Source organism: Equus przewalskii, chromosome 5 (assembly GCF_037783145.1).
Source record: "Equus przewalskii isolate Varuska chromosome 5, EquPr2, whole genome shotgun sequence".
Taxonomy (NCBI): Eukaryota; Metazoa; Chordata; class Mammalia; order Perissodactyla; family Equidae; genus Equus; species Equus przewalskii.
Window position 1 is genome coordinate 15,786,743 of NC_091835.1, and position 60,236 is coordinate 15,846,978.

Consider the following 60,236-nt stretch of genomic DNA (forward strand, 5'->3'; position numbering starts at 1 on the left):
CACACGGCTTCAGGAGAGAGGCAGGAGTGGGGCCTCGAGAAAGATGAGGCTGGAGGGGTATGCAGGGGCCAGGCCACCCAGGCAATGGGTCTTGTTAAGAATTTTTTCTCAGTGATGGGAAGCCATGACTGTGCGTTAAATGTTATTCTTCCAGCCAACTTGGCCAGGTGCATAAAAATCACTTGTTGGATTGATCTAGGGGGAGAAAATCCTTTTTACAAGTGACTTTGGACTGATTCTTGACAAAAGATGAATTATTCTTCACCGTTTGTATTGTGAATTGCCAGAAAACGGACTGCAGTTCCCAGAATAATGCTGCAAACCCACAGTGGTGAGTGGGTGGCTGAGTGGAGGGTGGGGGAGGGACCCCTAAAAGCTCACTGTGCTGTTTGGGTGAAAGTAACCTGTTTCCGCTAACTGATAACACTGGGGCTACTGTTGGGAACAATTTTCTTAAGAACCATTCCTTTTTTATGTATGTGAGAGAATCTGAAGGACAAAGAGAAAACTACCTTATAGGAATTCATAGATGCTTCATGCATTGACAGTTTGCATGGACTGTGGTACATTACTTTCTTTTCTTGGGGCAAATGTTTAAGACAAGAGTTTGCAACTTTTGGGTACCAGTTTTAGATAGAAAAATCACAAGTTAAAGTCTAGATGGCTGATGCAATAGGAGATGGAGATTCTTTAAAGATAAAGACATTCTTCTTGGGTGCCAAAGATATCTATGAAATGAAAGACAAAACAAGACAGTGTGGGAAAAGCACAGCTAGCTCACATTTGCTAGAAATAAGCTTTGTGGTTTTAGAATGCTACTTGACTCAGTTTCTCCAGTGGTTTTGAAAAATGACAATATTTGCTTATACTGGGGGTGGCGTGGGAGCCATTGTTTAAATGTTTTGTAATAATAGATCAAGGGTAAGTAAGTGGAACAAAATGCAGATTGTTGGGCCAGTGTTGATGCATTATTCTTATATGTCAAGAAATATGAGGGGCCGGCCCTGTGGCATAGTGGTTAAGTTTGCATGCTCCATTTTGGGGCCCCAGGGTTTGCTGGTTTGGATCCTAGGTATGGACCTACACATCACTCATCAAGCCATGCTGTGGCAGCGTCTCACATAGAAGAGCTAGAAGGAGTTAGAACCAGGACGTACAACTATGTACTGGGGCTTTGGGGAGTAAAAAATAAGAGAGGAAGATTGCAACAGATGTTAGCTCAGGGCCAATCTTCCTCACCAAAAAGCGTACCTTTAAAAAGAATAATAATAAAAAAACATGGTAAGGAGTGTTTACTTTAATCCACCCGACCTGAGAAAAAAAAGGAGAAATATGAAAAGTTTTCTTCCCCCTCCCATTTCTCCCTCTAGCTACAATATGCTAAATTTTATTTTCTTCACATATGATAGGGAAAGGCTCGCAAGTGCTTTCATATGAAATGGGGAAATGGAAAGGAGTGCCATGGAGTCTCATTGGTTTATTATCCTCTAATGAATTCCTTTCACCATGGTCAACTCTCTTCACAGTTTTTCTTCTCAGCTATTTCTGTTTAATAAGGAAGAGGATGAAGAGATGAAATGAACTATCCTGCCATTGACCAAGGCTCAGGCAGCCCACACCTCCACATTCTTCATAAAGGGAGTGTTCTTTCTTCTGTGGCTGGTTTGGATGGCCAGGCTTTGACACCTGGGTCCCAAGGCAGAGATGAGAGAGTAGCTTGATGTGACAGCCTGCTTAGACATAAAATCCCCTGCTTTTAACTTTCCCTGGCTCAGTTCCGGGGGTGGTCTATCTGATACCAGACTTTCAAAAGAAAGATCTGGAATCCTAAGATGCAGAATAGTTCAACTTTGTGACGCTCATATTCTGCTAACGTTCATGAGAAGAATCACTCTTGCTGACTACTGTTGACGTTTTTGATTTGTTCATGATTTAAAACAGTATTGAAAGGGAATTGCTTGGAAATTGTTTCTGTGTGTTTTCTTGTTTGTCAATAACAGTATGCTCTAGGCTCATTTATTAATTTGGAAATTCTTTAGACTCTGGAAGCAATCTTAAGGCACCTGGAAAAGCCATGTGAGAAATATGTCCTGAAGGAGTGTGTATACAGGTTCTGAGGTTTCAGGGGCCAAACCAGAGGTATGGGTTTGCATCCCTACCTAATCTGCGAGTTCTATAAGCTTGTCTCTGCTGCTTTGTCTTTAAACGAAAACGTGTCTCGGATCACCACGTGGAAGTTAATCACGTTTAGCACCTGTATGAAGTTTCCTGTTGCCAGTGCATCAAATAACCACGAACTTGGTGGCCCCAAACAACACACATCTGTTCTCTCACAGTCCTGGAGAACAGAAGTCTGACATCAGTCTCATTGGGTCCAAGTCAAGGTGTTGGCAGTGTTATTTTCTTCTGGAGGCTCTGAGCAAGGAATCTGCTTCCTTGCCTTTTCTAGTTTCTGGAGGCCTCGTGCATTCTTTGACTCCTAACTCCCTCCTCACATCGCTCCAACCTCTTGCTTCCATTGTCACATCACTTTCTTTCTCTTCTGTGGTCAAAGCTCCCTCTGCCTCCCTTTTATGAGGATTCTTGTGATTACATTTAAGGCCTGCCCTGATAATCCAGGATATGCTTCCCATCTCAAAATCCTTCATCACAGCTTCAAAGTCTGTTTTGCCTTGTAAGGAACATTTGCAGCTTCCAGCGATTAGGACCTGGATATCTTTGGGGGTCATTATTCAGCCGACCACAGCATCTTTTCCTTTAATATCAGTCAAACCCGATGACTCAGGGGATCATGTTTAGTTTGGGGGAAAACCTCGTAAGATCTGAAAATATTTGCAAAATATCAGGCTGACATAGTTACCCTAAAAGCAAATGTTGTAGCTTTGGGAAGTGTTATTTGGTCAAAGAAAATACTTCCTTTAGAATTCTTTAGGAATTCAACCTGCTAGCCAATAAAACATTTGTTTGCTGAAAATACATTTTATATGAATACCAGCTTTTTACTACAATTCATATTTTTATTTTTTGTATTGCTACAATTGGCACTGTCACGATGACTTCCGCCAATTTTCTCCCAGCCTTGTATGATGGATGTTTTCCTTAGAGTTTCCTCATTTCTGGAACTTCCTGTGTCCTCTGATCATGAGTTTTGACCTTTGGGCTGTGTTGAAGTTCTGTTTTGCCCACATGAGCTTGTGTAGGGAACGTGCTTCAGCTGAGGAAGAAGATTACTGGATTTTGGAGGAGTATTTAATTTCTTCCATGTCAGAAACAGAGAATGTCCTGAAAAACATGGTCAAATGCTTGATGGAGGTAGAGACATGTTTTAAAATGGGTAAATGTAGTTGTCTTCAGCATTGGTCTGAATATCAGGACATCTGGTTGTACTCTAACCTGCTGACTAATCCAGCTGACTAATTCTGGGCTGGCCACTTACCTTCTTTAGCCATTGGTTCGTCACTATAAAGCAAAGGACTTTCCTACGTTATCTGTAGACCTGCGTGAGGACTTCTGGGCCGTTACTGAGGTCCTCCTCTCGGTACTTTTCCTCTTGAGATTCCCAGAGGAACAAGAATAACACTCAATGTGCAAAGCAAACAAAACAAGAAAACAAACAGAAGACGAGAGAGAGAGGGTTTGAAAGCTACAGGAAGTCATATTTATTTGCTCTTTGGCCTGTGTGATGAAAGGGCAAGTTATAGTGTATGGAAAAAATTTGTACTTCTCAGTGGCCTAGTCAAGCCCTGTAAACCACACAGCCCACCCCATTGGCCGAACACCAAGTCCTCTTTTACTAACCACATACCATAATATGTGTATGTATGGTGTGAGCCATAGGCTTTGTTCCTTATGCTCAAACTCAGACAATCTGCTCAGGGGGATTTACCAGGTCTACCATTTTTTCCAAGTTTTCTGACAGCATTGGGGATGTGTCCAGCTACAGTGCATTCTTATGGTCAACCTTCTTTCCTTCCTTTACTCTGTCATCAAACCCAACTTTCTGTTGATTTTTTAAAATTAAGACTTTTTTTTAGAGTGGTTTTTGGTTTACAGCAAAATCGAGGGGGAAGATGCAGAAGTTTCCCATAGACTCCCTGCCCCCACACGTGCACAGCCTCCCCACCATCAACGTCCTGTAGAGGAGTGCTACATTTGTTACAACTGACAAACATACATTGACACATCATTATAACCCAAAGTCCATAGTTTATACTAGGGTTCTTTCTTGGTGTTGTACATTCTATGGGGTTGGACAAGCATATAATGAAATTTATCCATTGTTATGATATCATACAGAGTATTTTCACTACCTTACAAATCCTCTGTGCTCTGCCTTTCATCTCTCCCCAAACCCCAACTCCTGGCAACCGCTAATCTTTTTACTGTCTCCGGTAGTTTTGCCTTTTCCAGAATGTCATATCGTTGGAATCACACAGTATGTAGCCTTTTCAGATTGGCTTCTTTTGCTTAGTAATATGCATCTAAAGTTCCTTCACGTCTTTTCCATGGCTTGATTGCTCATTTCTTTTTAGTGCTGAATAATATTCCATTGTTGAATGTACCACAGTTTATTTATCATTCACCTACCAAAGGACATTTTGGTTGCTTCCAAGTTTTGGCAATTATGAATGATGCTGTTATAAATATCCATGTGTAGGTTTCATGTGGACATAAATTTTCAACTCTTTTGGATAAATACCAAGGAGCACAATTGCTAGATTGTATGGTAAGAGTGCCTTTGGTTTTGTAAAAAACAGCAAACTGTCTTCCAAATTGGCTGTACCATTTTGCAACCCCACCAGCAATGTATGAGAGCATTTGGTGCTGTCAGTATTCTGGATTTTGGCCCTTCTAATAGGTATGGAGTGGTATCTCAATGTTGGTTTAATTTGCATTTCCCTGATGACGTATGATGTGGAGCATCTTTTCATATGCTTATTTGCCATCTATATATCTTCTTTGGTGAGGTGTCTGTTAAGGTCTTGGGCCCGTTTTTCAATTGTGTTTTTTTTTCTTATTGTTGAGTTTTAAGAGTTTATTTTGTATATTTTGGATAACAATCCTTTATCCTATGTATTTTTTGCAAATATTTTCTCCCTGTCCGTGGCCTATCTCCTCATTCTCTTGACATTGTCTTTCACGGAACAGAAGCTTTTAATTCTAATGAATTCCAGTTTATCAATAATTTCTTTCATGGTTTGTGCCTTTGGTGTAACAGCTAAAAAATCATTGCCATACCCAGGGTCATCTAGATTTTCTCCAATGTTGTCTTCTAGAAGTTTTATAGTTTTGCATTTTAGTTTCTGTTGATTTTTTAATGTAAAGCACGTTAGCTTTCTTATTTGTGTTCTTGTCTTTGTGTATGGTGAGCTTACCCACTTATTATAACATTTTGCTTATGAAAACAGTTCTCTCTCTGAGGATATTCCTGGCAGCAGGTGTTAAGAGAGTGGCATACTTATTCTCTGCATACTTACTGCTCTTATAATATTCATGGAGGGGAGGGGAGGGTATTGTCCAGGGTAGGAAAATCTTGCGCTCAAATATGAATGTAACCTTGCTTTGGAAGCCTTGCTTTTCTTCTGAACCAAATAGCACAAAATAAATCGACAGTTTATAACATAATAATTGAATAGTTGCATTTCAATAACAGATAACTATTATCTCCAATTTTTCCTTTGGCTTTCTTCTTATGGTTTTGCATGCCTTTTCTTTAACATAATGGTGAATTACTTCACCTTTCCTTATATCTGAACACTTAAGCTCTTTCGCCTAAAGTGAAACAAGCAGAAAGGAGAACGGGGGGAGATGGAAGATCATCAGACACAGTGTTACAAGACCTCAACTGGAGTCCTAGTTCTTCACTCACTAGAAAACTCACCCTGGAAAAGTTACTCAACAGATCTGGGCCCCCATTTCATTTTCTGAAACATGAGTGCCAGACGTGGTTGTGCTAGAATGACCTCTAAAGTTTCTATGAAAATATCACTGAGCTCTAAGTAGGTCACTTTTCATAGTAGATTTTTCCACATCTAAGTCGACCCTAGAAAGACTTCTTAAAACTGGGTAAGCCAGCTCTAAAAGGGGGGCAAAGAACATAAGGGAGGAAATGATGAGTCTACTGTTTTCCACTTCTTAATTTTTAAAATCAAAGTTATGGTAAACTCTATCAGAATTTCCATTAATCATGAAAAGGGCATTGGGCTTCTCATCTGTCTCTGTCATTGATTAATAATCTTTCATTTCTGTTTCACCTGGAATTATAGGTCTTTCTTGTAACGAAAAGGAAGATGTCGACATTTCCATGTTTCGGTTCAACTTTTTCTTCCTGCCTATATGCTGACAGGTGCAGCCCCAATCCACATGATTAATGTTCTACTTTTGGTTCCTTACTTTGCATCACTTCAAACAAGCCATTTGTTTAAAAAGAAAAAAGTGCAAGAATGTGCCCCTATAAATTCATGGTTTCTGCTCCAAGGTTTTAAGTTGCTGTGGGGTGGTTTGACCTTGAAAGAGAGTCTGGTAAAAAGCAGATGGCATTTTATGAGGTTGGCAGTATTACATAAATCTGGCTGAGATGGTGTGTGTGTGTGTGTGTGTGTGTGTGTGTGTTGAGGTGGATGTGGTAGAGTTAGGATTGAGGAGAAGTCACTTGGCTAACCAGCCTGCAGACCCAGAGTAACTCCGTTTTCTCTGGATTCTTCTTCCAGTGAAGACGGCATGGAAAAGGAAAGGAAATGAAATCTTTTCTCATGAGCTAGAGAGAAAAAGAGCAGAGAGGCATGGGCGGGGCATTAGGAGCCAGTGGGAGGGAGAAATGGTTCTTGCATCTGGTTGTGCAAAAACGTCTTGTGAAAGTTAAATTATTCCCTGAAACACAGGAGAAAAGACAAGATTAAGCACAGAAGATAACAATAACAGTCTGCTTTGACTGGGCTCAAGTTTGTGCATAGACATTTTATTTATTTTAAATTTTGCTTTTTTGTTTTGGAATAATTTCGTACTCACAGAAAAGTTAGGGAGATTGTACAGAGTTCCCATGGACCCAGGTTGCTGAATGTGGCCGGCTTATGTAACTGTGGCCCATTTATCAAGATTCTCATTGGAACATTCCTGTGACATAAACTCCAGACTTAGTTGGATTTCACTAGTTTTCCAATAACGTCCTTCTTCTGTTTGAAGATGCCCTGTAGGTGACCACATGGCATTGAGTGGGCATGTCTTCTTTGATCTGTGACAGATTCTCAGTCTTGGTTTTTCATGACCTTGACAGTTTTGAGGAGTGAAAGCATTTTTAATTGTGTATCTTTTGTAATTGAATTATTTTATAAAAATACTTTTTAGAAAGTTTATTTTTGTGTTTTTTATAACAAAAGATGGCCACTGAATACATGGTGAATAGAAGTCTTCATCACCATGACCTGCTGTGAAGCCACCCATTGGATTGATGTTGTTCAAAGATAAACATGACGGGATGTGCCTAGGAGAACACTGCAGGCTCCTAGGGAGAATGTCCAGCAAATCACTTTATTTTATTGAGGGTAAATGTTCCACGGGTAGAGCTGGAAGGGGACTGTTTTTCCTCAGTTCAGAGTTTTAGCGACTTAACAACAACAACAAAAAGTCAATTTCTTCAAACCCTGGGCAAGAAGAAAGGAAAGACAGGGTTCTCATTGCTCCCAGGGTGAACCAGGCATGTGGGAGGTTACCAGTAACTCTCTCTCTCTCTCTTTTTTTTAAAAAAAAAAAACCCCAGCTTTACTAAGATTTAATTCACACACTGTTTAAAGTGTACAATTTAACGTTTTAAAATATATTCATCGGGTTGTGTGACCATCACTACAATCTTATTTTAGAACACTTTCTCCCCCTTGTCCCCCCCAAAAAACCAGTGTTTTGGCAGTCAGCCCCATCATTCCCCCTCCTCCAGCTCTTGGCAACCATCATCTACCTTCTCTGTCTATGCATTTGCCTATTCTGGACATTTCAAATAAATGGAATCATACACTGTGTGGTCTTTTGTGTGTGGCTTCTTTCACTCGGTGTAAAGTTCTTGAGGTTCATCCATGTTGTAGCGTGTATCAGCACTTCACGTTTTAATTTTTTGCTGATAAGTATCCCATTGTATGGATAGATCACATTTTATTTTTAATGACTGACTCCATGAAAAGGGGAGGAGAAAGCTGGCAGAACTGTCACATAGATGATGGTGTGGCCCACATAAAATAGGACAAAAGGAATAGCTGCCTCTATGAAAGGACTGGATTTCCACAGAGTGTCAACTTCTTGAAAGTAGAAATGATGTTTCTCTGTATCATGTGCCTTGTGTTGGTCTGCCCCTGCCTGGTTCCCAGGTCCACGGCCTCCTCTGTGCGGCTGGGCCACCTGGATCCACACCTGCCAGCATAGCATGGCTCCATTTTAAGGACCCATTTTCAATATTGATGGTGGAGAATGGATTTAAGAGACAATACCTCACTGTTTCCCAAGTAGTGTTTTGATGTTCCAGAAGATAACAATAGATTATCTGTTAAAAAACAAAAAAGGAATTCTGTGATAAAATCCACTTGGGAAATGCCTTCTGTTCTCCTTCTGGAGATTAAAATGAGTCTGAGTTTAGATGAATGTCTCTGCAAAAACATCAGTAAAGTAGTTGGTTAACTTTGCTTAGCCCAGGGCCACCCAAGACTACCTCTCACCATCTCCAGGGAGAATGGTGGTCCACAGAAAAGCATGGAAGATGCTTCTTTTGGGGAACTCTCTGCGCCTCTGCCTTCTTGCCACTGGCCCAGCCTGACCACATGCTGCAGTTGTAATTATAGGCCTTCTGCCTGATTGCTGGTGCCAAGGCCACATCTCAGGTCACGGTTCTGGAGACTGTCCTGTCTTATTCTCCATGTTGCTTTGTTCTTATCGGTTCACCCCAGGGACCCCAACCCTGGGACTAAGGCTCTGCTTGCTCCTGTTGGAATTCCCCATTGTTCTCTGCATCTTTGCCCACATTACTGGGTAGGCCCCTTTGCAGATTGTTTGTCATCCCTCCAGACACTCCAGTTTCTTTCATGCTTAGTGTCCTGACAACATCTTCCTCTGCTTGGATGACCTACAACTTGAGCAACTCCCAATTGCTGTAGTTTCCATCCACTCCATTCCTGGATGGGAAAGCTCGTCTTCTCTCAGGGTTTATTTCTGTACCACCTTGTTGCTGAAGAACCACAAGCTTTAGAGTCAGGCAGACTCAGATTTTAATCCTGGTTCTAACACTAACACCTATGTGACCTTGGGCTGCATACAAATTTCTCTGAGCCTCAGTTTTTTCATGTGTAAAACAAGGATTAATTATCCTACCTCACATGGTTGTTGTAAGGATTGGTTTAGAATTGGTTTAGATACCATCGTTGTTAACAAGAATCCTATGATTCTGGTATAAGTAGTTCTCAAATATCGTTTTGAGAGATGCTGCAGTAAATAATAGATACGAAATTTCTTAGCAAAGAACTTTGTATATTATGAGTTAATGTTTAAAAGTCACTTAGAATAAAGCCTGGTACATAAAGTGCATAAGTACTGTGTAAGTATTAAAAACAGAGAAATTTCTCTTTCTTCTTTCTTCTAGATAGTAAAGACCTATGAGCCACTGGCTTAGAGAAGAAATTGGAAAAATCACTTACGTGGGGTTGCTAGTCACATCAGGACTTGAGGGCAATGCCCTGCCTTGGTTGGGTTCCGCCACAGTAACCCTGGACCACAGAAGATATCTGGAACCCCAAACAGCGTGGTGGAGCTGGGAACTGTACTAGTTGAGAGGAGAAATTTAATTGTACTTTTAAAGAAATCCTCTCACCCAAAGGAAAGAAAAACTAAGTAGATGTTAGGCATACTTATGTTTCTCAAATCATGTAGCAATCCCACATGCACCCACCCTCTTCTCAAGCGCTATCTTGAAGACCTTTGCACTTCTTACTAGAATATGCCCCTTGCCTCCCTTTATCCACTCAGCTTCAACCACAGTATCACAACTTTTCCCCCTTGATCTCCCTCCTGTCCCCCATTTCACCTTCTCAGAACCACATGACACCAGGGAGAGATAATCCCCTAAACCTAAGGACAAATGTGTTCTGATTGTGTCAGCGTTTTCCCGAACATGGACTCCATGGTGGCCTCCAGAGGGTATAATGAGAAACTAGTCAGCAGTTTCTCCTTTTCCTCTCTCCCGGGGGAGCTGCAGTGGGAGGCAGAGAGGTTTGGCAGAGTTGATAGGAGTTTTGGGGCAGATCATTTCCTATTGGGAAGAAGTTGAAGGTAATGAGCTACTGAACAATGAGCCTCTGCCTTGCCTTTGGAGGGGTGCTGAACCACATAAGCAGCAGAAGCTGCTGCCAGCCCTTTGCAGTAGAGCTGTCTTCGCAGATATAATATTTCAGTGAGGGGTTGGGATTCTACTGCTGTGCCCAGAAACAGTCAGTTGCTAGACCTTGAACCATGAAGCCAGGTGGCAAATCTTCAGTTACGTGCAGTTAGATGTGTCCACAACTTTGATCTTTGTTTACTTTCTTTTTGTATAAGTATAAATCTTTTCAGACTGGGTGCTAACACAGTCTGAATATCTAATCTGTATCCGTATTATTCGTCTTAGGCATATAGCCAGGAAAATTGCTCCCAAGTAATCTATCCACACTCCTGGTTTTATGGCTAAGAAGCTTTGGTGCATGGCCTTAGAAAAATATTGATTCAAGTAAGAAAAGAGCAAGTGCGTATTTTGGAGTTGGTGGTGCAGAATGGTTTGGGAAAAAATTCCTTGGCTCTCTAACTAATTGCTTTCAAGACTTTGACAAAACTCTTGGGCATTAGTTGACTTATCTGTTGAGTTGGGTGAGTGAATTCTAAAGTCACTCACAACACTAAAATCTTACTGTGGTTTTGAACATTCCACTCTCTTCCCTCCAAACTAATCTGACATTTTAACTTGAAGCTCTGAACTGATAAAAATAGATGACAGGAATAAAATGTGTTCACATTTACCACATCTCTCAATAGGTCTGAGTTTTCCTTTTGGGGAATTAAAAAAAACCCACCAGAACTGATTGGCTCTGGTCCCAGGACCAGGAAACTACCTGCTCAACCAAGCAGAGTGGAGAAGGGTGGAGATAAAGGGCCTGGGAACAGACTAGCAGTTACATTTTCTAAGGAGGGGGAATTAAGTGGCATGCAAACAGCACAGCGTGATTATATGAATGACTATGAAGGAAAGAAGGAGATCAGTGCCAAGCCTGGGAAATTACCATTTTGAATAAGAGGAATCCTGTAATTCTGCCCATAGCAAACAACTAAGGGCAATTTGGAGCCCATCTTGTTACAGAGAATACTCTGGGAAGTTGAAAATCCTTTGCATAGGGCTCAGGGAAATGAATCGAAAGAAAAAAGCACAGACTTTCTTTTTTTTCAGAGCAAATCCAAGCATACACAGAAATGCTCCAAGGCAGTTATTCTTCAAGCTTTTGGAGTTATAGAATCCTTAAAAGCTCTGATGAAAACTGCAGGCTGCCTCCTCAAAAAATGCACCTATGGGGGCTGGCCCCGTGGCTGAATGGTTAAGTTCATGCGCTCCGCTGCAGGTGGCCCAGTGTTTCGTTGGTTCGAATCCTGGGCGCGGACATGGCACTGCTCATCAAACCACGCTGAGGCAGCGTCCCACATGCCACAACTAGAAGGACCCACAACACAGAATATACAACTATGTACTGGGGGGTTTGGGGAGAAAAAGGAAAAAAAATAAAAATCTTTAAAAAAAAATGCACCTACGCATATAGGTCCAACATTTTTTTTTAATTTTTTTTTTAAAGATTTTATTTTTTTCCTTTTTCTCCCCAAAGCCCCCGGTACATAGTTGTATATTCTTCGTTGTGGGTCCTTCTAGTTGTGGCATATGGGACGTTGCCTCAGTGTGGTTCGATGAGTAGTGCCATGTCTGTGCCCAGGACTCGAACCAATGAAACACCGGGCCACCTGCAGCGGAGCACGTGAACTTAACCACTCGGCCACGGGGCCAGCCCCATCCAACGTGTTTTTTAAAGACAATTTCTCTAGAGCAGTGTTAGGTTCACAGCAAAATTGAGAGGAAGGGTAGAGATTTCCCATATACTCTTTGTCCTCACACAGGCACAACCTCCCTCACCATCAACATACCACACCAGGCCGGTGCAGTTGTTACAACTGATGAACTTACACTGACACATCATTGTCACCCAAAGTCCATAGTTTACATTAGCGTCCATTCTTGGTGTCGTACATTCTATGGGTTTTGACAAATGTCCTCTAATGACATGTATCCGCCGTTAGAGTACCATAAGAGTATTTTCACTGTCCTAAAAATTCTCTGTGCTCTACCCAGTCATCCACCTGTGCCACCTCCAACTCCTGGCAACCACTGATCTTTTTACTGTCTCCATTGTTTCGCCTTTTCCAGAATGTCATATCACTGGAATTATATAGTATGTAGCCTTTTCCGATTGGCTTCTTTGACTTGTAATATGCATTTAAGTTTCCTCCATGTCTTTTCCATGGCTTGACAGCTCATTTCTTCTTAGTGCTGAATAATATTCCATAATATGGACTTACTACAGTTTATTTATCCCTTCACCTACTGAAGGGCATCTTGATTGCTTCCAAGTTTCGACAATTAAGAATAATGATGCTATAAACATCTATGTGCAGGTTTTTGTGTGGACATAAGTTTTCAACTCCTTTGGGAAGATACAAAGTTGTACAATTGCTGGATCTATGATAAAAGTATGTTTAGTTTTGTAAGAAACTGCCAGCCTGTCTTCCAAAGTAGCTGTGCCATTTTGCATTCCCACCAGCAATGAATGAGAGTTCCTTGTACTCCATATCCTCTCCAGCATTACAGTTAATTACTTCTGCTTTGTGAAAGACAATGTCAAGAGAATGATAAGACAAGCCACAGACCAGGAGAAAATATTTGCAAAAGACACATGTGACAAAGGACAGTTATCCAAAATATACAAACAACTCTTAAAACTTAACAATAAGAAAACAAAAACCCAATTAAAAAATTGGCCAAAGACTTTAACAGACACCTCACTAAAAAAGACAGGCAGACGGTAAATAAGCCTTCGAAAAGATGCTCCACATCATATGTCATCAGGGAAATCCCAATCTTTCACAGAGCAAAAGCTTTTAATTTTAATGAAATCTAGTTCATCAATTCTTTCTTTCATGGATTGTACTTTTGGTGGTGTATCTAAAAGTCATCATTATACCCACGGTCATTTAGATTTTCTCCTATTTTATCATCTTGGAGTTTTATAGTTTTGCATTTTACATATAGGTCTATGATCCACTTTGAGTTAATTTTTGTGAAGGGTGTAAGGTCTGTGTCTAGATTTCGTTTTTTTACATGTGGGTGTCTCCTTATGGCACCATTTGTTGAAAAGACTATCTTTGTTTCCTTGTATTGCCTTTGCTCCTTTGTCAAAGATCAGTGGGTTATATTTATGTGGCTCTATTTCTGGGCTCTCTGTTCTGTCCTGTTGATCTACTTGTCTATTCTTTCACCAATACTACACTGTCTCAATTACTGTAATAAGTCTTGGCATTATATAGCATCAGTCCTCCAACTTTGTTCTTCTTCTTCAATATTGTGCTGGCCAGACTCAATATTTTACGTACAATTTCTGGGGTTTTACAAATATTTTGAAGACCATCAATGGGTCCTAGGGATCCACAAAGTTGATGTTAATAATCCTTCAGTTTAGGAGTATTGCAGCAAGCTGCAATAAGTGATAAATAATCATGAAGCAAGGATAGTGAGGAAAGGCTTTGTGGAAGACAGGGTTAATTCTAGCAATACCGTGGAAGATTGGAAAGGTTATAGGAGAACAGAGAGAAGCAAGATCACTGAGATGGAAATCAAAGCAGAACAGCTGAAGAAGCTTGGAGATCAGACTAAGGTAGATCAGGATTGAAATTCAAACTCTACTGCAGTCTAGCCATATGAACTTGGACAAGGGTGGCTTAGCATGATGCTTGACAATAAGGTGTGCTCTGAAAACCTCTATATTTCTCCTTCTACGGCCAACATAGAAGAGGCAGGTGATGGAGAAGCAGCATAGATTGTGGGTCTGGACTGATCTGGGTTCAATTCCTAGCTAACTGGTCTGGATATTACTTGTTGGGTGACATTGGGCAAGTTACTCAATATCCAAATTGCTTATCTCTAAGAGAGGTATATAAATATGTACCCAAAGAGTGATGAATATAAGTAAGATGTTACATAAGAACACTCAATAATTAATAGCCATTATTATGACAAAGGAGGCCAACTTAATTTCAATGGGAGGTACATCTCGAGAGGAAGTGGTACGTCTATGAAGGACCTAATGCCAAATTGTAAAGATGAAAGAGCTATTAATTTTAATTTTTCCCTTTCTCTAAAATTTCAAACTCATGGTTGCTGCCAAAAAAATCTCTTCGCCTCACTCTGTTTATGGAACCCCTCCATCATTATTCTTCATTCTCATTTACTTCTTCTCTTAAGATCCCACTCCTACAAAATGATCTTTCCTGTTTTTTCCAAAACCAGTCCCATAGGGAAGGTGAACTGGTGCACCATCCTCTTTCTCCTTGAGAAATCAACTAATTGGAACGATGGAGAACATGTTTCTCCATGTGATTACCATAACATGCTTCAATTCTATGATGAAGGAGGAGGCTGCCTCAGAAAACCACCATATTAATGCAGACATGGAGTTCTGAGACTCAAGACCAGGTCAGTTGTGGTGGGAGAGAGGGAAATGAGTTGGAAACAAAGTGCGTAAAAGAATGTGACTAATTCTAATTACCAATGAGGGGAGGGAGTAGCCAAAGGTGACTTCAGCTGGTTTATTCACCTGCCACAGGTTCTTGAACCTCTACCCTCTGTCAGGTGCTGTACAGACAAAGACAGGATAATACACGTTCTTAGGTGGTGTGAAAAGCAAAATCTAATGGGAGTTCAAAGTAAAGGACTGCTTTATCCAGTAATGGAAATTGCCCTGAAAAAGTAGCCTTTGAATTAAGTCTTAAATGATAAATAGGATATGAACATCTAACAACAGTGATGGGCCAGTGGGAGTAGAGGAGGTAAAAGGAGTTACTCCAGGAATGAGGGAAGATACTTTGGGGAAAGGCCCTTAAATCAATAGGTTCATATTGCTGGGTGAGAGACAAGATCAGAAGGATTCTCAGGTTTCCTAAAGACTCTTGGGATGATAGACTTGTACATTGAGGGTTGTGGGCAGAGCTCCGGCAAGTGAGGACCCTCCCACCTCCTGAGGGTCTCCCCTAGCCTGTAGATATGTATGGTTGTATGTAGATATGAATATGTAGATATGAATGTTGCCCACTCTCATCACCACCACCTCCATAGTGGGGGGCCCGAAGGCCTGGCTCCAAAAAGGGTTGGGCAACCCCAGAAGCACATCCTTCCCTTTGCCTCCACTTTTGACTCTGTATTACGTCTGAGGCTGACATGTGTTTTGCATTCACTTTTCTAAGCAATGTCTTCCCTCCATCTTCATCTCCGGATCCTTATTTTGAGTTACATCAATTTTTCCTCTTTCTTCTTAACGACAGCCCTGGTGTTGCTTCTGAGAAGCTCATCTTGACTCCCTGTTTGATTTTGTGAGCATGATTCTCACGGCCCTGGAGAAGGGATCAGACAGCTCGTGTGTGATCATGCTAAACTGGTCTTAGTCACTCCTGGGAACTGGATTTGGTTCAAGTTCTAAAGCATTTACTGTGACTCGATGCTGACAGACTACTTTCTACTCCAAAATCAGGTCTCTTCCTGGCATACAGGAAATGATAAATAGGTCACAAGAAAGGCAAGACTAAAAAGATCAGCAACCTTTAAACTGCAGGAGTTGAACCCAAGGAGGAAGCTGGTGGAGACCTTGCCAGACCTCCTGGTGGAAGGGCACATGTGCTGGGGAAAATTCTGACAGAGGGTGTCACACACACGGTGGGTGAATTGTAAACTCTTTTGGAATGACAGGATAGGAATGGGATATGGCTTGCCTTTTTAATTTTTTTTTTTTTGAGAGATGGTACAGGACAAATTTTTACAGGTGCCAGGAGGTGATCTTTCCACATCTAGGAACTTTCAAAAGTTTTTTCTCTTCAGCATTCAGTGAGAATGTTTTACTCATTTATTCTTAGCATTTTTCCCCATTTCGAGCATGTATTTTCTCTCTTAGCCAGGGAAACACTAACATTTGTTAATGTCGCAGACTAGTTTTGAGATAATAGTGAGGGAAAAAGTGAAGAACTTGGTTTCTCCTTTTGTGTAAAATGTCACATTTTAGAATTCCATATCCCACAAACTTATTTTTAATATCTTCAGACTTCACTAAATTCTCTAAGGACAGAGTAGTTCTTAAATGTCTTTGCTTTCCTGGAGTGCTCATCAGAGTCATTTTTCAATAGATTGTTTGATACCTAAATAATAAGTCTCCTTTGTTTTATGACATTGTGTAAATTTCAGGTGTACATCGTTATATTTCAACTTCCGTATAGAATGCATCATCTTCAGAAGTCTATAGACAGAAGCTGAAATATAGCAATGTACACCTGAAAGTTACACAATGTTATCAACCAAAGTGGCCTCAATAAAATAATTTAAAAAAATAAAGTGGGAAGTGGAAGGTTATGTCATCTTCTCTAATCTAGGTTTACTCGAAAGTTCTGTACTTTAGGTAATAAAACTAGATCTAAATTTTAAAAAAAGTCTCCTTTAATAGCATAAAATCTGAAACACAGAACTGAGAATTTTCTTTTCTTCTATTTATCTCTCTTCTCCTTTCTTCTTCTTTCTCCTATTTATCTCCTTCTTCTCCTCCTTTCCTCCTCCTTCTTTTCCTCCCCTCCCTCTCCATGTCTCCCCCTCTACTTTTGGGTTCAAATCTCATTTCTGTTACTACCTGTGACCCTGGGCAAGTTACTTCATATTTCTTTGTTGCGTTTCCCTCACTTGTTAAATGAGAATAATACTAGTTAATGCAGTCACGTGCTGCATCACAACGTTTCGGTCAATGAGGGACGGTGTATACAATAGCGGTTTCATAAGACTAGTCCCACATAACCTAGATATATAGTAGGCTATACCATTTAGGTTTGTGTAAGTACACTTTATGATGTTCACACAAAGACAAAATCGTCTAATGATGCGTTTCTCAGAATGTATCCTCATCATTAAGTGAAGCATGACTGTGTTATATATATAATATATATAAATAATAGAGGTATCTATCTTATAATGTTATTGTAATGATTAAGCAAATTAATATACATAAAGTATTTGTAAAAGTGCCTGCCAGTAAGTTTTTCATTGATTTATGTTTTATCTTTCTAACTAAAATATAAGCTTTTCTACCAGTAAGACTGTAGCTTTTATGTCTTTGTCTTGACCACGTTGCTTAGGGTGGTGGCGACAATATCAACAATAGTACGTTGCATTTGATTCATACTTTACACTGTACAAAGTGCTTTTACTTAGATTGCCTCACCACTCCTCTCAATGATACTTGGATACATACTTATCCACACTTTATAACTGAGAACTGAGCCTAAAACTTAGCGGCTTGGTCAGGGCCACATAACTAGTGTGTGACCACTAGAACCTAATCCTTCTGACTTCTAGCTCAGTGCTATTTCCTCCAGCCAACCTGACCAGAAATACTTGTGTGTGTTTGTGTGTATCTCTAACACGTTTCTTTTTTCACATTCTATAGAGTAATTTGAACATTTTTACCATTCAGTGTTGATTTCTTATTTCTGTATTTTGGCATGATTGAAACTCTTGAAAGATGAGGTTTTTCACTCTTACTAATGTATATTATTGATAAAAACTACAGGAAGCATAACATTCAGTCTCTTTCTTCCCCTTGCTCCTCGTTCAATGAAAGCTTTCATTAGATTTAGCTTTCGAGGTGCTCAACATAATTCTCTACTCTCCTGTAATTATTCATTTATTTATTGTGACATTCAACAAGTGTCAGATTTCCTTGGAGTTGGAGGAAAGAGGAATATCAAGCCTAAAGTATTTTCTTAGTTGCCTTCACTCTAAAACAAAAACTTTTTCATTTGTAATGGCTAAAATTATGTGTCCATGCCAGCAACTTATTCTAATCTCCCAAAAGTCTGTGGAAGAATCAGCTAATATATTTTCTACTGGGGACAGAGGTAGGAAGTAAATACATATATTTTTATTGATAAGTGAAAGGGCCAACATATTTCCTAGGGTTGGTTAAGCAAATTCTGCTCTTGAATACTATTATTTGTTACAGAAAGTGAGGAAGGAAAAAAAGCGAAGTAGGAAAAGAGAGCAAAATTCATCTTATATTTTACACATTAAAAGAAATAAGAATAGGAAAGGTGAGGAAAGAAGAAAAGGAGAGAGAAAAGGAAGAGGAAGAAGGAGAGAGAAAATAAGCTTAAATCCTAAAAGAAAGCTGAAGTGATATTAAAATAAGGTAAATTGAGAGTAGGAGAAATGAACGAAAAAGACCCAAATGAAGATACTTCATATGCTACGCAGGGCCAATGGGGTTTTGAGTTACCTATTCCTGTTTTTACAATCGTCTTTTTAAAAGTGATTATGAATCTCTATTAATTAGTAACAAATAGTTTTAGAGCGGAAAAGTCTCCAGCGATTTTCACGATGAGATAGACAATTTCTTAAAATCATATAGATTTTCTTAACTTTTTATTTCCCCAATGGTCCTGCTCACTCTTCAGCTTGGGCAAAAATCATCTGCTGCACTTGACTCATTTCTGGGAGAAAGTTCTTTACTAGGAAACTTAGTCTATGTGACACAGATGTTTGAAAGAGTCTGACGATTTTCACTTCTGAATCTCTACTGAGGGAATGCAGTAGTCTGCTGGAAACATTTCAGATGATGCTTAAATTCAACCATCATGAAGGGTATATCTTTTTGGTTGAGCTTCATAAAAGTTTTCAGGTTTATTTTGGAGATGCTGTACTGATTGTTATTCTAGTACAGACCACATTTTGTTCTGACCCATCTGCCATCACTCATCCAAGCCTCCTTATGTGTGGCAGGCTTGTATTAAGAACTGTAGGACAGATGCAAATCAATGAGCCTATTCAGTAATGAGTCCAAAGCTTTGGCTTTATTGGTGTCATTCCCTGGCCAGCTACTATATCACCCCACCTAGTTCTAGTTACAATTGAAACATCTTTTGAACCAAGCCAATGATTCATTTAATCTTCCGGAACTGACATATAGACTCCAGGCAGATTGATAGCTCTTGGTTTGAGCTGGAGGGCATGGTGGAGCATTCCAGGTGCTTATCTGGTTCCATCATTGGGTTCACTCCCAATGGGCACCTGTGAGCTCTGAAGTAATGTGTCATAAATGGTAATGTATGTAGCTGGAAGTGACGAGGTATCTTAGGTTTTGCTTAACTTTTACAGTGAGAGGAAGGATGATTAGGATGGTGTGATGTAACACAGTCAAGAAAAATATCAGGATTCAAAAGAGATGCTTACTTAGGGTCAGACCACAGTGAAACACAAGGAAGTATTTATAAGCATACTGGTTAAACTGACTTATAATAAGGAGGTTAAAATCATAACGCTATATAGAAGTGGTAGAAAGAAAGAGTAGAATGGTGGTTACCAGGAGCTGTGCGGTAGGGAATTGTAGAGATATTGGTCAGTGGGTACAAACTTAAAGTTAGAGGATGAATAAGTTCTGGAGATCTAACGCACAGCATTGCGATTATAGTCAATAATAATATATTACATACTTCAAAGTTTCTAAGAGACTAAATCTTAAATGTTCTTACCACGAAAAACAATTGTAGGGCTATAATACTACAAGACTTTACAGTCTTTTCTCCTTATTTAGTGGAAATGAAGCTGTTAATTGATAAGATCTATAAAAGAATTCCTTTACACCATTGAATGGTGTATTACTTCCAAAAGAGAATTAGGAGAGCAGGAATTTGCACATTGCTCATTTTCTGATGGAGATGCTAAGACCCAGAGAACACAATGACTTGTCCAATCCTGCAGCAAGTTTTTGGTGTGGTTAACTAGTTATTCTTTAGCTCTCACCAGCAAAGGAACACGTTTTTCTCAAACTGTCACCTTTTCCTAATCTAATAAAGCAACTTCATAATTAAATTTTGAAAAAGCTATTAGCCCATGCAAATTATTTTCAGTTAGCTTTAACCTCTTTCATCCAGCAAATTCCAAACAAGATGTAATATATTGATTTTCTCTTGACATAATTGTGTCTCTTCTGGGGCTATGCATGAAGTTAGGAGGACAGTGAAAATTTTGCAAGGCTTACTGTAATATTTTCTGGAAAGCCTGGTATGAGGTATTCCAAAAAATAAGATGATTGTTTATCTTCTAGTGCCAATTTTTACTACAAAGTATTAGAATTCTGGATAAAAGTAGCCCTTTAAAATCATATTTCTAAGTTCATTACTAAATATATTGGAAAATGGGGTTCTTTTTATAGGTGGTTTTGAAAATAGTTTATTCTCCTCTGATTATAAAAGCCATAGGTGTTTATTGTAAAAATTGATATAGAAAAAATACAAAAATAAGGAGAGAGAGACTCCCACTACTGGAGATAATTTCTGTTTCCATTTTGGTGAATTTCTTTCCAGTCTGTTTTTTTAAAAATGCATGAGTATAAATATACACAATTTCCCGTAATAGGTTAACATGATATTTACAATTTTTTGTCCTACTATTCTCGCTATCATTATATCATAGCATTTTCCCCTTGCAGAAAATTATTCAAAATTATCTAAATGGTAAGATTATTCAATCTTCTGGATATCCTCTAATTATTTTAATCACTAATTATTAACTATTTGAATATATTCATTTCCTTTCCTATTTTACATAGTGCTGTGATGAGCAGTTCTGTGTGTAAGTTTTGCAAACATTTCTGATTATCTTCTTAGTAGATATGGATTGCCTTAAATAAGTAGTGAGGCTTAGTCTTTCCTAGAAGAACTCCAGAAACGTATGACAAATGGATGACCGAACCCTTCTTTACGGGAGCATAGTAAAATTACTTAATATTGGAGTATTTAAACATCACATATTAGAAATTGGAACATGTCAACATGCTGGCCTTTTAGCTGATGCCATTCACAAAGACCAAATGGAAATTGCTGGCTCTAACATGAAACCATCAGTCTAATCTCTGCGTTGACCAAGCAGCATTCCTCAGCAAGTTATTCTCAGCCTAGTCACATTATTAAAGCTGGCTCCTTCATGTCAGCTTTCAGAAAGCATGCAGGGGAATTTTCAAATTTACAATAGGGAGCTACCAAGATTTCATCATCAGAGCAATAACTCAGTTACATATTTAAAACCTTTGATCTGTTAAATAAATACACTCAGTACCAGAAGCACCTTTGGAAAGTACGGGAGTGCTAGAAATGGTCCTCCTCCCTTCCACTGGTTCTCTTTTTCCGGTTCTTCGATTTCCCTGGCAAAATATTTACTTTAAGAGTTCAGGGCGTGGCACGTACTTTTCACAGAGCATGTTCTTTCTATCTCAGAAGAAAAGAAAAAGTCCCCAGCAGTTAACGTGGTAGAGGCTAGGACATATCGCAGGACTTGATTGTGTTCAGTCATTTGCCGTATTTCAGATTTAGGTAGTTTTGCAATCTCAAAACTGTTAAATACGTACACATTTCCTGACCCTTAAAATTCCATTTATTGTACTTATCTTAAGAAAGTAATTAAGAATATGTACAAAGATTAATCCATAGAATGTTCTTCATAGTATTATTTATAATAACTGAAAAATTAGAAGCAATCTAGGGAATTAAATCATGGATGGTATAAGAGTACATTTTTTTTTAAAGGATTATTCTATTTTTTTCTCCCCAAAGCCCTAGCACATAGTTGTATATCCTAATTGTAAGTCATTCTAGTTCTTCTATGTGGGATGCCACCACAGCATGGCTTGATGAACGATGTGTAGGTCTGTGCTCTGGATCCGAGCCAGCAAAGTCTGGGCTGCTGAAGCAGAGCACGCAAATTTAACCACTCAGCCACAGGGTTGGCCCCAAGTGTACATTTTTTTATATGAACAGATGACTGTATCTTTATTCTTAAATGAAAAGGATAGATTTTTAAAAACATGTACACTATGATCCAATTTATGTTAAATACATGAATAGAAATAAGTCTAGAATAATTCTCTAGATGATGAATTTTTGGTTAACCTTTGTGTTTCTCTTTTGACTTATTTATATCTTTTTTCTTTCAACAGAGCATGTATGATGATAATTTTTTTTAAATGTGCATAAATATCTTTAAAATTCTGTGCTTTCTGTATTATGCCTTGTAGATTTCCTACAACCTTTAAGAGAAGAAAAAGCACTAGAAGATTTATATATTCAGCTTGACATATACACTTTGTGATAAAATCTTTTTGCAAAGAAAAGACTAAACATTCAATCATTTCATTAAAACAATTTAGGAGTAGATATGTCTCTACGGTCTACAACTATGCTGCCCCTGTGTCGTCATTCCCCCAGCCTCACAACAGCCATTCCTAATACATCATGATACTATTTTCTCAATGTTCCTCACATAGACTCAGCATCCTCAGCACGTTTCGTAAAATGTTGGTTTCTATTTGCCACATCAGGAAATTATCATACTAAGATCAATCATAAAAAACTGTTGAATAGTATTTATTGCATTTTCCACTGAATATTGTTATAAGGAAACTCTATTAAACCAAGAAGCATAGCGTTTCATCAGTGACAGCTGTCTAAGGAAAATGCTATCAATGCTTCAGAACGTCTAAAGATAGAAGTAAAACCTAATTTTAGCTAAAATAAATGTTGCAAATACAGAAAATGAAGAATATTTTTGGAGTACAGTATGTCAATCGTGTACATGTTTTAGCAGGGTACACCTAGAAAATTTAGATGTTTTCTCATTGTTACACACATACACACACATCCATCATGAACACTAAATATTTTGGTATGTTGTATGGTATGTATCTTATTTCTTAGGGGAATTTTAATCCCATGATGTTTTATGTAGGCTTTTAACCCTTCTTGAACCTGGATTTCAAGGCACAGATCTTGACTGAGCAAGCCAGGCTTGGGCACTCTATTAGTGAACGAGCAAAGAAAGGTCCAGTCAGTTTGCCAATACTACAATTTGAAAAGTTCATATTTCCTAAAAGACTTGAAAATAAAAAAATCAGTTAAGTTGAAGGAACGAAGTTGTCTCCATGAATCAGATTCTTTATCTGAAAGAAAATTTAATCATAGGAAGTTGATAGCTTGGTTATGCGAATTATTTTGAAGTGGCAAGGAAGACACATTGGCTTCAAAACTTATAGTGGGGAATTCCTACTAAGACTTTTTGAGCTCTTGTGTACGTTGATAATTAGAATTGACTCCGCCGTAATGAGAAGTTCCTTGAAAGGCAGTTAAGTCCCCAATTTCTTCGTGCAGTAGAAGCAAAACATAGACAGCTAATCAAAAGAATTTTAAAGTGGTGGGTCAGGAATAACCCATTTTATTGATACTATCTAATGACAACAAACTTGTTCACAAAACATTGAACCTTAAAATTAAAAGAAAGACAGTTGGACTTAAAAGTATTTTTAAATAACGTGGCTCACTTTCACATGTATAGGAGAAATTTTGCATATGTATCTGGAGCATTTTCCTCCCAGGGTAGCATATCTTCTCCTGTACAAATTTTGTGGTTTCTATTTCTTGTAGATACGTCATGTTTTATTTTTGACATGGCTAGGGAATTAAGCAATGACTCATAGTTTGGAAAAACCAGAATTCCAAAAAATAATTTTGAATGACATATAACATTTTCCCCTTGAATGTTCATCACTGCTTTCTAATTTTTTTTTTCTCATCGAGATAACAAACTGTGTAGCGCTAAGAGCGAAGATTCTGTCACAAGTGTTTTGAAAAAATACCGTGAAACAAAACCAATCCCCCCACTCATATGGAAAGTTAGGATTTATTTGTTTGTTTGAATTTTAACTGAATTAAAACTAATGTTAAAAAAATGATTAAATGGTCTGTAAGGTGACTTTATATTGTGTTCCAACCTAACATTCATGCTTCTCAAGATTGTGTCTGGTTTCAGCTGTACCTGAGTTACGATGAATGAAATCAAGGTTAGACTGTCATATGTGGGGCAAAGAAACTTGTCCATTTGGACATCCATGAGGCATTGCAGACGTGACACAACTCTCAGTTCTTTTCTTCCCCCAATAATCTACTCCTCCAACAGTGCTCCCATCTGGTTAAATTCCACTAACATTCCCTTAGTTATTCAAGACAAAATATTTGCAGTCATTCCTACCTTTTCTTTTTCTTTCACATTCAATATCCAATTCATACAAAACTACTATTCTTTCAGTAGATCAAAAAAGGAGTACATGGTTTTCACATATATGACATATACCACTTTCTTTCATCAACTCAGGTGGGTGTCCAGATGCTCACTTGAAAATTTGCTTGGCAACCCTCAAGACTCCATTCCTGAGACAATAGTGTCCGTTATCATGGGACTGGTTATAGGGGCTCTTTACTTCGGTTTAAAGAACAACACTGCAGGAATTCAAAATGGAGCTTGCTTTCTGTTTTACTTGACCTGCAGTCTGCCAGTGGTATCTCTTTTGGTTCTGAAAAGAAGCAATTTATGCATGAGTCTATCAGTGGCTGTTATAGAGTAGCATCATATTTTTTGAAAAGCTGATATCTGACCTACTCCCTATAAGAATTTTATGAGGTATCCCATTGACAAATATATCGTATTTAATGTTGGGACTGAAGCCAAAGGTGAAAGCCTTTCTTACCATGGTGCTTTCTCTCGTGATGCTTCCACTGACCCTTAGCATCTTGGCTCTGGCTGTCACTGCAGCTCAGAGTGACATCCTTTAACTATCTCTCTTGACTGTCTCTTTAGTGGTAATGACAATATTTTCAGGCCTCTTTGTGAACTTCAGAAACATTAGGCTTTGGTTTTCCTTGATCCAATATATAAGTATTCCTCAGTGTGACTACACAGTTTTGTAACAAATGAATTTATGGGGCAAAGCTTTTGTCTTGGAATAAATGAGACATAATGAAACAAGTTTTGTAGATGTGAAGTATGTTTTGGGGAAGATTTTTTACAAAACCAAGCTGTCCTCCTGGGGTCTGAGGAGGGACCATCTGGCCTTAGCATGGATGATAGTTATTTTCTTCACAGTTGTCTGCCTCAAATTGCTGTTTCTAAAAAAGTCTTCATAAGCCATTTGTGTCAGGTATTTCTGGAAGCCCTTTGTCACGTTCTTTCAGCCACCTTTGATTTCAGTCTCAGCCGTAGTGGAGTGAGCTCAGAGCACATCACACTGACAACTTACCTTGAGCGTGCTCTGCTTGTCTTTCTGCTCTGGGACCTCCTCAGGGCTGAGGAAGAATGCTGGACCAATCTCCCCACCCCCAAACACAGCTTGAAACTCTGGGGGGTTAATGCCCCGGGGACGATCCGCAAATAATGAGGGATGTGAGCCAGCTGACAAACTCTCTGTCCGTCATCCTTCAGGGGGGTAATTCTGGAAGACATCTGTTTGTTTCTCAAGAGGCTCTAGCGGAATCAATTCTCCAGTGCCCACAGAATGACCTTGAAAGCTTTTTCCTTCTCCGCCTCCCTGCCTCACTCTTGTTTCCTGAGGTTATTTTACAAATAAATGATCTGCACCTGAGGCTCGGCTTTCAGGGGAACCCAAACTAAGATGCCAAGAAACAAGACGCTTGATTGTTTTTGAGCAGCCATTGTAGGAATTTGTATTGTTGCTATTCTTTGTTGAAGTTGTGGTTCATTATTTTTATTTTTAGAGATTTATGGAATACTGCAGTATTTGGTGTATATGATGAAGGCTATATGGAAACTACAACTTGCATTACTATCTAAAAGAAACTAAAGGGAAGTTAATGATATATAATACCACTCATTTGATAATCGGATAATAAACCCTTGAGGAGGAAATGAGGAACAATCCACTGACTGGGGAAGAAGATATGATTTGTAGATCCAGCTAGTGCTTGTGGTTTGACGCTGACGAAGTCAAAGATCTCTCTGGCTTCTGTATCCCTATCTTTACAATTAAGGTATTGAATGAGAGGGTCTCCACTCTTTTGTAGCTTAGCAATTGTATAGTTGGATACTATTCAAAATCCACAGTAAGGAACGTGTTTGTCCCCGGAGCTCAGAAGCAGTCAGGACCCACTTGTGTGGAAGCCAGGAAGCTCCAGGCTGGCTGGTCCTTTGTCCCCACTCCCCCTTGTAGAAATCAAGTATCGTTCTTCCTTGCTTTCACAGCACATTCCCTACTAAAATATCTGGCACCTGGTGGGTGCTCAATAAATGCTGTTTTAAAAGGAACTCCTACCATCTTTCAAAAATCTTTTCAAGGAACCCCTATCAGAAAGAGAATGGTCTTTGATGGGCATTCCGTTAGCATGATATGTTTCATGTTCATTTGCCATAAAACTGGAAGGAGCGTTAAGTAACTTTTAAATGATCACATTTTGTTAACAATTTCTGTGAAAATGTTTCATATAATGTGAATATGGCACTTACCTCCTATTGCTTTGTTTTATAGTTATTTGTGAGTTTTAACTGTCTTATTATAAATTCCCTTGAATTCAGTCATCACGTTCTAGCCATATGTATATACTACTAAGTACCTTCCACATAAGACACTTGTCAAATTTTTTCTGAAAAACGAAACAGAAAAACTGAGTAAAACACTGAGACTACTACATGCAGGAATTAGGACTCATTAGGAATGTGTCTGGGATATTTGAAAAGAATGTCTACAAAATAAATAGGCTTCTAATAAATTAGCTTTGAAATAATTTTCTTATATGAACCTTTTCATTAGCATGTTCATTGACTGACCCAAAGGATCAGCTGAAGATCACCTTTTAAAGAGTTTTTAGGTGACAAATATGAAATAATACATCTATCAAACTAAGCAAAGGCAAATACAATGTCAATCAATACAAAAAAGTACCAAAAAATCAATTCTCTCATAGTTATTAAAGGGAGAAGAAAATAAGACAGAAAGACAAATACATATTTCACTCATATGTGGAAGATAAACAAATAAACATGTAGATAAGGAGAACAGATTGGTGGTTATCAGAGGGTAGGGGGTGTGGGGTGGGTGAAAGGAGTGAGGGGGCACATGTGTATAGTGATGGATAAAAACTAGATTATTGGTGGTGAAAACAACGCAGTCTATACAGGAACTGAAATATAATAATGTACACATGGAATTTACACAATGTTATAAACCCATGTGACCTCAATAAAATAATTTTAAAAAAAGACATGTGATTAAGAGATGAGAGAGAGGGAGAAGAAGAGAGGCTACAGGAATGGAGGACGAGGGATAAATGAACACAGATTCCCAGCAATCAAGAGGAGTCATAAAGAAAGAGGATCTATGGGCTGGGGTGAGTGTCAGGTGTAGGTAGGTGGAGAAATTTTTTGTTGTTATTACAGGTTTTATGGAGATATAATTCACATACCATAAAATTCACCCTTTTAAAGTGAACAATTCAATGTGTTTTAGTGTATTCATGGTGTTACACAAATGTCATCACTATCTATTTTTAGATTGAAAAAATAAGAAGGAAACTACATACCCATTAGCAGTCACTTTCTATTCCCGTCCCTTTCCCCTGACACCACAAACTAGCACTAGACAATCCATCTACCGTAGGTTTACCACAGGAAGTAGCCCTACTTCCTGTCTCTGTAGGTTTACCAATTCCAAACACTTCTTACAAATGGAATCATATAATATGTAGCTTTTTTTCGCTTAGTATAATGTTTTCAAAGTTCATCCATGGTATAGCATCTATCAGTACATCATTCATTCTTATTGCCAAATAGTATTCCGTTGTACAAATTTACCACATTTTATTTATCTATTCATCAGTTGATGACATTTGGATTGTTTCCACTTTTTGACTATTATGAATAATGCTACCATGAACATTCATATACAAGCTTCTATGTGGATGTATATTTTCATTTCCCCCGGGTGCATACCTAGGAGTGGAATTTCTAGGTCATGTGGTAATTTTATGATTAACAATTGGATAAGTTGTCAAACTGTTTTACAAAGTGACTGCACCATTTTTAATTCCCATCGACAATGTATGAGGGTTCCAATGGGTCCACATCACTGCCAACACTTATCTTTTTGATTACAGCCATTGTAGTGAGTGTAAAGTGATATGTCATTGTGATTTTGATTTATATTTTTGTAATGACTAATGATGTTGAATATCTTTTTATGTACCTGTTGGTCATTTATATATCTTTAGAGAAATGTCTATTCAAATATTTTGCCCATTTTTAAATTGGGCTATTTTTCTTTTTATTATTGAGTTGTAAGAGTTTTTCGTATATTCTCTGTACAACTAGAAGTCCCTTATCAGATATGTGATTTGCAAATATTTCCTACCTTTCTGTGGATTGATTTTTTCACATTTTTTATAGTATCCTTTGAAGCACAAAAGTTTATAATTTTGATATAGTCTAGTTTATTTGTTTTTAATTTTGTCACTTGAACTTTTGGTGTTGTATCTGAAAAACCATTGCCCAACTCAAGGTCATGAACATTTACTCCTATGTTTTCTTCTAAGAGTTTCTTAGTTTTAGCTCTTATAGTTAGGTCTATGATCCACTTTGAGTTAATTTTTGTGTAAGGTGTGAGGTAGGGGCTTAACATCATTCTTTTGCAGATGGATAAGCTGTTGTCCCACCATGATTCATTGAAAAGACTGTTTTTTCCACCCTTGAATGGTTTTGGCACTGTAATAAAAAAACCAGTTGACCACAGATGTGGGGGTTTATATCTGGACTCCCAGTTCTGTTCCATTGATCTATATGTCTACACTTATGACAGTACCACATGTCTTGATTAGTGTGGTTTTGTGGTAAGTTTTGGAATCAGGAAGTGTAAGCCCTTTGGCTTTATTCTTCCTTTTTACAATTGTTTTGGCTATTTGGGATCCTTTGTTAATTACACATGAATTTGAGTATTGACTTTTTCATTTCTGCAAAGAAGCCAGCTGGGATTTTGATAGAAGTTGTGTTGAATCTGTAGATCAGTTTGGGGAGTACTGCCATCTTAAGAATGTTAAGTCTTCCAATCCTTGACGTGGGATGTCTTTCCGTTTATTTAGAAGTCTTCTTTAACTTCTTTAATAGGATTTTGTCACTTTTAGTTATGCTTTTCACTTCTTTTGTTAAATTTATACCCAGGTATTTTATTCTTTTTGATGCTATTGTAAAAATGATTATTTTCTTAATTTCATTTTCAGGTTTTTCATTGATAGCGTAAAGAAATACAGTTGATTTCTTGTATATTGATCTTGAATCTTGCAACCTTGCTGAATTTATTAGTTCTAATAGTTTTTTAGTGGATGCTTTAGGATTTTCTATATATGAGATCATGTCATCTGCAAACTGGATAGTTACTACTTCCTTTCCAATCTGGGTGGGTTTCCCCTTTTCTTGCCTAATTGTCCTGTCTAGAACCTTCAGTACAATGTTGAATAGAAGCGGTGAGAGTGAACATCCCTGTCTTGGTCTTGACCTCAGGGGGAAAGCATTCAGTCTTTCAACATTAAGTACGATATTAGCTGTGCTGATGACCTTTATCAGGTTGAGGAAGTTCTCTACTATTTCTAATTTGTTGAGTGTTTTATTATGATAAGGTGTTCCATTTTGTCAAATGTCTTTCGTACAATTTTGTTTTTTATTCTGTTAATACTGTGTATTACATTTCCTGTGATAAATCCCCCTTGGTTATAGTGCGTAATCCTTTTTCTATGCTGCTTCATACAGTTTACTAGTATTTTTTAAAGGATTTTTGTGTCTGTTTTCATAAGGGATATTGGTCTGTAGTTTTCTTGTGATGTCTTCATCTTTTTTTGATATCAGTGTAGTACTGTCCTTGTAGAATGAGTTAGAAATTGTTCCATCTTCTTCTCCTTTTTGGAAAAGTTTGTGAAGGATTGATTTTAATTTTTCTTTGAATGCTTGGCAGAATTTACCAGTGAAGCCATCCGGATTTGGGCTTTTCTACGTGGGGATATTTTTATTACCAATTTGATATCTTTGCTTATTATAGAGCTATTCAGACTTTCTGTGTCTACTTGAGTCAGTTCCAGTAATTTGCGTCTTTCTAATAATTTGTCCCTTTCGTCTATATCATCTCATTTATTGGCATACAGTTGTTTATAGTATTTCCTTTTAGTTCTTTTTATTTCTTAAAGTTGTTAGTGATTTCATCTCTTTCATTCCAGAGTTTAGCGATTTTTCTTCTCTCTACTCCCCCCTCTTTCTTGGTTAGTCTGGTTAAAGCTTGTTAATTTTGCTGACATTTAAAAAAAAAGAATTTGGCTTCATTGATTTCCTCTATCATTTTGCTATTTCCTACTTCATTTATCATCACTATAAGTTTCCCTCTGAGCATTGCTTTCATTGCATCACATAAGTTTTGGTACGTTGTGTTTTCATTTTAATTCTTGTCCAACTTTTATTATTAAATTGTCTATTCCTCCCTTCAGTTCTGTCAGGTTTTGCTTCATGTATTTTGAGGTGCTGTTGTTAGGTGTATATACAGTCATAAATTTCGTATCTTCCTGATGGATTCATCCTTTATCCATGTGGAACTCTTTCTTTACCACTAGTAACATTTTTGTTTTAAAATTTTTGTCTATTTTGTCAGATATATGCATAGCCACTACAGTTCTCTTTTGTTTACTATGTGCATAGTATATCTTTTTCAATCCATTTACTTTCAACCTATTTATGTTTAGTGGACAGTACTTTTTTATGATTTCAATGTTTTTAAACTTTTTAAATGATAATATAATGCTATTCACACTTTTCTTTTGATGTACAGTTCTGTGAATTTTAACACGTGTAGATGTGTGTAACCATGCCCATAATGGGATAGAAAATAATTCCATCACCCCCTAGAACTCCCTTGTGTTATCCTTTACATTCACACCCTTCCTGCAAACTCAATCCCTAGCATACAACGATAATCTCCCTAATGGGGAGTTCTTATTAACCATCATAAGTTAGGAATTCGTATTACATTATTATTGTTATCACTATTATTTGGCATTTGTTTTGTTGATTAACCACTGCTGATAGTCTTTTTTCTTCAACCCTTCTGAGGCTTTGTATTGAGCTATGTAACTACATCAGCATGAAGAGTTAAGGGCAGGTGGGGATTATTTTCTGGGCTGCAATATTGATTAGAGTTGTGTAAATGTAGAAGATTGTTAGAAGAGTTGACACAAAATCAAGAGGAAGCTGAGGCTTGAGTCTTACTTAAGGGCTAGCATTTTCCACTAAAACTGGGGACACTACTACGGTGTTGTATTACCTGATCTGAATGGTATCCTAGAAATTCAAGGTCTTTGCTGATAGCTGAGCACCAGCTATGCAATGGTAATGCATGTCCTAGTATGCCTGGCATCCTACCTCATTCTCCTCCTCCCCCAATGGCTCTGGAAAGCAAACGGAGTGTAACAATAGGAGTTCTGGAATGTTCCAGTGTGGGGCTGACCTTTGTATCATGGTTAATCCTTGTCTTCTCTTTTCAGAGAAATTAGATTAAGTTAAACTGGATAGAAACCTTTACTAGGTTACAGGACTGAACTGCTTTTCCCTCCTTGAAAATCCAAAGGATTTAACAGGATTTTCCCCTTCTCAACCCCTGCCCTCCGCCCTGACCTTCACACCTTCCCAACACTAGGGAAAGGAAGGAAGTTTTCCCTGTGGTTTTGCTGTGTGACGAAATGATGGGGCAGATTGATCAATGGGGAAAACCCCACGTGAGAACACGCCTTCTCTGTACATTCCCAATATTTACTATAAGTAGAGCCATCCCAAGCCCAGGCTGCTATCAGAGCATAACAGCGCTCTCAAGGTACTGAGTACCCAACATTGAGCAGGTCTATTCTTTGAGCTGAAAATGATGTGTGGCAGCAAGAGTTTGCTCCTGGCTGCTTTGATGTCAGTACTGCTGCTCCACCTCTGCAGCAAGTCAGAAGGTAAGTGCCACTCTTTCTGCTAGCACAGGAGGAAAAACTATTTTCATTCTCAGCTAAGCCTTGAGCTCGTCTGGGGGTCCGCAAGGGATGGAAGGCTGTTAGAAAGTCTTCAAAGGACAGTGATGGGTGTTGTCAGCACATTGGTGAGTGGAGGAAGGAAAGCTTACTGCTGCTGATTAGGATTTCCTTTATACTGTCAATCAATCCCAGCAGAGTTTGGAGGTGGGTGGACTCTTAGAGACCTCAAGCTCCAGAACAAGTTCAAAGTGCTGTTTCTGGGAGTGATGTAAGTTGTGTAACATTAACAGTGAAGGAAATGTAGGGAACACTTCCAACTTTCTCACCTCCCGACTAAATAGTATCAGTAAAGTTCAAAACTCATGATTCAGGGGTAGATTATAGCATTGGACTTTTTAAACCTTGCAAGGCCTGGGGGATATCACTTGCCAACTTTGAGATAACATCTATCCGTCACCTTACAGCAGGTTATAATTTAACTTGGGGGAGTGTCTTAGGACTGCTTTATTACTGAGAATCCATCACTTTTAGCAACAGCTACATTCCTGAAAATGCACATGTTGAACTTTTATGAGCAAAATTAAAAATTCCCATTAACTAATATTACAATTCCAAAGTGCTTTAGTTGTAGCTCTTATAAGCAACTCCTATAAATCACATTTTCCTTCTTGTCCTCCCCCTCCTCTCAATACTCATAGCCAGATAATAGATTAAAATCTGCCAATTTGTTCATTTTCTGAATTTGGAAGTTTATTTATAAGAGTTTCTTCAAGTGGGAGGTACTCATATTGTTGCGTGATTGTCAGTTTGTATTTTTTACTAAAGATACTCCTTTTATGAGAAGTCACATGTTTCTAAACTGTATTATTGAATCGAAATTTCCCAGTACACAAACTATTTTTTTTTAAGAGAATTGGACGCTATGTTGAATTGGGTCTCAAAGACATTGTAACTGTGCCTCTAAATAGTTTATTTACCATATAAATCAGATTCTAGGTTTTCCATGACTCCAAGTAGTTCCATAATACCTATCACAGAACAAGTTCATTCATGTGGACTCAATACCTTTTATTTCTTTTCAGCAGCAAGCAGCTTTGACTGCTGCCTCCGATATACAGCACATGTCCTTCATCCCAAATTTATCGTGGGCTTCACCCAGCAGCTGGCCAATGAAGCTTGTGACATCAATGCAATCATGTAAGTTACTAATTGATTTTAACTCAATTGCATCAAGAGTACATGGGAATTTCAGATATAAAAATTTTTGCCTTTTTGGAGTTTCATTCAGAAATAACTGAAGTAGCAAAGATAGATTTCTTTTACTAGTACAGATCTATTTCAAAGTCCACTTTAAATAGGACTGGAATAAGACAAAGCTTAGTTTTTTAAAAAAAGAATTTAGTTGAGTAGAAAATCACTTTCTAAGATAAACTTATAGGCTACTAAAATGCTATCTCAGGAAAATACAGAAGATATAAACTTTGAAATGATCATCTTATACCAGAAAACATTTGGCGCTGTATGTAAAGACTCAGTAATTATACTGTCACATATAATCTTCTTGATTTATACTGGATATTATACTTTAGAATGGTATAAGTTATTGATTAGATATATACATATTTCATGTAACCACCATCAACAAAATTAAATAACAATTCTAGGATTTTATCTCCCGCTATTGCACAACCATTTGTTAAACTGCAGAAGTTAGGGAGAATTGATTTCATTTTTTGCATTGAGCTTTATCAGAAGCAATTTTCTTCGTGCATTTTGTTTCACCTCTGAATGAAATAAATAAAATGTTCAGTGTGTAGAGCCATCAACTGGAATATGAAATTTCCATTGCACATTCTGTGAAAAAAGCCATTTAAAACCTCTTTAAGCACAAATCGAATTTTCTGATTCTTCAGCTTCTACACAAAGAAAAAATTAGCTGTGTGTGCAGATCCAAAGAAGAAATGGGTGAAACAAGCTGTGCATATCCTCAGGTATGGAACGTTCACAATCAATTAGCCTCTCTCCAAATGTGTGGGGCAAGGGCTTTGTGCAGAGTGGTGGATCACTGAGATTCTTTAGCCTGAAAATGGCATAATTTTTAAAGGGGAAATTTGAGTTGGACCATGAAAACGAAAATTAATTTTTTCCACTCATAGATCATTTCTATTATTTTAAAAATATTTTGTGTATGACATAATATATATTTTATTTATATTTTTTAAATTTAGTGATTTTTTGTGTAGAGCAATCTAAGTGATAGCCACTAGTTGATTGATTCTTGTTGCAAAGATGCCTACTATTTATATAATTTACAGACTACATGACATTTGATCGTTTGTTAAACACTGAAAAATAAACAGTTAAAAGAGATCAATGGTTCTGATTCACACTGGTGACAATAGAGAGGCGTAATAATGGACAGCAGTCACCTAACAGCAGGGTACCATAGACACTGAACTTGAAGACAAAATAAGTGTTCATATCCTCTTTCTGTCATTAGATAGCTGACTTATGTAGGGCAAGGTCCATCCTCTCTGAACCTCGATTACCTCATAAGCACTCTGAGCTGCTTGGCATTTGCAGATGTGATTCGGCAATGAGAGGCTATCTTTAGGTACCAAAGCCATTCCTGATAGCCAGTCACTCTGTCTTCACTTATTCTGTTGTCCTTTTTCTCTTTACAGCCAAAGAGTCAAGAAGATGTAAAAACTGATTCTCTCTGGAATGGAATTGGATACAGTCCAAGAGTGAAAAGAACCTGGCTGGAGTTGCTGGTTTCACTTGCACATCGTTCAGGGTTTAGCACTTATCTGACTCGTGCCTCATTGGACTTGTCCAGTTAATGAAGTTGATTCATATTGCATCATAGTTTGCTTTGTTAAGCATCATGTTAGAGTCAAACTCTATTTTATGTTAAGTTATTTATATATGTGCATTTTTTGTGTTTCGCTATTTAATGCTAATTTCCCATAAGCTACTTGGTTTAGTCTGAGCTATAAAATCATGTTTGGAGGAATGAGATCATATGGACTTTCTTCTAAGCAGGAAGTTATTTTTAAAAAACTGTTTAACACTCTTCTGTTTACTTACTTTTGTTTCCTAAAGGTTTTGTTGTAATTACCTTGTAAAAGAGAAAAGTGATGATGAGAAGAATAAATATTAAAAATAAAAGAACCAAAAATTGTTTGTTGATTGAGTTATACAGCATTTATTAAGCTGTATATTAAAAATATTTAAAGGTATAGTAAATATGAAAATTTTCTCAAAAATTGTATTTCCCATTTACTTCTTCCCCTGCCTTTATTCTCTGTCCCTCATGGTCCTGGACATCATTCTATATAAATTACAATGGAAAGATTTTTTTCTTTTTTTGATTTGAAATCCTCCAAAGCAAAAATTAGAAAGATTTTATATCTGAGATTCATAGTTCAGTGTTTGTTGGTATAAAACTTTTTAAAATAAAGAAATGTACCCATACACTTTGTGACTACAGGGACACAACCACCATTTAGAAAATACTTTGGGAAATCACTTAGTCCATCATTTTGCCACCACCAGGGAGCTAGGAATGGGCATCTCAGCCCAGGGACATTTCTAAACTTCGGAAGTCCTCCTGAGTCATCATTAAGTAGTTTCCAAAAAGAACATGACTACAGAGAGGAGCCTTAGAAATTAATTGCCTCACTAAGCATAGGAGAGACTTCCAATGTGTGAAACCCAGCAAGAACCCAGAAATAAGACAAAACGACAACATTCACTCCCCAGAGTTCCCGGAGCATCTCGACACAGTGCTCAGATTCCCAAGGCCACGAAGGGTTACTGGAGGCAGGCACACCGACAATGTGATGCAAGACTCACAAGTCCGAAATGCAGGGCAATGGTGGGTCATTTGGTGTATGGCCAAGATCTGGAAGTATCTCAAGAGGCTCTAAAGGCAGCTCTGTGCCCAGAAACAACAACATTGAGTCATCAGGGAAAGTATGCTCAATATCCTGTTGGTTCATTCACCAACCATGGGTTAGTACCTATTTCGTGCCAGGCACCGAGCCAAGTGAAGCTTGAGACACCAAGAGATAAAGTTAGGACATGGTCCTCGCTCCCAAGTAATTAAGACTGAGCAGTGTGGTGAGAGGGAGGAGACGGCGAGTAATTCAGCTGTTATAACACACGGTGGTGAGCACTTGGATAAAGAGCCACACGTGCTGTAGGGCATCCACAGCGAGGGCTTCCAGAAGGAAAGCATATTTGGTTGAACCGTATTTTTTTTCTTCTTTTCCCCAAAGCCCCCCAGTACATAGTTGTATATTCTAGTTGTAGGTCCTTCTAGTTCTGCTATGTGGGACGCTGCCTCAGCATGGCTTGATGAGCAGTGCTAAGTCTGTGCCCAGGATCCAAACTGGTGAAACTCTGGGCCACCAAAGCAGAGCCCGTGAACTTAACCACTCAGCCGTGGGGCTGGGTCCCTGGTTGAAGCATATTAAACAGCCAATATTCAATATTCTTTTTTTTTTAAAAGGTTTTAATTTTTTCCTTTTTCTCCCCAAAGACCCCCAGTACAAAGTTGTATATTCTTAGTTGTGGGTCCTTCTAGTTGTGGTGTGTGGGATGCCACCTCAGCATGGCTTGATGAGCAGTGTCGTGTCTGCACCCAGGATCTGAACTGGCGGAACCCTGGGCCGCAGAAGAGGAGCGCGCGAACTTAACCACTTGGCCACGGGGCCAGCCCCAATATTCAATATTCTTGAAGTATGAAGGTGACAACTGCATATGGTTCAGCCCAATACTTGAGCTGAAGGGCCAGTAGCCACCACCCAGTTGGAAAAGGGCAGCAGGGGCTGTTTGGAAATATCTGGGGGCATGTTTTAGTTGTCACAATGTCTGAATGTGGGCTACTATAGGCATTCAGTGAGCAGGAGACAGAGATGTTAAGCCTATCGGAATGCACAGGATAGTCCTGCACAATGAAGAATTTTGTTGTTGTTGTTAGTGCCATTGAATGATCCTGTGGACAGCAGAGTGGAGCCCTGCCCCGTCTTTTTGTGCCATCTTCTCACCTTCTAGCACTGTATCAAGAAATGCCCCACTCTACTCATAAGTTTCTCATGGCCAGTTGTTTTGGAAGTGGGAGACCAGGCCCTTCTTCCTAGTCTGTCCTAGTCTGGAAGCGCCACTGAAACCTGTCTACCGTGGGTGTCCCTGCTTATATTTGAAATACCCATGGCATAGCTTTCAGCATTACAGCAACATGCAGCCGCCACAGTATGACAATCAACAGATGGGCGGTGTGGCCCCCTAAGTGGGAAACGAACGTGGGCCATGGTGAGAAGAGCACGAAATCTTAACCACAAGACCACAAGGGTTGGCTAATGAAAAACCGTCCTACCCAGAATGTCGATTGTGCCACCAATTGAGCAATACTGGTTGAAGTGGAATGTTATGTAAAGAGTGGGGCTTAGGGTGGAGTAGTTGCAGATTAAGTGAAACTGTAACCTCAACTAAGTTTAGTGGTTTGAACTTGAATGTAGAAACAGTGGGGAACCACTGGAAAAGTCAAAGGAAGAGGAAAGAGAGGAGAGACAGATGATGGAAGCAGAGGCACCAGAGAGAGCTGCAATGAGTAAGGTGAGAATTCAATTTAAGTCACGGCAAAAAGAAAGGTGCAGAAGAGATGGGTTTGGGATTCCTGAGAATCATCCTGGACAGCCCTCACTCCTACCCCTTCCAGTCATTCCCTCTTGGAACAGCACAGCCAGAGAGGGCCATTGTCAGGGGATGACACATTTGGCTAACTGCTGGGAGGCCTCACCAGGCGAGCTCTGCAGAACCAGGAAAGTAGCATATTTTGTTACTGTTCTGAAGGTGTCTGAATCTTTTGGGGCCAGGAGTATTAATAACTATTAGCTGAGTTCCTGCAGACTGAAATTTTCAGGCCAGAAAGCCAATTTATTAAGCAACAATGAAAACATTCCAGTGTTAAGTGCATGGGCATAAGCAGATGGGCAGATCAGTGCATTCCCCTCATGAGGTCAAATTGGACTCACAAAGCCAGATTGTTAAGCCTGCAGTCAGAGTGCAGAGCAGAGTCTCAAACACAGTTTGAAGGTTTAATTCCTTAGTCTTACCGCGCTAACCATGTTCTTGGATTAGGGAAGTCATGCCCAAATCACAGCTCTTCTTTTTCTTTTTTTTCAATTTGCAAAATATATATCTTTCTATTTAATTTTCAGCTGAGATATAATTTACGTATAGTAAAATACATGAATCTTAAGCGTACAGCTTCATGAATTTTCGCATATGTACATAGCTGCGTGGAAACTCTGGGCCATTCAAGAGATTAAATGTTTCCAGCACCCAGAAGGCTCCCTCATGCCCGTTTACCTCGTCCAGTCCCAGGCTAACAGCTGTTCTGTCTTATTTTGCAATAGATTAGTTTGCCTCTTCTTGATATCATGTAAGTAAAACTATATGGAATGTACATTTTGGTGTGTGGCTCCTTTCACTAGCATCTTCTGTCTTTTTAACTTATTTTTAATTATACGTGTAATACATGAATTCGTTCTCATTCTTAAATTCGAGTTATAGTGAAGGAGCGAAGGCCTCCTATAAACTTCCATCAAGGCCCTTGCCTCTCCAGACATAACTCTACAGGATGGCTTTTACTCTTTCCTAGTCTAATAGGCTTTTCCATTTGCATAGTCCTCATGAGAGCACAGATTTGCACCACTAATTTATAATCAGAGTCTATCCTTTCTCACTGGAATTAATCTCTGATCACCTGAGCGTTTTTGAGGTTTTTAGTCATATATTTTCCCAAAGTCTTTCGTATAAAACTGCTAAAGCCTGACCATAGCCATAGCCCTGATATGTGGATTTGATTTGTTGTATTCTTAGGATGTCTCCAAATTCCTCAGCACTTCATCAGCGCTTCCCATTAGTGTCAGTTGTCATTAAGAGGTCAAATAAGATAACTATGGGATAATCTCTTTTGACTCTGGCAATTGACTCTATGGGTCATTGGTATATGTAGGTCATTGGTGATTTGGAAAGTAGTGCCTTGAAGAATGAGTAGTGACAAGTGGTTTGGCAGTGAAAGTAAGAGGAGATGAAAACCAGAAGAAGAGCTTTTTTTCCCCCCAAGGTGGAAAAATATTGAAAGAGTTAAGAGAGAGAGAGAGATGTTGAGAAGAGATTGAAGATATTAAAGGGTTGAAGATTCTGAGAGGAGGTTAAATTGTGGTTCAACTTCCCTCAAGAGGTGGGAGAAATGGTTTCCAGAACATGAGTCAGTTGAGGTATCTCTTCTTTTGAAACAAGAGGCACTAAGAAAAGAGTGGGAGTAGATAGAGAGAGGTTTATGATTTGGCGTGCAGGAAATTGTTGGAGTTCGCATCAGGTGGTCTTGCTTTTCTTGGGGAAAGACTCACTGTCTTTTGAGAGTGATGAGTGAATAGACAGGGGTGGGACTTTGAGACGAAAGGGGAAGCTTTGAGATAGCCAGCGAAGGACACAGGGACACGCTGAAGGGTTGTTCAACTGTGTTGCGGTTTTACTGAGGTCAGAGATAATCAATGTGCTGGGCCTCCAATCAACGTGTGCCAGACAGCCTGCTGCAGCTTGGGTGTAAGAACAGAGAACTAATTAGATTAGTTCAGGCTTAGCCTTTGCCCCTGGATGCAGTGCAAGGAAAGAACAAGAGAGTCAACAATGAGGGTGGAGAGAGGGGTTGAAGAGGTGAACCATGGCATGTAGACCAGAGAAAAGGAGATGACATCCAAAGGTATCTGAGAGACTAAGATAAAATGGAGAAGCCCTCAGAGAAAAGACTCCAATGTGGTCAGTGAGTAAGAGAGTGAGGTGGGCTGGAGGTTGAGGGGAGGCTCCAGGAGCCAAGGTATGGAGTCCTGGTATGACTGTGTGTGTGTGGCTCAAGTGGAAGGGGGATTGGAAGGCTGCCAGGTTGGATGGGCTGTCCACTTGGATTTTTCTCCCCACCTTATATTAAGGAAAGTAGAAAAGCATATAAGGAGCCCCCGTCACACACCTCCAACAAACTAATGGCCGTCTTGTTACTTCTGTACCACCCAACTCACTTCTCTCCACTTATATCCACTGAATTACTTTGAATCAATTCCCAGATATCAAATTATTTTGTATATATATATATATATATATATATATACACACACATATATATATATGTATATATGTATAATCAGGGGCTTTTAAAAACACAATTTCATTACCATAGATGTAAAGATCAACACCAATTCCTTAATGTCACCAAATATCCAGTCAGTGTCCAAATTTCCCTGTTTGTTCCAAAAAAAGATTGTTTTTAATTATTCATTTTGCAGTTGATTTGTTTGAATGAATATTCAAATAAGGTTCACACACTGCATTTAAAAAATTTGTTTCTTTTCACTTTTAATCGATTTTTCTTACCACCACCCCCACCCTCTCTCTTTTCCTTTGCAATTTATGTTTTGGAGAAACCAAGATGTTTGTTCTATAGTTTTCCACCTTCTGGGTTTTGTTGATTGCATTTTTCTTGTGTCATTTAGCATGTTTCTCGACTCCTAGCTACAAATAGAGGCTGGGTTGAAGATTGATTGGCAGAGGGAAACAAGACCACTTTAGAAGTGGCATTGTGCCACATGGGTATAAATTTGCCTAAACTGATGTCAGCAACAGGAATGAAAGGGAAGATTGTGAGCTTGTGCCAAAGTCTTCAAGCAACATGAAAAACTGCTCAAGACCTTCAACTGACAGCCAGAGGCAGGGGAAGTAGATGGTTTAATGATGTACATGTACTTCAAAAGAAGAGACAGGGAAGGTGTGTAGGAATAGAGAAGTGCCATCATGGAAGCACAAGAAGAGTAAGAAGTGCCACTTATTCCTGGCACTGTGATCGTCTTGAGAAGACCATAGGGAAAGTGATGTTCTTGCTATAGACTCAGGTTTCAACGGAGGCAAGGAGATAGGGGAGTGAAAGATGAAAGGACAGGGAAGAGTTGCCAAGGAAGGTCAGAGTGGGACATGATGGAGATGAGTTGGGGGCACACAACAGTATTGGGATAGAAGCATGAGAAGTACAAGAAAGGAAAGATGAATGCAAGGGTTTGGGTTTGGGTAGTAATCACGTCATTAATAACATCTAGACTAGTAAGCATTATGTGCTAATATCACTTGCTGACATTGCTAATGTATTACCTTATTCAAACATGAGGTAGGTAGTATTTTTATCCCCATTTTGCAGTTAGAGAAACTGAGGATCAAGGGAATTAAGGAATTTACCCAAGCTCAGACAGTCTTTAGAGACATGATGGAATTAGCTGGTGTCAATTTTCCAACCAGGCATCTGGCATAAAGATGTTTCTGTGCCAGTGAAGACAACAGCATCTGTGGTATCTGATGCTCCTTGATTTTGGTTCTTTTGTTGGTACTTTGTAGTCTTTATAGTCATCTGTATGCTCTTCTGATTTAGAAGGTATCAAAGTCCTAGAACATAGAACATTTCAGACTTTTTTTTTTGTATCAAAAGACTTAAAGTTTTGTTTCTTCAAGGAGAAATCTCCAGTTGTGATATGGGCACCTTCTCCCTCAGCAGTACCAGACACATGTCACACTGTTGTGATTTTCTGTCTCATTAAATCATAGTTTATTGAATAAAATGTATGCTTTTCACTGTTTCATTCATTCAATCAACAGATTTATTGAGCACCTTCTTTGGGTCAGGTACCTTTCTGGTGCCTGGGGATGAGCAAGACAAAGTCCTTGCTTTCATGCAACTTATAGAAGGAGAGACAGAAAATAGATAATCACATAAATGTACAATGTGAAAGAAAAAAAGAGTCAGAAAAAGGGATAAAGACTAGGGGGTGGGGATGGAGAAGTTCTCCATATCTATGAAGTGTCTGTCACAATTTACTCTCTCAGAAACAATGCCCATGACTTATGCTTGGCTGAGAAAGGAACCCAGATAAGATAAGGAAGCCAAGTATGATTAAAGCTATCCAAGAGTATGGTCTTCATTCTCTGAGATGAAGTAAGGTCTGTGGCAGACTGTTGCACTAGGCTTTGGTTTACTCTGCCTGAAAGGGTAGGTCAAGAATTAGAATCCCTATGGGGCTGGCCCCGTGGCCGAGTGGTTAAGTTCGCGCGCTCCGCTGCAGGCGGCCCAGTGTTTCGTTAGTTTGAATCCTGGGCGCGGACATGGCACTGCTCATCAGACCACGCTGAGGCAGCGTCCCACATGCCACAACTAGAAGAACCCACAACGAAGAATACACAACTATGTACCGGGGGGGCTTTGGGGAGAAAAAGGAAAAAATAAAATCTAAAAAAAAAAAAAAAAAAAAGAGAATTAGAATCCCTAAGACTGTAAACTATTCTTCATTGGACTGACTTTCCTACTGAGTGTCAAGCCTCCAGTGGAGGATAACTCAAGTTAGGAAGTTAAATACGTCTTCAGACTGTGATTTGGTGTTTTAATTAGCACAGAGCAACATTTATATCCACAGTGTGGTGATTTTGCAAATTTGTTTGCTTGCTATGGCTCACACTCAACTGAAACCAACAAACAATGATTATAAACAAATCTGGTACAATAATTTGGTTATAGAAAATGCTACCCACGCTCTAGCATGGTACAACATTATTCTCCATTCCTTTAATTATTACAACGGAGGCATTTTTAATTGCAAATGGTCATGAGTTTGGGAGGTTGGCATGGAAAACTTTTTTCACTTTTCTTTTTCTGGCTCCCTTCCCTCTTCACTTGAATATCAATACTCTTAACAGGGATATATTGTTTAAATTCACCTAAATTCTTGGCAATGAGGAAAGTTTTGGATTTAGATTCATTCAAACTCAGGCCATAAGAAGCTAGAGCTTCAGAGGCCCAAATCCAGGCAAAGCAAGAACTGCTGGATTTCTGAGTCATGAAATCTAGAGGCTGATCCAGGTAGGTATAGGATCCAAAGTGATGGGACTGTTATGAGCTGAATTCTGATCCCCCTAAAATTCATATTTTGAAGTCCAAACCCCCAGCACCTCAGAACGTGACTGTATTTGGAGACAAGGTCATTAAGGAGGTAATTAAGACTAAATGAGGTCATGAGTGTAGGTCCTAGTTTACCTGGAAGCCTTATAGGAAGAGGAAATTTGGACACAGACATGCACAGAGGGCAGACCACGTGAAGACACAGGGAGAAGGTGGCCAGCTACAATCCAAGGAGAGAGACCTCAGGAGAAACCAACCCTGCTGACACCTTGATCTTGGACTTCCAGCCTCTTAACTGTGAGAAGATTAATTTCTGCTGTTTAAGCCTCCCTGTCTGTGGCATTTGTTTTGGCAGTGCTGACAGATGAACACGGGGGCCGAGAGGAGCAAATGCACGCTGAGCCCAGGTCCTTTGGGATTTAGCACAAGGATTCATAAATTCACACTTAATGTGGTCCGTAAAAACCATGTTTTTGTGCAAGATTTTCAGTTCCTTATGTGAATTCTTCTGCCATGGAAATCTCCTCACATCTATCTTATCCCTGATTTGAGATGGAACTATGTTCATTGAGTGGAATAGTCCTGGCAAGACTTATTGATGAAAGCTCCCTCTCACCTAAAATATTTGGCAGCAATTTATTCATATCTTAAGGCAGAAGCTGACACACATGGTTCTTCCCTGAAAAATGTAAAGGGAATCATTGTGTCCCCCTACCCTGTCCTCAATAAGGAGAGTATCAGGAAATTCTCTTTTCTGTTTTACGGTACACCCAATGGCTTAAGCTTGGCATTTTGTTTAAGACGTGTAGGGTAGAAGTTCCAAATATAGAAAGATTAGGTGGCATCTGTCTCCTTTAACTAAATCAAATCGTGAGTAATCGCAATGATGGCCTTGACCTTTTGTCAACCAGTTCCCACAGCTCCCTGGACTGGACATGTCGGGTGCAGTCTCATCTGGCCTGGATGTTGCGTTTCACTTGTTGCAGGGATTCCATTTTCCCAGTTTCCACCCTCAGGGTTCCATGCCAGGGCTTGCCCTGCCGCCTGCCTCTTCCTGCCGCCACCACCCTGCTCCGCTCAGCTCTGACGGTGTCTGGGCCTGACCCGGCCCGCCCCTCCTCCTGCTCCACTGCAAAAATCGCCTCCGCAGTCTAGATGTGAAACCTGCCAGCAAATGAATCAGCCTAGCTGGGAAATTCAGTGGAGTAAAGGGATGTTTTCCCTTTTACAACTAAGGGGGGTAAAAATATTGTACTCCAAAGACAAATTAACAAAAAATCCCGACAACAAAAACCTAAATCACACATTTTAACCTACGATTGAGAAGGAGGAAGAAGCGTTTATTTATTTATAAACCCATAAAAGCACTGCCTGTAATAGCAATGCTATAGATGTTAAGGGAATAGCCCTGAGTCCTTCCTGGGCCTTGCAGAAGGCATCCAAGATCAGGAAACACAGGAGCTGAGCCTGTGAGGATGAATTTCAGGTAGTTTCAGGTGGGGAAGGGCATATATGGGCACAAACGTGCATGTGCTAGTATGTATATGTGTGCGTGCAAGTCGCAGGAGTGGCTGGAGATCAGGGTGGAAGAAGCAACTGCCACATTAAGGAAGTGACATCATCCCTGAGACAATGAAAACCCGGCCAAGGGACACCAGCAGCGAGTGACATGGTCAGACTGGGCTGACTCCTCTCTGAGGACAGCTGCTTCTCTTCTTGCTACTTGTGCCCATTTTTCCCATCTGCTTTGCTTTATTTTTTAATCTCATACAGTCTTCTAACTTCTTGATTCCTCCCTTTCCTTTCCATCCATCAGCAGGCTTCAGTTCTTTCCGCAGCCAGTCTAAACCCAATGACATTTCACCAAAACAATTCTCCTGTCAATACGCTTGTCTCTCTGCTCTCTTGTGCCACACTCAAGCTACAAAACTGCACGAGTGCTTCAGTCCAGTCTTTCCTCTTCTTGACGTGTGAACAGCTAAGTCCTAGCAGCAGAGCTCCACAATCTGAGGTCTGGTGCTATTGCAAATTCATGTCTTCCAAGTTAACTGGCTTTCACTCTGGCTGTCAAAGTAAAAATTGCACTGGGCAAAGTTAAATAGGCAAAGATGACTGCGTTCAAGGTTACTGCAATAGGTGAGAGACGTGAGAACTACAATCTGGACTCAGTTCCATTAAAACAAAGGGCAGGAGAGTTTTTAAGAGCTGGGATAGGGTACCATAGTCCATCTGTGTCTGCTAATTGGCTTTACCCAAAGGAAAGGTAAACTTTCTTGTATCTTCATGACAGGAGTTGGGTTTGTAACTTGGAGCAAGGGGCCCACTGAAGTTAGGCTCCAGCCCTTTCACAAAGGCTGGGAGGTAGGGGCAGTATCATCTTTGATGACAACGTTTCTTCCTTGGTGCGGACTCCAGGCCAGGGCTTAGTTTGGAGCTGCCATGGGATGCCCATGCACAGCTCCCTACAGAGTGGTCCTCTCAGCTTTGTTTCCTTCTTCACATGGAACATGGAGTTCCTCCGATAGGAATCCTTGGCTTCTCTTACTGACTTCCCAGAGCCAGCCTGCGACCCTTCTCAGGACCTTGCTCCAAAACTTATCCCTTCTTTGCCCTGTTTCTTCAATATTTTCCTCTCCTCTGGCTATTTTCTTTGTTTGTATGTTTTTGTTGTTGTTAAATAAACTATAAGTACCTTCTTCCCCAGTCTCATCCCTAAGGCTGACTCCTCTCTGTCAGTCAATCTGTCTTTCTCTATTTTCCCATCACTCAAGTTCAAAACCCCAAAAACCATCTGACTCTTTCCTTGCCCTTAGCCCTCCACCCCCACTGCTAATCAGGCACTAATCCTGCTGATTAGGGTTTGCAACAGTTGTCATCTCTGCTCTTTATTTCCATTCTCACTGCCCTCACCTCCTTCCTGTGGCTCTCACCACCTAAGAAGTTGCCCAGCCTCTAATCTCCTCCCATTTGAATATGTCTTGCATATTATTGCCATATTTATCCCCAAGAATTGACTTTATTGTTTTGTCAATTATAAGTTGCTCCTGGGTCTCCACTAGCTACCTATCTAGTCCCCAGCCTGGAATGCAGGGACCTCCATGACCCAGCCTCTTCCAGCCTCTTGGAGTGGCTCGTGTTCCCTGTATTTCAGTTACACCAGCTTCCTTTCCTTGACTTGGGCAAAATTTGCCACTTTCTATTGACACATCGCTCTTTACAGCTTCACTTAGAATGCTGTCCTCACCCCTATCTAGATCAAGACCCAGCTCATTTGCTTCCCCCTACATGAGCTGTTCCCAGATCAGTCCTGCCAAAGCTACATACTCATCCCTCTGAGCATCTGTAGCACGTTATGTCCCATCCAGTGATGGAGAGTGTACCTCATTCTCCCACACGCTGTACCTACCATGTGTGCTTCATCTCTGCACTGTGCTGGGCTTTCCCTTAGGTGAAAAGCATTGTGTTGCTTCTACCTCTCTGCATTTCTTGTAGTGCCTAGGGTAGGGCCTGGCACCTAGAAGGTGCTCTTTGGATAGCTTTGAATGGCTAGCAAATCTGCTTGATAATTTACAGCAAAAACCAGCACTCGTTCATAATGGGTGGAAGTATAACTCAATACGTTTTAAAGACAATTTTTCAGGATGCATCAAAAGCCTTAAACATGTGCATACATATTTCATAGTATCTCTATTTCCTGGGAATTTATCCTAAGGAAATAATGGTGTAAACGCCTAAATATGTATGGATAAAAATGCTCATACAGTGTTAAAAGAGGAACAATCAAAATATCCAACCATGAGTGATAACTTTAATACCTTATGGTTGCATACTTATATATACTCACTATGTCCATGGATGGTTTTTAGCTGGTGTCACCTATGATTGTTAAAATTATCAGAATATTTCTCTACTAATCAGTAAAGTTATACTGCCTTGGACCTCCAGTCACCATCCCAACTCCTTCCCCAGAACATCCAGAATTTTCCACAGTCCAGAAACCGAAGGGAGAACTGCCTCAAGCAGCAGGATCCTGTGCATAGTGACAACGAATATCCCTCTGTCATCCATGATCCTCCTCAGTTTCCACACTGCCGCCCGCTTCTTGTCCTCTACATTGCAGCTCTAATATCATCTCTGCAGAGAGGCCTTTTCTGGCCACCAGACCTAAGTTGGTTTTCCCAGTTATTTGTTTCATAGCACCTTGTAAATACTTAGATTCGTTGGCAAGCAATTGCCTCTCTTTTCACATTTGTAAAGTGGGGGTAATTATAGTACTTGTCCTGGAGGGTTGTTATGAGGACTAAATGACTTTGTACTTGGAACTGTTCCTGGCACCTAGTAGGCACCCAGTTGTTACCATTCCTGACGCTTGCACTAGCTGTACTTGTTTTATTCATTTATGTATCCATTAGCTGGTTTCTTGACCATTTCCTGCAACTGTAATATAAGTTTATTAAAGCAGAGGTCTCTTCCTGCTTGCTCGCTACTGTATCCCCAGCACCTAAAACAGTGTCTGCACATAGGAAATTCTCAATAAATAATAATTAAATGAAATTATTTCTGTAAAATACTAAGCAGGTGTGTGTTCAGAGTATATGTGCATATAGACAGAGGAAATCTACAAGAAAAAAACATTGTTTGTAGTATGATCTTAAATATATTGGAAAAATATTTATGTATATTCATAGGAAAAAACTATAAAGGGAAACACCAATCTGATAATTTCTTAGTTCTATGCTTTGGGAATAATTGGTAAATTTTGTTTTCTTCTTAACACATTTTTCTTCTTGCAATATTCTCTACCATGTACATATACTAATTTTACAGCTAGAAAAAAGTCTTTAAAAAAGAACACCATCTAAAGTTTTGATGGAACATCTGGACTTGTAAAAATAGAAAGAGCCACTTAGTCTCATCTCTTACTTGTTAAAAATATAAATCCCCAGAGATTCTGATTTATTAGATCTAGAGCGGGGTCCAAGAATCTCCATTTCTACAAGTGCCTAGCTGATTCTCGTGGTTAAGTGAATTTGGTTCCTGGGAAAAGTCCATGAGCGAGGGAACACGCCTGCTCATTGCTATGGAGGTTAGGATTATTAGCTTATAGAAGTCCTATCTGAATGGGGTCCCTAAACTGGGAAGTGGATTAGGGAAAAATAAAAGTTGATTCAGGCAAGAAAAATTTTGTTTTCTTCCCCAAGGACTTGCCTTCCTCATCTGAAGGGTGAGCTTTCTCTTCCTACACAATGAGATCAAGTCATTTCCCACTTCAAGGTGGTGCCATGTAGGACATGTCCACCATGGAGACCATGAGAAGGAGTGAGCTATCCAGGCAGGACGAGCATCCAGGATTACATGTTCAGGAAGAGGTGAGGCTGAGAATCAAGCCCAGGTCAGCTTGGCCTCCAAACTCATGCCCTGAGAGCTTCTGAAGAGAATGAGCCCATCAGATTTTGATAGCATTCCAGCCACATGTAACATATCCAGAGTGGGAGCTCCACAAAAACAAAGACCCTGTTCACTACTCTATCCCAGAGTTCAAAAGAGTGCCTGTCATGTGCCGGGTACTCAGGAAATACCTACTAGTTAATGAATGACCGGCAGTTCGCCTGCTTGACTACAGTACAATAAATGTATGCTTTTCTTTATGTGTTTTGAACAACTTAATTAAGTATTTTGTTTTCCTCTATGAGTTTACTAGTCCTTTTTGACAATCACTATTTTAAGAAGCAGGGCAAATTTCCTTGTCAAACTCTGAAATCCTGATATCCTATTTATCAGCTGCAGAGTCTATATGAAGTTCTTAACCGAGAACTTACTTCTTAACAGATCCAGATAAGTCTCAGTTTATTTATGTACTAATATAAATTCTCTACGCTAAAGGTCAGAGGTCAGGCTATTCCTGTGATAGTTAACTAACATTTAGCCATTCAGTCTTACGGTGTTCAGAGAACTCAATATATTTGATACCCAAGGCGGGATGAGAAATTAAAAGAAATTGGACACAGCTATGGTCTACCTCTGTCGTCAACAGAAAGCAACACCCCACATGTCAGTATCAGAGTTGAAATATTGGGAGTGGATGGGCTTCCATTCTCAATTTCTCAGGTGTTGTTGGAAGAAACTTCGCTCTTCGACAATCACTTGTCTCTTTCAAAATTACAGATTTTTGTTAATTTTTTGTTGTTTTGCTCCGTTTTCTTGTCCATCTTTAGTCAACTCACCAACTATTTATGTTAGAGTTGGATCCACAGAAGGAGTAAGGTTAATGAGCATCTCAAGAGAAAGCCCCAGTGAAAATTGAAGAAAGATTAAGTAGAGAAATGAACATTGGAATTTATCTGAAAAGAGGCCTGAATACCTCGTTAAATACATTACTCTTGGCTCAGCCAACAACTGAGTGAAACACCAAGCTAAGGGCCTCTGAAGCCACTTTTTTTTCAATGTCATTATTTCTAAGTTGTGCCTTCTACTCTCAGTCTAATACTGCATCTTGTAATTTCATAATTCTATGATATACTATTTTGAGATCTTGTTTTGGTATATTAACAGTATCTGGAATGTGCCTTAAGCAAATAAAAACATTTTTAAAGGACTTAGTAGTATAACATATACTATTATAAGTTTAATATACATTCTGTAAAGTAAAATGTGGGTTTTCACAATTCAACTTGGACATTTACTTTATTGCATAGTTTTGAAAGAAGTTATTTCATTCTTTCCATGAAGGTGGCTTCTCTTGGTACAGAGTTCCTACAAGGTTGATCAATTACTGCAGATGATAATGTAATACGTAGGAGAGGAAGTTGGGAAATATCAAAATGTCAGCACTGAGATTCTTGTATCAGATGGCAGATGGGGCCTAGTGACATCTATAAGCCTTTATACCTTAAAATCTTACACACCTGTCTGTGGACTTCCAGGCGAGGCAGTTTGCATAATAATCACCTGGAGAGATTTAAAAACTATATCCTAGGCTCCACCTAGAAAGATTTTTATTCTGTAGGTTTAGGGTGGAGTCAGGTGATCTATTTTTTTCTCAAGTATCCAAGGTGGTTTGATGTTCCAGATTTTGGAATCTCTGCCCAACTGTAAATTCCTGTTATTTCAAAATATCTTATTTTTTTAAGATACTTGTTTCTCAGATTCACAAAATGTCATCAGAGTTTAGCGTGAACAATGAAAACTACTTTAGGTATTTTAATCAAAAAAGGTTTTAATAGAGGAAAATACATCTTACAAAATTATTGGAAGGGCTGAAAGAACGGGTTCATAGTTAGACCTCCAGGAATAATTCTAAAAACATAAAAAATTGACCCACCATGAGAGCCACGCTGGAATCAAGAGTATTGAATGAAGTCACCAACTGCTAGTGGTGGCATTGCTGCCACCACTTCAACCACCTCTAGACTATCTAGAAACTGGAAAGTGGACACCCATAGCTGCAGTCCACGGATTAGAAAGCCTCATCAAGAGACCCCAATAGTTCATTACCCTTGAAGCTGGAGATGGCCGTAGAATGCTTGCTAGAGAAACCTCATGTTTATATGGCTTTGCCAGACAGCAAAAACAGAAAAAAGAGTTATAAAGATGACCCTACCTTGTTTCTACATCCCACATCTTGAACTAGTACATCTAATAGGCAGATCACTTCACATCCAGCCCCCTAGCTGAAAGGGAGTTCGCAAAATGTTGCTTTAGCTTTCCAACCTCTCCAATTAGAAGAAAGAAGATAGAGCAGAGACCGAATGAGACAATCCGTAATATCCACCACATGGGGACAACTAAGGAGCCTTTGGTACAACGGGCATTTCTAAGAAGTGGGGCCAATTCACTTGTCTGACTGTTGTGGGGGATATAAATAGGAGTATGTCAGGAAGCATGCAGAGGAATTTGGGATTTGATCCTCAGCCACTGAAGGATGAATAACATGACCTGATCTTGTTTGAAAGATCATTTTGGCTGCAGCATAGGATGGATTATGGAAGACCAGGATGAGAAGCCAAGTACCCTGTGTTATTCACTGTGAATGAAACCAAGATTTTGCTGAGTGTATTCAAATAATATTATTTTAAATACATTTTGGCTTGATGCTATCTTATTCTTAAATTATGCTCTCTGCTATGAGCTTAAAGCGATTATTTTATTCATGATTACTTATTCTTTTTGTTAAAATTTTTTATTGCAAAAATCTTCAAACATACAGACAAGTTTGAAGGCTAGTATGATGAACTTCACGTACCTAACAACTAGGTTTTTTTCTTCTTCTTCTTCTTCTCCCCGAAGCCCCCCAGTACATAGTTGTATAAGGCCCCCAGTCTAGTTGTAGGTCCTTCTGGTTGTGCTATGTGGGAAGCCGCCTCAGCATGACCTGTTGAGTGGTGCCATGTCCACCCCCGGGACCCGAACCGGTGAAATCCCAGGCTGCTGAAACGGAGCACACGCACTTAAACCACTCAGCCATGGGGCTGGCCCCAAGTTTTAAAATTTGTAAGCGTATTGCCATATTGTTATCTTGTTCTTTCTCTCTCTTTCTCTGATTATTTAGTTGAGTTGTTCAAAGTAAGTTGCAGACATGATGCTACCTCACCCTAAAAATTTAGCACGCATCTCCTAAAACACTGAAATTCTCCTCCATAATCCATAGGTCAATATCACACCTAATAAAATTAACAATGATTTTCTAATATATCTAGTGTTTAGTTGATATTATACTTACCCAAATTGTGCTCCAGATTTTTTTGGCTATTTTTTTCTTCCAAATTAGTTTCCAGGAAAGGTTTATACATTGCTCTTGTCGATTTTTATCTCTTTTAATAGAGAAATTGCTCCAGACCTCTCTCGCTTACTTTTTTCATCACATTGACTGTATGAATAATTATTTATTTCATCAAACTGGACATTCTACATTTGATGATTGTTTCTTTTAATTTAACTTATTCTCTGTCTTCTGTATTTCCTTTAGACTGGAAGTTAAATCCATAAACTGATTGCATTCAGGCAAAATTTTCTGACACAATTTCCTCAGTGAGGTTTATATTATATGCTTCCCTTCACAAAATACGTAATACCAATTTGTCCCCCAATCAGTGATGCTAATTTGGTCACTTGGCTAAGATGGTGACTGACATCTCCCCATTGTAAGGAAGGTATTTCCCCTTGAAAACAGTATGCAATCTGTGAGGCGATACTTTGACATTATGCTGATATCCCCAGTATAACTTACCTAGCAGTTTTACATCCACTGATGATCCCTGCATGAATCAATTATTTCTTTTGTGGTTGTAAATATGTTATTATTTGTTCTATGTTTTTAGTTGGAATTCTGCTGTAAAGAAAGGCTTCCCCTCAGCATCTGGGATAATCTATAATTCTTCCCCCAAAGTTATTAATTTTCAGAGCAAAGATTTATATGATAGACACTGCCAGTGATAGCAAATGCTTACTTTTCCTCTTTCTTTGAGTAGTAGGATGGATTTTTATTTATTCAATGTGTCACAATCATTTACTTTTTGTGGAGCCCATATTGTCCTAAAGTTTGATTCCTGTCCTTTAGACATGTACCCACTCATCTTTGAGCATTCCTTGCTTTCTTGCACTTTGTTTGCCTCAGGCCTGGAATTGATTGTTTCTCCAAGAAGCGATAGTTACATTTGTGGGTTGAGGATGGGATATGGAAACCGAGATCTGTGTTCTATAAGGTACTGATTGTAACTAGGTCTACTGCTTCTAACACCTTCAAGGGGAGAAAAACTAGGAAATACATTTCTAAAAGCATATGAGTCCATATTGATATTTCCAGTTAAAATCTGATATTACAGATTTTCCACTCAGCTTCTTGGATTTCAGTTTTGATTTCTGTCCTTTTACACTGTCAGTTGTGGCTCCTAAAATAACAATAGAAATATTTGTTTGCTTTATCCTACAGTATGTATGAAATAGTTTCAAAATAACAGTGGAAATATTGCTATTAATAATAAGCCCAACGAATGAGGTTTATCATTTCTTTTTAGATCTATCTAGAGTATATCCACTAAGTTTGTACAGACTGCTGTGTTCAAAAATCACTTGAAATAAATATTTTTCTCTGTGCTGTTATCAATTTGACAAATGATTAGCTGCATTTCTTTCTTTGTCCTTTTTATTTTTGATTTAATTATTTCTCTAGCCTTTTATTATAAAAAATTTCCAAACATATAGAAAAGTTGAAATAATTGTACAGTAAACACCCATATACCAACTCACTACATACTGTCATTAATGTTTAACTCTATTTTCTTCATCTGCTAAATCTACCCGTCCATCAGTCTGACTTATTTTTGATACATTTCAAAATAAGTTGCAGACATTAGTAGTGTCAATCCCCAAACATTTCAGCCTGCCCGCCATTGACTATGGTTTCCAGTGGTTTGTTTCCAGTACTTCAGTTCTTTTTTAACAGTGACTAACATTAAAGGGAATGCACAAATCTTAAATGCACCATTCCATGGGTTTTGACAAATGCATACACATGTAATACAAACTCCTATCAAGATATATTCTCTTTTGTGTTAGATTTCTTTCACTCGGCGTGTTTTTGAGATTCACTCACGTTGTAGCATGTATTAATAGTTCATTTCTTGTTTATTGTTGAGTAGTATTCCATTGCATAGATATATCACAGTCTGTTTATCCTTTCCTCTGTTCATGGATATCTAAATGGTTTCCTGTTTTGGGTTATCATGAATAAAATGGCTGTGAATATTCTTGTAAAGTCTTTTTGTGGACACATATTTTCATTGCTCTTGGATAAATAGGTAGGAGTGAAATTGCTGGGTCAGAGGGTAAATGTATATTTAATTGTATAAGGAAGGGCCATATCTTTTTCTGAAATGGTTATAACATTTTAAACTCCCACCAGCCATGTACGGGAGTTCTAGTTGCTCTATATCCTTGCCAACATTTAATGTTGTCATCAAAAATTTTTTTAGCCATTCTGGTAAGTGCGCAGTGGATTTTTTTGTTTAGTTTTATCTTTTGAATACGTAAAACACTATGATCTTTTTCTGCTTTTTAAAAAAAAATTTTACTTCACTAATTCTTGGGTCTTAGTATCAATCAGTCACAGAAATTAATGTCTGTGTGTGATTTTAGATATTATCTAATTCCCCTTTCTTTTACAGGTGTAGGAAATGAAGCTCAGGGAGCTTGTTCAAATATATACTGAGAAGGTTCTAGAATGAGAACCATCAGAGTCCCAGACCAGTGCTCTTTCCATTCTACAAAGCCCTGGCCATTTCATCATGTGTCTCTTTCCCCTTAGTGAAGACATTCTGTTTTCTCAAAAAGTTGCTTATTCCTGACTTCAAAAAAAACAACATGGAGACCAAGAGGGCAAATATGATCATTTCAAATGAAGTTTTAACCTTTTTGTTTGTTTGTTTTTTTCAAGATTGGCACCTGAGCTAACAACTGTTGCCAATCTTCTTTTTTTTCTGCTTTTTCTCCCCAAGTCCCCCCAGTACATAGTTGTATATTTTTAGTTGTGAGTCCTTCTGGTTGTGGCATGTGGGATGCCACCTCAGCATGGCTTAACGAGTGGTGCCATGTCCGTGCCCAGGATCCAAACCAGTGAAACCCTGGGCTGCCAAAGCGGAGCACGAGAAATTAACCACTAGGCCACGGGGCCGGCCCCTCTCTTTTTTGTTCTATTGACTCATAACTATAATTCACTAAGAATTCATTTGTCAATTGAGAAAGAATTTGACAAGATTTGTAGGGGCTGGCAACTGGACGGGTTGAAGCCTGGGGGTTCTTTCATTTCACATATCTCAAAAGTCACTTTACAAAAAATTTCTCATGACAAATATTCTCTTTTCCTATCAACTTTTGAGAAATTTCAGGGAATAACTTCTCTGCTACACACATACCTAACATTCAATTTGAAGAATCTTTTCAAATACACATTGTGTGAAAGAAGAAATGTTAAAGGTGGAAGAGATATAAAGATGAGAATTTAAACCAACTTGTCACAGAGGCCCTAATGTAAAGACATTTAAAAATATTATAGAGCACTAACTCATACATTCAATTAACATCTGAATTCAGAGAAACATTTGTTTGTAGGTGGGGAAATTTATATTAGAATACTTCACTGGCATTTAAAAAAAAATCCTTGAGGGGCTGACCCATGGCTGAGTGATTAAAGTTCCCCGTGCTCCACTTCAGCAGCACGTGGGGTTTGCAGGTTTGGATCCCAGGCGTAGACCTACTCCACTCATCAGCCATGCTGCGGATGTATCCCACATAACAAAAAATAGAGGAAGATTGGCACATGTGTTAGCTTAGGGCTAATCTTCCTCAAGCAAAAAGAGAGGAAGATGGGCAATGGATGTTAGCTCAGGGCAAATCTTCCTCACCAAAAGAAAAGAAAATCCTTGAACATGTGTTTACAAGTGACAGTTCTTTAAGCTTTATAGCTTCACTCCATTTCACTTTTGTTACCACTCTAAAAAATGGTCTCCACAGAAGTATGAAGACACGGTGTTAGGTCTTTCCAAAAGTTTCTCCTTTCACATGTTTTAATTAAAAAATCCATCCATAAAGACTTGTAATTTCAGAAAACTTGCTGGGGGGCATCTATTGATTTACTAGGGGTGAGAGTTTAAGGAGGGGCTCCATCAGGTAAGTAGGAATGCAGTATCCTGCACGCCTTCTGCCTCCAGGGGTAGTAGAACTCCACGGAAGTCCCTGGAAAGCTCAGATCTCTTGAATCTAGAACTGCTTTGTCAGGCAGAGGTGGAAAGGCTCCTCCTGAGCTAAAAAAATGTGAAGTTTTGTCAGTGGACGCTCTCCATCCTTCATCTCAGGGCTGAAAGCATTGATAATGCAATGCCCTGCAGCCTCTCTCACCCTGCTGTGTACAAAGGCTCAGACAAACTTTGACCTATATACAAGCACTATTAGTGGAGAAAATTTTCCTATGTGGTAAAGAAAAATAAATTTTCAGAGTAAATGTCATCCATACACAATTGACCACAAGCCATTCTAGGGTAGATCTTTGGAAAGTTCTCAGACATTGGAATAAATCCATAGTAATTCATATACATAAGGGACTTTTATGAATTAGCAAATTCATGGGAGCATCTTCTACATGCCAGTCAACTGGGTAGCTCCGGGCGTAAAGAGATGAAAATGCCCATCCCTGTCCATCAGATGGGCAAAGGTTGGTGAAGCTGTGCATCAGAAGGAATTCCCATAAACTGCCGGTGGGAATGTAAATTGTTACAACCTCTTTAGAAAATAGTTTGGCGTTTTCTACTAAAGTTGAACAGGAGCATACTCTGACTCAGCAATTGTTTCTCATTCCTCCCTGTGAAAGATATGTGTACATGTGCGCCAGGATTCTTGTACAGTACAGGAATGTTTTCACTAGCAATGTTTATGGTAGCTCCGAACTGGTCCATCAACTTTAAAATGGGTAAATAAATTGCGGAAAATCGCATGCAATGGAAATCTAGACAGGAGGAAAAATAAGCAAACAATAGCGAATTGCAACAATAGCCTGGAATTTAACATAACATTAAGTGAAAGAAAGAAGACAAAAGAGAGCGATTTACAGGATCTATCTACCGGGTGATCCCATTCCTATAAAATTCAAAAACAGGAAAAATTAAACTTTATTGTTTAAGAAGGCATACAAAGGTGGTAAAACTCTAAAGAAAAGTGAGGAAAGGATTAACATAAATTCAAAGATCACAGTTATTTTTAGGAGGGAGTAAGCAGGGTAAGACTAAAACAGGGTACATAGGCTTTTGGGGTGCTGGGTGGAGGTTCTATGGATTTTTCAAAGTAATTATTTGACACTGTATATTTACTTTATGCACTCTTTCATATGTTGTTTATCTAATATTTCTTTTAAAGGTTGCATTTACGGTTCCACATTGAATTATGATTGATGAGGAGGTTAAACTCCTGGGGTGACAGAAACATAGATAACATTTGACTAACCAGGCTGGGGAGGTCATGGGGAAGGTGACATCTTGGATAAGTCTTAGAGGAACAGTAGGAGGGAAGCAGACAAAGGGGGAAAGCATTCTAGGCAGAGGTCAGATCACTCCAGAAGAGTAACTCCAGATAAGTGAGCTTGATGGCTGGGACTCCAGGTTTGTGTATGAGGGTATCAGAAATGGAGCTGGCAAGGCAGGTCAGAAGCCTGAAGATGAAACACGAAAAAGTCATATTTGTGTTTAGGGAATTTACTAGAGGATTTTTTTGGAGGAAGGACATTTTTGTCATGAGGCAAGAATAGGAAGATTTAAAGAAAAGAAGAGGAAATTAAGAAAAGCTTTAGAAGAGAAATGGAAGCATAAACACAAAGAAGAGAAGGTAGAGAATGAGTCAGGAGGAAGACAAGAGGAAAATATTGAAGACATAAAACTAAAAATATAAGGAAGAGCTCCAGTGAGAAAAGGGAAGAAAGCAAAGAAGACCTTAGAAGCTGGGTTGATAGGACCATCTCCCTCCCAGGTGAAGGAAGGGGAAAGATAAATGAAAGAGAAGTGAAAAATAGTTTGGGAGGAAAAAAAGAGAAATGAATCAGAAATGTCTAACAGGAACGTGGAAATTAAAATTTCACAGGCAAGAATAAAATGGGGCTCATTTTTTAAAAGAACAGACGTTTATAGGAAATCAAGAGGGCTCAAATTTTAAAAGTCGGCAAAACCAAGAAATGGAAAAATGTTTAGAAAGGAAACAAGAATGACATAAGAGAAAAGTCCTAAGAATTGAATCATTTAAAGGTACTAAGGGAAATAATCAGGCGAAAGCAGAAAAAAAATGTTTGAGTGATGATGCTGGTGAAAATATAGAAGAAAAAGAGCATAGAAACTGCTAGATATTCTAAATGTCAAGTCTCTTTGCATCTTACCCTGCTAAAAATAAAAGAAAAAAGGGGGCAGAAAAGATGAAAAACACCACAAAGCCACCCATTTTGGGTCACTCTAAGTCATTAAAATGAGAAACCAACCACTGTAGGAAGGAATGAGGAACCTGGTCCAAGTTGGAAGAAGGATGGGGAAATGCAAGTAGAGGGATGCTCAAATCATGAGCTCCCTTTTCCTTGGGGGCACGACACTCCCTCAACTGGAAGGGCAAGTTCCACCCAAGCTCAAGTAGCAGGTAGGAAGTGACTTCATGAAAATCCTCCTCTGCTCTAGGGTAATTTTGCCTTTCATGATTTAACTCATTCTACCACATCTTGACCTAGTTGAAAACTGGGTCAGACCATTTTTTTTTTTTAACGGAAGCCTAAAAACCACTCTCCCTTAAACATATTCATATTTTGCACTATTTTCTATATTCAGTTTCTTTTCTACCTTTTTGGAGATGCTAACAAAAACTGTGTGAGCCAGTTAAAGACCCTGGACTCTGGATCCAAAGAGAACTGAAAAGAAACCGGGGATTTCACAAGATAGTAAGAAGACATTTGCAGACCCCCTCCTTGCACTGCCCTGGGTGTCAACTTACATGACATTCAGCTCATTCGGGTCGGGAACGTTTCTCCTTCTCTGAGCAATGAGAAAGGTGTGGATGAACTCTGATTTGGCTCAAAGATTTATGTGAGGGGCTGAAGGAAGACAGTGTGGCAGGAGCTGGGGAAGTGAGGAGGAGGGAATAATGAACGAGGCTGTAGAAATAGATTAGGGACAGGGATCTTGACAAGACATTAAGGAGTTTGGGAGGATTATAAAAAGAGTGGTAATATGCACAGGCTAGCATTTCGAAGCCAATTAAGAAGGGACGAGAGTGGCTGGTGGAACGACATGGGAGAAATTGGCTTGAGTGTAGAGCTAGCATAGGAAACTGCTTGTTGATGAATAAACATTGATCCCTGTCTGGACGATAAACACCCCTAAGAGAATGATTATCCATGTTTTTTTCCCTGTCTGTCTGGTTGGGATGGCTATGATCCCCAAGGAAGGTTGCCAATAAAATAGAGGATACCCACTTAATTTTGAATTTCAGATAAGCAACAAGTTTTTTTTTTTTTTAGCATTATTATGTCCCCTGAATATTTGGAGCATACTTATACTAAAAATATCATGTGCTGTTTTTCTGATATTCAAAGTTAAGGGGGAATCTTGTATTTTTATTTGGTAAATCTGGCAATCTTGTCCTCAAGGTAATATCCTTGGGCACAATGAGTAGAAGATAGAGCCAAAAGCTGACGGGAGCCCATGTCTCTGAATCGAAGTCTGCAGGAGAAGTGGACAGGAGGGCTGCCTAGATTTTAGGATTCTGACCTCCAGAACTATAAGGGAAAAAATTTCTGTTTTAAGTCACTAAGGTTGTGGTAATCTGTTATAGTAACCGTAAGAAACTAATACATAGCCTGATATTTTGGAATTACTGAACTTCCTTTCCTGTCCTTTTCTTCTTTTTCCTCCTCCTTTGTCTAGCTCATACACACAGAGAATGCCATGCTGGAAAGGATATTGGAGATGATCTCAACCAATTTGCTCATTTTCCAATGAGGAAATTGAGGATGCGGTCAACATTTAATTCACTTGTAGAGTAACTCTTAGCATTCTTTTTTCCGTGATATCTACACAATCTTTCCCTCTTTCTCCTCCTCTTTATCTAATTACCTCCCTCTCTCCAGTTCTTTCTAGTCTTCCTGTTTCCATCCTCCTTCCTTTTCTCCATCAGCTATTGACCATCATCCATCCATCCATCCATCCACCATCATCCATCATCCATCCACCATCATCCACCCATCCATGCCCCATTATCCATCCATCCATCCCTCCATCCACCACCATCCATCCATCCATCTGTACATCCATCTAACATCCTCTTCCCTGATTTGTTCATCATTTCATAGGAGTACTTTTCAAATTCACTAGTTCCTACTTCCCAAAAATACTTAACCATTTTGTTCCTGCTTTCATTATGGTGTGTGAGGAGTTGTAGGTCCATTTAAGCAAAGACATTTTCCTTTTAAAAATGTAATACCTCTAGTTTGGTTATCAGATTTCCAAAT

The 60,236-nt window shown here is 39.1% G+C and overlaps 1 protein-coding gene and 1 long non-coding RNA gene across 3 annotated transcripts; one reads left to right on the forward strand and one right to left on the reverse strand.

The window, feature by feature from the left end:
- Positions 1 to 23,222: 23,222 nt before the first annotated feature.
- On the reverse strand, positions 23,223 to 31,637 carry LOC139083253 (uncharacterized). The gene is made up of 3 exons (XR_011539815.1): positions 31,524 to 31,637; positions 26,681 to 26,817; positions 23,223 to 24,737 (listed from the first exon to the last, which is right to left on the reverse strand). It is a non-coding gene; the product is annotated as an uncharacterized lncRNA (long non-coding RNA).
- A 104-nt stretch (positions 31,638 to 31,741) lies between these two features.
- On the forward strand, positions 31,742 to 35,392 carry CCL20 (C-C motif chemokine ligand 20). Of its 2 annotated transcripts, none has more exons than XM_008512932.2 (4): positions 31,742 to 32,193; positions 33,294 to 33,408; positions 34,125 to 34,202; positions 34,896 to 35,392. In XM_008512932.2, the coding sequence occupies exons 1-4, from the start codon at positions 32,115 to 32,117 to the stop codon at positions 34,915 to 34,917; spliced, it is 294 nt and encodes a 97-aa protein (XP_008511154.1). In that variant the 5' UTR covers positions 31,742 to 32,114; the 3' UTR covers positions 34,918 to 35,392. The 2 variants fall into 2 exon arrangements, with proteins under 2 accessions (XP_008511154.1, XP_008511155.1); XM_008512933.2 differs by having other exon boundaries at positions 33,297 to 33,408.
- Positions 35,393 to 60,236: the final 24,844 nt, after the last annotated feature.

Coding starts and splice junctions, on each gene's coding strand:
- CCL20 (XM_008512932.2), top strand. CDS start 32,115: ATGATGTGTGGCAGCAAGAGTTTGCTCCTGGCTGCTTTGATGTCAGTA. Junction 33,409..34,124: donor TGTGACATCAATGCAATCAT/GTAAGTTACTAA, acceptor CTGATTCTTCAG/CTTCTACACAAAGAAAAAAT. Junction 34,203..34,895: donor CAAGCTGTGCATATCCTCAG/GTATGGAACGTT, acceptor TTCTCTTTACAG/CCAAAGAGTCAAGAAGATGT.